Below are 52,385 nucleotides of genomic sequence, written 5' to 3'. Positions count from 1 at the left end.
TGCTACTTTGTAACAGCCTCATGAACACTGATGATGATGCTATAAGGACATAAAGAAGAAAAGAACGCAGGCAGGTCAGTCAGATTGAGAAGGAAAGGGATGGCATTGGGCACGGGGGAAGAAAACCCTAGATAAGGGGAAGCAAGGAGCAAGGCCCTAAAGAAAGCACTACTCTGGCAGGGACAGAATGGTATTGGCTGCAAAGGTACTCCTCTACAGCAGCTTCTCCACACACACACACACACACACACAATGCATCAAAAGTTGCCAGTATTTATGCCCAGCCATGAGCACCTGAACACACAAAACTGCCTTATACTGAATCAGACCCTGTGGCTCTCCAGGGTCTCAGGCAGAGGTCTTTTACATCACCTATTTGCCTGGTTTCTTTAACTGGAGATGCTGGGGACACACCAACACATGAAGCTGCCTTATACCGAATCAGACCCTTGGTCCATCAGTCTGTGTTGTCTGCTCAGACCAGCAGGGGCTCTCCAGGGTCTCAGGCAGGGGTCTTTCACATCACCTACCTGCTTAGTCCCTTTAACTAGAGATGCCGGGGATTGAACCTGGACCTTCTGCATGCCAAGCAGATGCTCTACCACTGAGCCACGGCCCCTGCCACTCCTACCGTAAGTCAAGATGGCCAGCCATTGAACACGTGAAGCTGCCTTCTACTGAATCAGACCCTTGGTCCCTCAAAGTCGGTATTGTCTGCTCAGACCGGCAGCGGCTCTCCAGGGTCTCAGGCAGAGGTCTTTCGCATCACCTCCTTCCCTAGTCCCTTTAACTGGAGGTGCCGGGGATCGAACCCGGGACCTCCCGCACGCCAAGCCGATGCTCTGCCACCGAGCCACGGCCCCTCCCCCAGGAAAGAAGGGGCCTATGGAAAGGGGAGGGTGGGAGGAAGACTGGCGAGGAGAAGGGGCTTCCGAGCAGAGTCCGGCTCTGCCAAGGAGCTGCTGGGCTCGCGCCTTGCCCTCTCTGACCACGTGCTCGGGGACCCCCCCCCCCGCCTGGCGCAGAAACACTCACGACCCCCCCCCTCCCTTCGTTTCGCGCGCGACCAGGCAGGCCGCCCAGCTGGGCTCAGCCCGCCTCGCCGGCAAGTTACATAACCGCGCCTCTCGCTGCCCTCCTCGCCCGCCGGGGCCACCCGGGCGAGGAGGGCGCCGCGCACGCCCCTGGGGGGGGGAGGGGGGCCCCCCCACCCCCTCGGAAACGGGGAGGCCCGAGACCGCCCAGGGGACCCGCAGCACGGGGCGGGGGGCTCCGGCCGGGCCCTGGGTGCACCCAGGGGACGGGCGCCGGGCCGAGGGGGAAGGGGCCGGGCATCGCCCCCCTGCCAGGCCAGGCCGCAGCTTCCTCCTCCTCCTCCTCCCCCCCAGTCCTCAGCATCCCTGCAGCTCAGGAAAGTTCAGGCTGCGGCGGCGGCGGCGCACTGCGGGAGCCCGGAGAGGGGGGGGGGTCGCTCCTGCGCCGCTTGGCCAAACTCGCGACGACCACCGGGACGGGCTCCGCTGCAGCCCGGCCTGCAGAACTTGCCTCGCCCGGCCCGGCCCCGACGGGTCACCTTCCCGCCGCCCCTGCCTGCCTGCCTTCCTTCCCCCAGAGTTGCGCGTCCCGGCCGGGTGGGGAGGGCGAGGGCCCCCTCGGGGCCATTACCTGCCGCCGGGGCGTGGGGAGCGGGTCCTGCCGCCGGCGCCATCCTCGGCCCGCTTCAGCCCCCCCGGCGGGTCCTTAGAGCCGGGCGCTGCTGGCTCAGCCCGGCGCGTCCCGCATCCCTCCCGGGCCGGCGGGAGCCTCCGGCGCGCGCGCTCCTCGCCCCACCTGGCCCACCTGGCCCTGCGGAGGAGGGGAGCGGGGCGGCGCCGGCCTTTCGCGCTGGGCGAGGGAGGGAGGGAGAAAGAAAGATCGCTGCCTCCTGCAAGCCGGTGCGAAAGTTGCGAAGCTGGCTGGGCAGGTCTGTTTCGGTTTTAACAGGACGCGCGGGGCGGGGGGGGGAGAGGAGGAGGAGGAGGAGGAGGAGAGGCGGCTCTCGTTAACCCCTTCGGGCCCGCAGCCCTGCGCTCACCTCCTCGCTACCTGGCCTGGCCTTGTGGACCCGCAGAGTAGGAAAGCAGGTCGTGACTCACCGGCTTACTTAACCCCTTCTATCTGAAGAAGTGAGCTGTGGCTCACGAAAGCTCATCCCCTGCCAGAAAATATTTCTGTCAGTCTTTAAGGTGCTCCTGGACTCTGGCTCTTTTCTCTGAAGAAGTGAGCTGTGGCTCACGAAAGCTCATCCCCTGCCAGAAAATATTTCTGTCAGTCTTTAAGGTGCTCCTGGACTCTGGCTCTTTTCTCTGAAGAAGTGAGCTGTGGCTCACGAAAGCTCCTACCCTGCCAGAAAATATTTCTGTCAGTCTTTAAGGTGCTACTGGATTCTGGCTCTTTTCTCTGAAGAAGTGAGCTGTGGCTCGAGAAAGCTCCTACCCTGCCAGAAAATATTGTTGTTAGTCTTTCAGGTGCTCCTGGACTCTTGCCCTTTTCTACTTAACCCCTTCAGGCAGGGAGCATGCCCAGGCTGGAATGATGCGCAGCCAGAAGCTGTAGGAAGGCGGGTTGGCAGTAGGGAGGATGCTCCGTCACCATCCCTCTGTTAGGCCAAAGCCACTGGGGGTCTGTTTGTGCAGCCAGCCTTTGAGAATAACCCGAGGCTGCAAGTGGTTTTGTTCACACGCACACACACACACACACCCCAGCCAGGCAGTGCCTTTACCAACATTTTGACAGTGAAGATGACATATTTGGGGGAAAGCCCTCCCCTTCCCCAACAGCCCCTAGCAACTGAGCAATCAGATGACATTACAGAATAATTCATGTCCCTGGCTGTTGTCGTCCTCTTCACCGCAGCTACGCCACCCCCTATCTCCCAGCCTCTTCCTTTTTTGGATTTTAATGAGCGACAGATTTTTTTTTTCATGTACTTGATACTGGAAGGCCCTGATGGTCTCCTGACTAAAAATACACCCCTCTCCTTCTGTGGTGGAGGGGAATCAGGAACCAGTTCCCACTAACCACCCACCTACCTACTGTGAGAAAGCAGGAGGGTGAGCAGCCCTGCGCGTACTCTTCGGAAAGTCACCGCCGTCAGCAGGGTGCTGCAAAGATGGTGTTGCCGAGGTGGCCCTACCGTGAGGTAAGGCAGCCACCTCACGCAATGGATTTTGGGCGCCGACTTAACCCCTGGTGGCATAAAATGCTGAGACTGTCTCTTGTACAAGCCACATTAAAATGAATAACTGCAGGAGCACAGGAGTTCCAAGCAGCATTCATTTCAGTGAGACTTGTACATAATAAGGTATTTGGTGGACTGTTCCCCATCTTGATGGGGAAAGGGTGCCATTTTTTTTCTCCTTCAAGTCCCGAAACATCTTAGACTGGCCCTGTACCATCAGATAAAATAAAAGGGATATTGAAAAATCTTCCCAGAAAGACCTCAGATCATGGACTTCACAGTGATGATTTTCATTGTACAGTTACTATCTTATTTTTTAAAAAAATTATAAAAGTGTCTGGCCAGTTAAATTCCCAGGCATAAATAAGCATATGAATAGTAGAGGAATTTGCCTGCTTCTCTGTCTGATCTTTGCATCTCCTGACGAGAGTTGAAAATCTTACCTTCAACTTTCTGACCCAGCTGTTCATCTCTCCAGTTCTTCCCAGTTATAGTTACAGCTTCTTCATTTTCTTCTTAAACTCATGTTTATTTGATAATGTTCCATGGGAGAGAACTATGCACTAAATAATAATTACTAAAAGGCAAACCAATACACAGATTTGGGATTAGGGAGTCACATTGGGCACATAAAGGTAAAGGTCCCCTGTGCAAGCACCGGGTCATTCCTGACCCATGGGGTGACATCACATCACATCCCGACGTTTCCAAGGCAGACTTTGTTTTACAGGGTGGTTTGCCAGTGCCTTCCCCAGTCATCTTCCCTTTACCCCCAGTAAGCTGGGTACTCATTTTACCGACCTTGGAAGGATGGAAGGCTGAGTCAACCTTGAGCCGGCTGCCTGAAACCACATAGGCCTTTAAAAATAAAGATCAAAGATTAGGACTGAAGAAGTCCCCTGCCACGTTCAGCCTTAACAGCCAGACGATGTGTGTCCTTGGGTCTGTGCGTGAGGCTCTGTCCCATATGTCTTTCTTTAAGGAAGTGAGTTCTATTAATATATGGAGCAGGACTTTTCAGTTGAGGCATTCAAACTGCACCCCAGCTTGCCTAGATATGTTTACCAGTCCCCTACATTCTATGTGTCCTGCTGAATAGTAAAGATGTTCCTGTTTTCTGAAGCATAGTGGTTTATTATTACAAGTAGCATATTGTACTGGAGGGGTTATTTGCTTATTGGAACTGTAGCCCACCATATCCTGGCCTGGAGCATTCTATCCTATTCATCCCTATACCTAAGAATCTGTACGAGATGTCTTTTGAACTATGCCTATTAAAGGTTAATGAATGAATGAATGACTACTAAAACCATGTTTGAATAAAAATGTCTTACACCACCACTGGAAGATGTATAGGCTTGATTGTTGGTGACTCTGCAGGGAAAGAAAATTCCAAAGTTGATGAGCAGTCTCCAAGAAAGTCCCTCGATCTGACTTGATTTGTCACTTCGATTATTTACTTAAGAGCATTCCCAGTCAATGATAAAGGTAGTGGTGGACCTTTGAGTGTGCTGGATCTGCACAATTTAGGGTCATTATCAACCTGCAATGTGCTCATGCCAAACCACACCCAAGACTGATCACTGCTGTATGTAAAGTGGCATGTGTCCTACCTTAGGCTAGAGAAAGTTCCTTGGACCTAAGGAGCCTACCTGCAACATATGTGGCTCTTCTATTGGAAGAAGACTTCTTAGGCTGGAGGAAGGCTTCAGACTTTGGTCAGTGGAGTGGTAGGATGCATGTTAGTATGCTTGGTGTAATAATTATGCTCTATTTGCTGCATTTTTTATTTTATTATTGGTCATACTGAACACCCTGTGAAAAGGTGACAGAAATTTCATAAATAAAATGTTCAAGTTTTGCTGGAAGACATGTTATCAATGGGAGCCTGAAATCTCTTCCCCTCGCGTGGAGATGGGTCAGAGTCAAACAACGCATTACAGTGACCATGGGTCCAACCTGTGGGTGCTGATACCATTTCAGAGGAAATTTTAGGCATTTAAAAATTGCTGCAACTGGCCTTCACTTTGGTCGTACCAGGTGATCTTGTTCCCTTTTCAAGTACTGAAATAGTCATAGGGGGGGGGCTGTTTCATCACTTGAAGAGGTGGGCAACTATATCACCTGGTGCTACCACAGCATGGGCCCAATCGTAACGCTGTAATGTAGGCTGGCCCTCAGACAAGAAGCTGAACCAAACAATTATAAGTAGGCTAAGCCAGCCAACTATAGTAGACAAGGGACTGTTTTAGAAATAAACGAGTGAGGTTTCCACCATGGCAGTGTGACAATGAAATCCCTTAAAGATTCGTCCATGTTTGACATGACAGTTTGCGTGATGTCCTGAGAGACTTCCAGTAGTGTGACAGGGTTCAAGAAGGAATATCAAAGCATTCTTGCTTCTCTTGTCATGTGGATGCTCCAAAAACAATGCCAAATTCCACTTAAGACAAGAAACTAAAGCAAACCACCCATGTGGAAGCAGCCAAATAGAACCTTTTTGTTTCACTTTCCTCTTTCTTAATTATAGTTGCTTCCCTTTATCCCCCTGCATCAACAACTAATTTTTCAGGAGCCGTATTTTCAGCAAAAGGGATAAGGAGGTGTTAACACTGGCTCTGTCTACTGGTTCTTTCCCACATAAGCCAAGACACAAGCAAAGGGCTCTTCAACACTATCTCAATGGGAACAGCAGCAAAACATTGCCAAAGCCTGTCCCTCAGGAACCTCAGCTGCTTATTTTCCAGCATGGGAACAAGTGACTGAGGAGCATAAGGGTAGGGTTTTTCGAAAACCTGCTTTGCACTGCCTCATTGTATATCTGAGCTTGTGAGAATGTGGTTAAGGTGCATAATAGTTATGGGGGGGGGTCCTTGGGACCAGGGGATCTGCCTAGGAGCCAGGTGAAAAGCCTTTCAAGACCCAAGACTTACCCAGAGGATAAATGGAGAGATGAAATTAAATAGGCCCATGACCACTCCAAAGGGAAATTTGCTTTAAAAGGGAAAAAAAGGCAATGCGCTTGATTTGAATGTGTTGGAAAAGGGGGAATGCATACTAATTCAAAGACAAATGTCTTTTAAAATGTTCTTGCAAAGGCAGGACCTTGCTGTGTGGCACCAGGTAGCCTTTCACTTGTTTTTTAAAGGGCTGCATGAGTGCTCATAAAGATGTAGATATGCACATAAACAAGCACCACTGAAACAAAATTTAAGATAAACCAGTTATAATATATATTCATTTTTAAGGGGAAATGCTTTGTCAGAAGTGATGTCATAGGTACTATCCAACAGATTACTATTTATTTGTTTGTTTGCTTGTTTGTTTGTTTGTGGCTATTTTCCGTTAGCTTTTGTTTCCAAAATTTTAACTATTTTCATTATTTTTGGTCCTAGCCAATTACTGCGTTATGTGCTAGAACAGCTCCAGCTTGCCAGGCCAGGCTTCAGCAAGCAAAGAATCTCTCCTGCCTCCCTCTGGCACTGTAGTACACCCTGTGAAATTAATTCACATTATTAATATCAGACAGCCTAGGATTACATTTCTCAGGGTACACAGAGACATAATATCTTGGATGTGTCAGAAAGAGCATCCTGGGGAACTGAGGACTAGAGAGGTTCTCTGCCCATGACCCACGCCACATCCAGCCTGGCTGAGTAGGAAGCAGTAGCCTTCAACTTCAGGACACAGGTTACACAGGGAACAGGTGGAGGCAAGGCCCCACCTCACAATTATATTGACTCTCATCTCTCTGAACTCTAAATCAGAGAGCCACCTGATTAGCAGAATAATGAAGAGATCAAAATATTAGCAGATGTCGTTGACTTTTTAATTTGTTCCTCTTATAATGACATCAGTGAAAATATCCTTCTTGTTCAGTTTTTTTAATTTACTAGTATTCAAATGCACACCTCTGATAAGTAGCAGCAGCAGGCATGTTGTAGTTGAGTCTTTTCCCTGACACCGCTTGACGTGCTACGAAACAAGTCTGACCAGCAGTCATAGGACAGAAAGAACTGAATGTGTGCACCATAAGCAACACCGCTCACAAACTTCCTAAGGGTTATTGTCTGTAAACGGACCATAGTCTTGATAGAGATCCACTGGCAGGGATAATTCAGGTCCCTGCAGGAGGGGAAGTAGCCTCTCAAAACTGCATGATCTAGGGTGCCTGATGGACAATTCAGATGCAAACATTACACACATCTTGGTTCCACTATGCAATTAATAGTTATTGTATAAAGTTCTACCACTGAGCCACAGGCCCTCCCCAAAGTTAGCAATCACAGGGGAAACACAAGTAATATAACATACAGCAAGTCTGAAAGACCTGGCAGTGCTGCCTATGGTTATTCTTTACATGTCTAAATAAAGAATATGCAGGACGGGCAGAGCAATCCTGAGCGCGGCCTGTGCTGCCACAGCCAGCCACAGTATAACTGTGGTGCTGCTAATCTGCTCCCTAGAGGGTTTGGTAAGGCAGCAGCTGGCAGGAAAAAGTGGCTGTAGCTGGTTCTTCGTGGCTGCTACCATGTCAACAGTCCCAGCAACCGCACCGTAGCATCCCAGGCTGAAAGGGCTTAGGGAGCCAACTAACTCAGGCCATGCCCCTAGAACCACCTACAGCCACACCAGCATAGAGGCCTACGCGGAGAGCCAGTGTGGTGTAGTGGGTAAGAGCTGTGGTTTGGAGCGGTGGAGTCTCATCTGGAGAACTGGGTTTGATTCCTCACTCCTCCACATGAGTGGTGGAGGCTAATCTGGTGAACTGGATTTGTTTTCCCACTGCTCCACATGAAGCCAGCTGGGTGACCTTAGACAAGTCATACTCTCTCAGCCCCACCTACCTCACCAGGTGTCTGTTGTGGGGAGGGGAAGGAAGCGGTGATTGTAAGCCGGTTTGATTCTCCCTTAAGTGGCAGAGAAAGTCAGCATATAAAAATCAATTCTTCTTCTTCTTCGTCTCAGTTGCACCAACAGGCAGCCACGGTGGGGCTGTGCCGGCACCTGGGAGCAGCACAGGGGCACTGAGGGCCTGCGCTGTATCTCGAAGATACGCCTGGGTAAAGGTCAGTCAGCTTCCTGAGCACATTCACACACATAACCCTTTGGATTGTGCTCTAAGAGTGCAATCCTAGACCATCCAGGTCAAGGCAAGCAGAATTAGACCCTTCAAAAACTAATGAAGTCAATGTGATTCAGTAAGATGTAATGCTGCTTGCCCAGATAGCCGGATCTCATCAGATTTTGAAAGCTAAGCAGGTCGGTCCTGATTAGTCTTTGGATGGGAGACCATCAAGGAAGTCCAGGGTCACTACACAGAGGCAAGCAATGGAAAACCATCTCTGAACGTCTCCCACCTTGAAAACCCTATGGGGTCACCAGGAGTAAGCTTCAACTTGATTTTAAAAAATGCTGCTTAGGATTGCACTGATACAGACAAACCTGTAAAAAAATTACACATATTTCATTTGGGATATATTTCTACTCCAAGCCAAATTCCCATGTATCTAGCAGTAAAAATGTTTTACTTTTTTAAATTTGTTATTGTAATTCACATTGTGTGTGTGTGTGTAAAGTGCCGTCAAGTCGCAGCTGACTTAGGACAACCCGTTTTTTGGAGTTTTCATGGCAAGAGACTAACAGAGGTGGTTTGCCAGTGCCTTCCTCTGCACAGCAACCCTGGTATTCCTTGGTGGTCTCCCATCCAAATACTATCCAGGGCTGACCCTGCTTAGCTTCTGAGATCTGATGAGATCAGGCTAGCCTGGGCCACCCAGGTCAGGGCAATTCACACTACTAAAATATCAAAAGCTTGAAAATACTCTTTGACATGAGGTACAATGTTTATTTTGCTTAAATTCGCTCTTTCCCTTTTGCATACAGAATAACTCACACCAGCACAATTCTTTTATAAAGCTATGTGTTTTTTTTATTTGAAACCACAAAAACATGTTTTGAACCCAAGATATTAGACAACTAATATAAACTTCCATGCATTTTAAAGGAAAACATCTAAAATTAATTTCTAATCAATTTCAAGGTTTTTGTACCTTGACTCACAAATATTATTTTTCTGTGGTGAGGTAAATGTTCGATACATTGTCAGGGTTTTCATGACCAGCTTTATCTCTTCAGAGCACTTAAAAATTGTTCCCAAGATAATACACTTATGGAGTAGAAAAACTACCCTGATGGCAAAAAAAAAGAAAAAGATTTCTGTGGTTGCTTTTTATCCCAGGTAAATTTTGGTTTTAAAAATCGAACTGTCACCTTTACAGTAGTAAACAATATCCCCACAGCACAGTCAGTTACTATGTCCAATGTTCTAAAGAAAGTAAAGTTTCCTCTGCATTCCACCAAAACAAGTACAACTGGGGTAGCAAATTTACCTCAAGGGTAGTTTTATTATTCAAGCCGTAACTATACATGTGGCTTCACGGAGGGAGCTGTGCAAACTGGCCCTCAGAGCTGTATCAATTGCTAGTTTTATAAACGAATGGGGAATTGCACCGACTCGCTATAGAAATACAGCATTTTATTTCATTATGAAATCAGAACCAAAAAATGCTTTCTTCTTCTTCTTCTCCAGGGCATCCAGCTCCTCGAAGAGAAAAAGCATTTTGCTTAACATGGAACTCAGTAATCCATAGACCTAGAAGAAGGAGGCAATTCAAATAATCTTTCAGCACAGCAACTTAACAGAAAGCAACACATGAATGGTGACACCTTTTAGACAAAGGGTCAAGTGAATTAACATATTTTCCCCAGAGATTCTGTACCCCATAACAAACATTCAGAAAGGAAGGTTGCATATTTGACAGCTACTGCACACACACAAAATGAACTGCTAGGATGTTGTCACTAGCCAGGATGGGGGGCTACTGACATAAGGAGCTACATTGGGTGAGATGAAACAGAAGTCCAGTGACACCTTAAAGACCTAATAAAATTTATGCCAGCATAAGCTTTTGTTAGTCAGAGTATGCATGTGTTGAAGTGGAACTGACTCATGAAAGCTTATGGTAGAATAATGCCGTTAGTCTTTAAGGAGCCACTGGACTCCTGTTTTATTTTGCTGCTACATACTAACACAGCTACCCCTCTGCAATTATCTACATAGTCTGAAGCAATTTGAAGAGGCAGTTCCTTGAGGGAGAGGCCATAGCTCAGTGGCAGTGGCATGCTTTACATGCTGAAGGTCCTCTCTTCATCCCCTATCTCTATTTAAAAGGCTCTCAGGGTCTAAGGACTAGGAAAAGGCCACCGGACCATTGAGTATTCCTGCCAGACAAGAGCAGGCAATACTAGGCTAGAAGATCTGACTCTGTGTAAGGCAGCTTCACGTGCATTGGTCTGAGTATCTGATATCTGCTTTTAATGCTATTAGCCTGAACTTAATCCATTTTAGCTGGGAAAACGAAAAATGCACTATTGGGGACCTGCAAGGCTTGTGAGGTGGGGGAATCCCACCCTTTTCTCTCTCTTGTACTGCCCGTGGCACTTTTCCTCCCTTTGTTGCCCCCTGCTGGTTTATCTTGATTTCTTGCCCCTCCTGTTGGCCCTTCCCCTCCACCATTTCCTCTGGGCCCCTTTATTAAACGTTCCCTTCCCTGCCAGGGATGCTAAACAACCTCTCGATGACATCTGTGACCTAACAGGATTTTGTGAAATCTTAGGCAGTGTTCTCCATTTTGGATCAAATTTAACTTCCCCGCACCAATTTTTTCCCAGTTTCTGAATTTTGGGGCAAACTTGCGTGCTGTTGACGATCTATGTTTTTATTAAATCCAGCCTATCTCAACATGGCCTCATTGTGCGGATTTTAAAATATTTTTTCTTGCCTCATTGTTCAGAATTAGATATATAATAATGCACAGCCATGGGCAAGCAGAGCAAGACTATCTAATTTTGTTCCACTTGCTGCACTACACAACTTCCATTAAGCCTTGAAAATGCCATGCCAAGAAACTAGGTTTCTTTCCCAATTCCATGCAAGTGTCCTTAAGGTGACCTGTGTATGCCCTGCCAAGGGCAGAGTACAAACATTGGCACAGCATAACAGCATTAGTTACACCCTAGCTATAGAAACAGGGTCATGAAGCCGAATGCCAGAACACAAAGTTGGGCTACTATACCTTTCTGTCCTTCAAAACTTACACCTTGATTCTATGCATGTTTACTGTGAAATATGTCCTTTTCTTGGCTATCAAATCACGTCTGACTTAGGGTGAACCCTGGTGGGGTTTTCAAGGCAATTCAAAAAGTGGGTTAAGGCCTCACTTGGTTAGTTCAGGCGGAAGGAAGTCAAACTAGAACTGCCCTGATTTGTCCACCAGTCTTCTAGCCAGCTGTGAAGAACCGCTAAATTCCAGGGAGCTGTTCTGGCCTTGGAGCCACCTGGTTGACAGCTGTGGAATTCTGGGAGTGGCCACTGGAACTGTAACGGTTTAGAACTGAGAGAGCGAGCGGAGAGTCAGTTAAGCACAAACAGAGCTGGAAGCAGCTAGGTAGAGCTGGGAGCTGCCTGGCGAGGATTTTCCCCTCAGGTGTTTAAACCAAAGGAACATTAAGTTGTATGGTCAAGATAGGGTCAGCAACTGGTTATTAACGAGGACGGTATCACGAAGCGTGGAGAGTGAGTCCTAATAAAGTGGGAAACTGCTCTGAGGGAAAGAGTGATCTCTAAACTAGAGAGGGAAATAACTCTGGTGACGTGAGCGGTCCCTAAAGGGTTTAGGAGAAATATCTCTGTAGTCAAGAGATATTCCAGTTTAAGGAATAAACTGGTGAAGTGTTTTTTTTTACAGTTCCTAACCAAGCATCAAGAAGTTATAAGTGAAACTTAGTAGCACCATCTGAAACAACAAAATATCTCTTGTATACACACTCATCTATCTGTCTGTCTGTCTGTCTGTCTGTCTGTCTATCTATCTATCTAGATATGAAGTGCCTACTCTTTCTTTGTCTGTGACCAGCCAAATACCTTTGCTGAATCCTAGTTTGCCTGTTCTCAACCTCATCCTATGTTGCTGTCGAAAACAAAATCTGCTGCACTTACTTCGACGTAAAGTTTCTCGTGGTATTTTCCCTGCACAATTGGGTCCACCTGTTCCTGTCGAGGATGGATAGCCCCTGACTCTACCATGTCCAATGCAAAAGGGATGTGATCTTTTGTCTCCCTGGTGGAAGTTTTCACTTTTCGCTCTTCCTTTGACTTCAATTTCTTGCTGTTTGGACGTTCCTACCCAGAAAAAATGCAAGTATGCTGAAGAGAGATCAGAGCATTTTTGTATGTCAGTATACAAATTATCTTCAGATGTATGTCTCATATGGTTGCAAGTCTGAAGCCTCTTTCGACAATCAGTCAGTTCAGTATATAAACCTCAACGATACATCCTAGCAACCTTCTCTAAACCTTTATTTCTGGTATTCATCTTGAAGGGCCTCAAAGCATACCTCTTTGCCTGTCTTTCCTCCTTTCTTTTCATCCTTCCCAGCAGACTTTTTATCTTCTTTCTGAAGTTTCCGGTCTTCCTTCCCTCCCTTCACAAGAACTGGTTTTACCTCAGCTGCACAGAAAACAGCATTTTACTTATATGAACCCTGAGTAAATCTAGGGTTGCTAACTGTTCATTATTTTACTGGTCTCTTAGAACAATAAAACCATGTTTTGGCAGATAACCAACACTCAGATAACCAACACGAGCCAGTTCTGCAAAGATGTTTTGCTGCTGAGTCTACATCTGCACTGGCAGTCTCTACCCGACCTAGGGTTGCCAACCTCCAGGTAATAGCTGGAGATCTCCTGCTATTACAACTGATCTCCAGCCAACAGAGATCAATTCACCTGGAGAAAATGGCCGCTTTGGCCATTGGACTCCTGCCAGTGGCAAAGAGGGACCTGACAACCCTAACCCAACCGCCAGCCCTCCCCTGTAATCTGGTCTTTTAAGACTGTCATTTACCTGGTTCTTCTGGGCCAAGTTCTGAGTAAGTGTCCTTCTCCGGCATACCAAGCAGGGATCTCAGCGATAGTGAACAGCTCACTAGTCCATCAATTACTTCACGCCACAACTGGAAACTAACATGTAAAAAAATGGGGCTGGATGGAATAGCAGGGAGGGGCAGAGCAGGGCACAACTTTCCTGACTGTTATGGTATTTCTCTATAAGCAAAGGTCTTCAGCGTTCTGAAAGAGCCTCAAGATGAGAATTGGTCCATAATGTTGATTAGTCTCTTCTTGCTTTACAGTTCCTACATGCAGCCTTTTATTTAATGATGGTCAGAAATCCATCCCAAAAACTGTGAGAGGCTGTTTAATAGAGGATGCATTGATGAGTAAAGAAACCTGAGGCCCATCTGAGATCTCCATAAACGAATTCTAACTAAGAGACATTTTTTGTGACTAAAGAACAAAGCAAGAAAACAAGACTCTGGTTCATCTCCAGAAGAGCTGTCATAACTAAAACAGCTACACACCAACTCAGAATATCTCCCCTTCTCATTCCTCTTATGAAACTGGATTGTTCAATCTGTTGCAAACCCCTCCTCCTTCTCTAAACAAGGGAGCTTTCTGCAGTTTGCCAAATTAATTAGCTAGAAAGAGGTGTTTGTAAGCTTGCAGTATTAACATACCAAATCTGGTACATGAGGTCTGTCTGCGGTGATATCTGTGCATTACAAAGCTCAAGTGCAGCTTTATTGAGGTGGGCCAGAGCAGCTTCTCGCTCTTCTTCCACAGGGACTGCCAGCAAAATCTGATGGGACAGAAATCACACTCAATGTGACTGCAGTTTTAGAAGACAAATGTCCTTGGCTTTCCATAGCCAGCCTAAGATGTGTTTTTTTTTGGGGGGGGGGATCTGTGGTTCAGTGGTAGAGCATCTGCTTGAAATGCAGAAGGCCCCAGGTTCAATTCCCGGGATCTCCAGTGAAAGGGACTAGGCAGGTAGGTGATGTGAAAGAGCTTAGCCTGAGACCTTGGAGAGCTGTTGCTGGTCTGAGTAGACAATACTGACTTTGATGGACCAAGAGTCTGATTCAGTATAAGGCAGCTTCATGTGTCCAAGATCATACCTGGTTGAATAAAAAGGCTGAATCATGTATTGCGGTAGGGGCATGGGGAGAGAACCTCCACCCCAATACATGATGAAACTCTCATTCCCATTATCACAGGCAGTCCTGAATATTTGATTCAAGAAAGCTTCATTTCTAGAATATGGGATCTCTCCTGATCCTGGATATTATACCCACTCAGAAGCCCATACATATGTTTTTAAAATACGTGAGGACTCAACATAAAATGAATATGCTTGTTTCCAGTGCAGATATGTGTTCAACCCCCCCCCCCCAAAAAAGCTCTGGAACTTGGTTTGGAAAATGAATACAATCAAATGGAAATGTGTATTATCCTTCTGACGTGATATGGACAAATATCTTAGCATATACAGGTCTGTGCGTACATCAAGACATAATCTTGATTCATTGCAATTCTTTTAAGCTGTCAGTAACAGAAATTCTTGGATATACTACTAAAATGATGGGATATGCTGGGAATTGAAATTGTTCAAGACTTTCTATCCCTTGGCTCCATTATCAACCAAAAGGGAGACTGCAGCCAAGAAATCAGAAGGAGATTTAGTCTTGAAGGGCAGCCATGAAGGAGCTAGAAAAAATTATTAAGTGTAAGGATGTGTGGACTGCCAAAAAAACAAGTCAGCGGGTTATAGATCAAATCAAGCCTGAACTGACCCTAGAAGCTAAAATTACTAAACTGAGGCTGTCGTACTTTGGTCACATTATGAGAAGACGAGAGTCACTGAAAAAGACATGCTAGGAAAAGTTGAAGGCAGCAGGAAAAGAGGAAGACCCAACAAGAGATGGATTGACTCTATAAAGGAAGCCACGGCCCTCAATTTGCAGGATCCGAGCAAGGCTGTTAAGGATAGGACGTTTTGGAGGACACTGATTTATAGGGTCGCCGTGAGTTGCAAGCAACTTGACAGCCCTTAACACACACACATGCTGGGAATATTAAAAGGAAGAAGGAAAAATGAGGAACACTAGTCAATCACCTGTCTAAAATCTGCAATGGAAAGATTCCACTCCACTCGATTCACATCCTCCTCTTCATCAGTTGCACTCACGTGGCTCATCAGCGACTCCACCACTGACTTTCGTGCTCCTGAAATATCTGGGGAGATACTCTTGCTTGTATCTTCCACAGGACTTTTCTGTTGCAACTCCAGAGCACTCTTTGGTTGGGAGAGGTCATCCACATTACCAATGCTTTTTGGAGGATTCATGAATTTGTCCCACAGTTCATGAAGCCCCTTCACCACTTGGTGCTGGTAGTGTAACTGGTACAGGCAGAGAACAAAAGAACACAAGGCAAACAAGAATGACATACACAGTGATATAAAGGAAACAAGTGTCTAAACAGATTCTGGTAGATCCACACAATAATCAGGGCCTCTGTGATGAAAAAACCCTTTCTGGGATACATTTTGATACACCAGCTATGAGTACATTAAAAAGGGGCCAAAGAATTTCACAGGAGCAGGATGAATTAAGTTACTTTTCAGGAAGGAGCCAATGTGCCCTGGGACTGTCTTATACCCACTGTCCCTTCTGCCTCTCAACACTTCCTTCCAACCTGATTAGGCCACCAATTGATAAATGGCTAGCTATGTGGAAATCAGAGAGCCAGCATGGTGTTGTGGTTAAAGTGTTGGATTAGATCCTGGGAAACCCTGGTTCAAATCCCCACTCATGCCATGGAAGCTTACTGGGTGACCTTGGGTCACTCACACACTCTCAGCCTCGATCCTGGCAAGAATTTTGATGCGGGACCACCAAGGAATACCAGGATCGTGGCGTGAAGGCAGGCAATGGCAAACCACCTCCAAATGTTTCTTGCCTTGAAACTCTAGGGTTGCCATGAGTCAGCTGTGACATGACGGCAAAAAAAAAAAGTGGAAATCACGGAGACTGTTCAGGAACATCTCTGTTCCTGAGAGCCAGCGTGGTGTAGTGGTTAAGAGCGGTGGTTTGGAGCTGTGGATTCTAATCTGGAGAACCGAGTTTGATTCCCCACTCCTCTACATGAGCAGCGGACGCTAATCTGGTGAACCGGGTTGGTTTCACCACTCCTACACACAAAGCCAGCTGGGTGAACTTGGGCAAGTTACAGCTCTGTTAAGAGCTCTCTCAGCCCCACTTACCTCACAGGGTGTCTGTTGTGGGGAGGGGAACGGAAGGTGATTGTAAGCCGGTTTGATGCTTCCTTAAGTGGTAGAGAAAGTTGGCATATAAAAACCAACTCTTCTTGACAGTTCATTTCCGATTGTATTTGCCTTTAGTAATTGACAACACATTGTCCAGCTTCAAAATTAATTTCCCCTTGGGTCCATATTTGCAAGCGGCACTAAATTCCCATCATCTGGTTTAATTGACCAAAGATCCCAAAGCAAAATTCTGTCTCCACACGTGTAGATGTGTCTCCTCTCCCCACCTCAGACACCCTGTGAGGTAGGTGAGGCTGAGAGAGTGTGACTAGCCCAAGTTCACCCAACTGGCTTCGTGTGTAGGAGTGGGGAAACAAACCCAGTTCACCAGATTAGCCTCCACTGCTCATGTGGAGGAGTGAGGAATCAACCCGGTTCTCCAGATCAGACTCCACTGCTCCAAACCAACGCTCTTAACCACTACACCACGCTGGCAATTTACATTATATTTTAGAGAACATTGACCCAGTAATAAAACATGTGATTGTTCAGTGTTAACATAAATGCATCCTTAAATAAATTTAAATAGAGGTTAGAATTGTTTAATCTCTGATATTTTTATGCCTTTCTCTCTCTGTGTTTACTAATAAATGTACCTTTCTTTAGTTTAAATGGTCACCACAGGGCTAATTCTGAATGCTCAGCAATCATTCTGTGTTCTTAGGTGCTTAAGTAATATTACTGGTAGAAAAACAGGGCACTGAGGAAGATGTGACAAACTCACAGCCAGGAAATATGGGTATCACAGACCAGCATCCAGCATATACTGCTCTGGGCAGAACAGGGTTTTAAGATGCACCAAAGGATCTTGGGGTAGAGAAGCTAAAAACCTAGCCACTCTTCCTCTGAGAACATAAATGTCAGCAGTTCATCAGATAAACATCATGTAGCTCTAACTGGAACACAGGGATCTCTTCTAAAATACAGAGAAGAAAAACCACCAAATAATTTTTAAAAGGTAGCTTTTAATCAGAACTTTAAAAGGTAAAGGTCCCTTGTGCAAGCACCGGGTCATTCCTGACCCATGGGGTGATGCTGTACAGGCAATATGATTTATTGATTAGAATTTTCAAAAGTGTGTAAGGCAGCGTATGTCCATTATTGGCAGTGTGGAAGTCTGGGTGCTAACTTGTTTTGCTAAATGAAGTGTAAACAGATTATGGGATTCCAGAAAAGGGTTATCTGAATCTTTTCATCTATTATGAGATTTAATTACCCACATATGGCTGCAATACTCTTATTCATTTATAGAGCTTTTGAGTCCTTTAAGGGGGAAAGTGCTGTCAAGTCACAGCCGACTTATGGTGACCATGTAGGGTTTTCAAGGCAAGAGATGAACAGAGGTGGTTCCCCATTGCCTGCCTCTCTACAGAGCAACAATATAAATTTCAGACAAGTGTTAGAAGATCAGTCTGTTGCCACAAAAATACAACAACAACCCCCCAAAAAACCCCAAAATAAAATCTTAAAGCACCTGGTGCACCTGAAAACTACTATTTTATTGTAGCATGAACTTTCATATGAACAATACATCAGATATACCATATATATTCCTCCCAGCCATAAAAGATGCAAGTAATTTCCACCGACAGAAGGGATTTTATCCATGGAGTGGAACTTCACCCCCTTCCCCCTTTTAATATAGCAGAACCCCAGGAGCAGCTTGGTGGTCTGCAGTGGGAAGAAGGAAATCAACACACGCACACTTCCATTCATGGAAATCCTCCATGGGCCCTACCCATTGTCTTGACTGCACAGTATGCCACAGAGATTTTTTGGGCAACATTCAGAGGGCATTTTCAGTCTCCTGGGCATTTTAGCTTTTATTTTCTTATATGTTTCTTGATTTTTTTTTTTACAAAAAGTATAGGAATTGTCAGCTCCTGAGCCAGAAAACAGAAGGTTTAGGTGGCACAGCTGTACCTTGGATAGTTCTCGGAAACTTCCCATGATTTGCAGTCCAGGTTCTTAACACTCTGCAATTCACTATCTTACCCCTTTAACCCCAAAGCAAATATGATACCTCTGGGTTCATTGTATGGAATACATCTTCCTCCGAGACGAACACATCCATAGGAGAAGGTGTTAGTGGTGGTGTACGAATTCGACTAAGCAGCTCTTTCAGATTCTCCTCCACTATAACAGCAATTTCCCGGTCTTTCATCTCTTGCTGGAACACCAAAGAAAGCCATACGTAAGAAATGATAGTGCAATCCTGAGCAGGATTACACCCATCTAGGTCCACTGAAATCAATGGATTTAGAAAGGTGTAACTCTGCTTAGGACTGCATTGCAAATCACTTTGCAAATATCAACTATTACATATATTTGCAACTACAGGGAAAGATACAGAAAAACAGCAGCCATACTTTTGCATATGTATGATACAGCTTTGACACTATTATCTAATATTTATTTCTAGGGGGTGTGAATTCGGCTAAAGACAAACCAGTATTTTGGTATTTTTCAGATGCGGGGGAGGTTACCAGTTAAAAAATGGCAGCAATAAAAGGGAGCCAAAAAAGGGGATCTAAAATTTTTGGGGCATTATTTGGGCTTCTTTGGGCCTGCTTCCCCTCTTCCCTGCCCCCTTACTTACCTGCAGGCTGACTCAGATCCCCGCCGCCTGCCCTCTGTGAAATCAGTGTGCAGATTGCCCTTCCCTGCAGCCTCCTACTTCGGGGTGGCAGGAGAAAGCGAACTAAGTGCCGAACTGGAGCCCAGCGCTTACATTGCTCTCCCCTGCAGCCTCTAACTTATGGGGCGGTGGGGGAAGGGCGATCCAAGCGCAAGGCTGGAGCTTCGAGCAGTGTATTTTTTGGGTTTGGATTTATTAAACCCGAAAAAATTTGATTATTCGAAAATGCTGAATACTTTATATTCAGCTTTTTTGGATTTTTGAAAATTTCCAGGTTTAATAAACCCGAACCCGAATAATACCGGGTGTGGGGGGGGGGGAATGGTGCACAGCCCTATTTATTTCTACCCCAAAGCTGCCAGATAATAACTCATTTGAAGGGAAGAAAATGCTTTCTATCCACCTAGTTTAGCCCACAAGATGGCCCCCTACGTTGATATTGCCAGTCTAGTCACTTAGATCCATACCACAGTAACATCAGTACTAGACTACTGTAATGCACTCTAGGTCTCCCCTCAAAGTCAACTCAGAGACTCCAGTTGGTGCAGAATATCACTGCTTGGTTATTATCAGGAACAAGTCAGACTATGCCTATTAATGCAATTCTGCAGTCACTCCATTGGTTGCCCATCAGTTACCAGGTTCAATTCAAGGTATTGGCTATCACACACAAATTTCTTTATGGCATTGGACCCACATATCTGTGCCTCTCCCCCTATGCTCTGCCATGACAGTTTCACTCATGTGAGCAGGGCCTTCTGCAGGTTCCACCTTGCAAATGGGCCAGATCAACAACTGCTTGTATTCGTGCACTCTCGTTTATGTCGTCAGCTTATGGAACGACCTGCCTGATGAGGTCAGGAAGGCTCTACGCTCCTGCCATTTCACAAACTCTGCAAAACTGAATTGTTCAGGAGGATTTTACTAACAGGGCTTTACTATAGAATCATAGAATCATAGAGTTGGAAGGGACCACCAGGGCCATCAAGTCCAACCCCCTGCATTCACAACTACCTCCCGCTTCCACACCCCTAGTGACCAGAAGATGGCCAAGATGCCCAAGCTATAACAGAATGTTTCCGGAAGATGCCTTAATAAAGGGAAAGGGTCTGTGGATAGTACGTACTATCCGTTCTGTATGTATTATCCTATTATATAATTTCTGCATCATTTAATATGCCATGTTAGTACTTATGCTTTGTTTCAGCTTAGTTCAGCTTTGTAACTTGTTTTTAATTTCCACAGTCCTAATCCTAATATACTGTTTATTGGATATCCTAGCCTATCGACTTAACACTGTGTAATCCACCTTGAGTCTCAGTGAGAAAGGCAGAGTAATAAATAAATAAAACTTTAGGACATAGGCATATGATTTTGTAAAATATGAATGTGGAATGCAAATAGGAGGACACAGTATTCTGTAACATCATATCTTTGCTTCTGAAACCTCTTCCCAGGGTATGGATAGCCTTGTCTATATACTACGAGAGACTGAGCAAAGGAACCTGACAGCGCAAGCCTAAACAAGAGTTACGCCCTTCTAAACCCACTGACTGCAATGGACTTAAAGGGGTGTAACTCTATTTAGGATTGCGATGTTAATAGTCTGTATAAAGAGGATGCCGAAAATGCTGTGCTAGGAAGTGGGTTTTATCTCACTGGGCCAGGAGGTGTCAATGTTCAAATAAATGGGGGGTCACCCCATTCATTTGTTCACTGTTCTATTTCTACAAGACAAGAGCAGTACAGTAAGAGTGGTGTTGATTTTAGAGGGGTAGCAGTGTTAGTTTGTTGTAACAAAAATAAACGGGAGCCCTGTGGCATCTCAAAGACTAACAAAATGTTATTCCAGCACCAGCTTTCGGGGACTGGAGCCCACGTCTTCAGAGTGGGTGCTCATTCCTGGCTTCTCCTCTGGTAAAACTCTGGGGACAAAATATTATTAGTTTTGTATGAACTCAGGAAGCTGCACTACACTGTCAGAACACCGCTAGCTCAGTACTGTCTACTTTGACTGGGAGCAGCTCTCCAAGGGTTGAAGCAGGGGTCATTCGCAGCCCTTCAAAGCCTTTTAAGTGGATATGCCAATGATTAAACCTGCAACCTTCTGAACACAAAATGTTGTGTGCCCTATTATTGAACAAATGAAACAGAAGACAGTGGGCAGAAATTACTGCAGATTTTAAATATACAGAATCTTCTTACCAAGAGATTTCAGATCAGCTTTCTCATTGGCCCTAATGAATTCAGAATAACTCTGCAGGAACAATAGGTAAGTATTTGGGGTAATTCTTTGAGATTTAAGAAAGTGAATGACCAAAAGAACGAGCCACCCCCACCGATCCAAGGCTGTGGAGCCTCTAGCACTGGAATATTTATGCATAACTATCTGTAGTGGTTTAGCTGATCCTACTGCATTGCATAGGCCATGATTACGTTTCTGTAATTTTAGTCCAACCAGTTTTGGTTCTGAGATGTACATAATCCCAAACAAGGGTATGGCTGTACTATAAATCTGATCTAGTTTGGCTCTTTGCAATGGAAACCTAAAGAATGTAGTTCTGTAGGAACAACAAGAATTTTCTACACATTCTCAAAATTAAACCTTGCTAAGCTTGGTTTGCCCTGACCTGGATGGCCCAGTCTAGCCTGATCTTGTCAGATCTCAGAAGCTAAGCAGGGTCAGCCCTGGTTAGTATCCTTGGGGACCACCAAGGAATACCAGGGTTGATGTGCAGAGGAAGGCACTGGCAAACCACCTCTGTTAGTCTTTTGCCATGAAAACCCCAAAAGGGGTTGCCATAAGTTGGCTTCGACTTGACTGCACTTTACACACACACAAGCTTGGTTTAGGGTAAAAGCGCAGATCTGCCTCAAAGAAAGTTATTATAGTCTTGTTAATTAGACGAGGAATAGAGAATAAAACTGCTGATATCATACTGCCCTTGTACAAATCTATGGTGAGACCACACTTGAAATACTGTGTACAGTTCTGGTCACCACACCTAAAAAATGGTATTACAGAGTTTGAGAAGGTGCAGAAAAGAGCAACCAAAATGATTAGGGGACTAGAGCAACTGTCCTATGGGGAGCGGTTAAGACGCTTAGGGCTGTTTAGCTTGGAAAGAAGGCAGCTGGGGGGAGACATGATAGAGGTCTATAAAATTATGCATGGTTTGGAGAGAGTGGACAGGGAGAAGTTTTTCTCCCTCTCCCATAATACTAGAACACGGGGTCATCTGCTAAAGCTGGAGGGTGAGAGATTCAAAACAGATAAAAGGAAGTATTTTTTCACACAACGCATAGTTAAATTGTGGAACTCCCTGCCCCAGGATGTGGTGATGGCTGCCAGCTTGGAGGGCTTTAAGTGGGGAGTGGACATATTCATGAAGGAGAGGGATATTCATGGCTATTAGTTAGAATGGATACTAGTCATGCTGCATACCTATTTTCTCTAGTATCAGAGCAGCATGCCTATTATTTTGGGTGAAGTGGAACACAGGCAGGATGGTGCTGCTGCATTTGTCTTGGTTGTGGCTTCCTAGAGGCACCTGGTTGGCCACTGTGTGAACAGAGTGCTGGACTTGATGGGCCTTGGTCTGATCCAGCAGGGCCTTTCTTATGTTCTTATGAACACCCACTCTGTAGGTTGAGAAGCTGAGCATCACATTTTCTGCTGTTATACTTCTGATCTCAAGGTAAGTATAGTAAGGCATAGGCTGGATACTGTCTGCCTTCTCCTTCCCTTTGTCCCTTCAGGAGTATCCTTAGATTATATGGGCACTATAAAATCCATACTCAGACTACCTCTACAGAAACACCCAGTGCTGTTCTTTTTAAAACGTAAAAGTGTTCAGAAGAATGTTGCTCAGCAAGTTATCTCATCTCAGCCCAGCTTTCTAGATCCCAGTCCCACCCATAACCCTACACCAAAGCACAAAACTGACAGTCTTGACCCCAATTGTTGAGTTACCTGGAGGCTCTCCCTAAGCTCTGAAGTTTTATCTTCATACACAGCAATTCCCCAGAGGGTCATCTGCAACACAGCCCCCCCTAATAACACAGGGTGAGTGCCAAACTCCCAGGTTTCACTGAAGATTCCAGCATTCAACGATTTGAAGATGAAGGAAAATTTCCTGGTTTCTCCAGGCAAGATAACACCTAAGAGGAACAGAAGAAACGTACAGGGAAGGAAAACATTCCTGTGTCCCCAGGAAGAACAATTCCTTTGAGCAATACTTCAAGCATTACATTTTATTTATTAGATTAAGCCTTAACAAGGTTTTTAGGTACAATAAAAATGTCCTCAGTACAGTTACATGTAAAAATTTTTTGCTGGCCTCCAGTTACAAGCCCCAGGCAGCTGGGAATGGCCACAGTTTCCACCTTTCATCAGCTTCCTAATACCATCAAGTCACAGATGAAAAAGCCCTTTTGCCACTGGAAACAGTTCAGGCGGACAACTTGAGACAGACACAAAGCCGTCAAGCAGAACTGTTCTAAATGGCAAAAGAGCGTCTTCATCTGTCCTCTGATGGTGTTAAGTCAGATAACTCCAGCTCACCATGACTTCTTTGTCAGGCTTTTCACAAATAAAAGCACAGATACCTGACAGAACTTAGATACCACCAATCTGGCAGACCATATAAACAGTGTTACCAGAACTGTTGTCTAGATTTGTCTCAAACGCCTGTTGTTGGGACCGAAGGATGTGAACAAATTGTTTGCAGTGATGGGATTCAGCCCACCCACATGATTGCTAAACTCCTGCCCACACTGGCTCATTACATCTTATCAAAGTTGCCCATGGAATTGAAGGAATGCTTTCTTTAGAGAGGTGATAGTCCCAACAGTCTTGAAGGAGGTGGTCATGAAATCTCTCCCGAAGAAGCCCTTCCTGGACATAAACAGTTACTGTTTAGTACAGGGGTGGGGAACGTCAGGCCCGGGGGCCATTTAAGGCCTGCGAAATCATTTGGTCTGGCCCTTCGTGGGTCCTGGAAGATCTCTAGCGCAGAAAGATCTAAGACTGGTGATCCGCACCCTCCCACAGACAGGAATAGCCTCTACTCAAGGCAGATGTGTGTTTGTTTTGCCGAGAAAATGAACCTTTCCCCCCCCTTGCAGAAGAGTCATGAGCTATGGAGATGCTAGGACCACCCAAGAAACTGTATTAACCCTTTCCCACCCGGGCCATGGAGAAACGTACTGGTCGGCTAATTTTTAAGTTGATAATTTTGAATGGCTCGCAAATGATGTTATAAATATACAAATGGCCCTTGGCGGAAAAAAGATTCCCCATCCCTGGTTTAGTAACTGAAAAATATCTTTTTTTGGTCAAAATACTCAGGGGTATGATGTGACTGGACCCTTTTCAGCCTGACTTCTAGCCCTGTTTTGGAACTGAAACTGCCTCACTCTGACTGACAATCTTCAGACACAGGGGAGTATGATCCATTTGATTCTCTTGGATCTCTTGGTGGCTTTTATACCCTCTGCCATGGTATCCTTCTGACTTGGTGGTCCAAGATGGGAACTGGTGGCATCATGTCCTAGTGGTTCCAATCCTAGCTGGTGGGCCAAGTATGGTGGTGCTGGGGGACACCTGCTCGGATCCCTGGGATTTATGTTGTGGGGTTCCACATCTACATGAAACCGCTGGGAGAGATTATTTGGGAATTTGGAGTGAGGTGACATCAGTAGGTAGATGACACACAGCTCCCCTTCTCCTTTTAAGCTGAGTCATTAAATAGTAATGGGATGGACTAGTGCCAGTAAATAATCAGACACAAGTAAAATGTTGCTGATTGATAATGTTGCCAAGTCAGGGATTAAGGAGCCTGCTCGATCTGTGGGGCCTTACTCCAGCTAAAGGTGTAGGTTTGCAGTTTCAGGGTACTATTTGAACTGTGTCTACACATGGCAGCCCAGACGCCTTCTGCGGAATTTATTTATTTATTTAAAATATTTAGATCCCTCTTGACCTCCTTCAACTCAACATGGCTAACAAAGCAACACATAGCGGCAAACACATAAAAACAGCGCAACAGTCCATTAGCGAGCTAAAAACGACATACAGGGTAGAGCCACCGCCAGATCCGCCAAAACAGTTTACCAAATGCCCTTCACCCAACTGCAGTGGATGCACCAGGTGCAGTCTCTCCTTGAAAGGCATGGTCTGGCTACAGTTGTCCAAGCTGTGATCACATCCAGACTGGACTACTTTAATGTACCCTACATGGGGCTGCCTTTGAAAACAGGTTGGAAGCTTCAACAGGTGTAAAACACAGCAGCAAGATTCTTGACTGGCATAATACCCTGGGTCTCCATTAACTTCTGGGCACAATGCAAAATGCTGGTTGTTAGCTTTAAAGCCCTAGATGGTCAGGGGCCAGGTACAGAGGACTGTTTGCACCCATATAAATCTGCCTGGAAGTTAAGATGAGCTGCAAAGACCCTGCTCTATATGCCGCTGTCTTTAGAGGGGAAGCAGAGTCTTGGTCACCAGAGATCTTGTCTGCTGTGGCACTTTGTCTATAGAACTCCTTCCCCACAGGTGATCATCTGGTGCCCAGCCTGGCTAGTTTTATGCAGTATGTAAAAACGGTTTTGTTCACCAAAGTTTTTGGTTGCATTTAGTCAACTGAGAGAGGGAATCATGGAGGGTGGGGCATTATTTGGTTTCTCTGCTGGCTGCTGACTTTTATTGTTTTGATGTTTTAACGGTCTTTGGTTGGTAGCAGTTCTTTATTCTGATGATTTTATTTAGCTGCCTTATTCATTATTATTGATGATACTGAGCAGTTGTTTAAATTGAGAATTGTTTTCCGTTATGTAAGCCAAGTCAGAAACCTTGAGCCAAGAATTAAACAAGACATAACTCCTTCAAATAAGCAAATAAATAAATAAAGTGATGCTGGAGACCACCAAGGAATACCAGGGTTGCTGTGCAGAGGAAGGCACTGACAAACCACCTCTGTTAGTCTCTTGCCTTGAAAACCCCAAAAAGGGGTCGCCAAAGGCCGGCTTCGACTTGACGGCACTTTACACGCACACAAACATCTATTGGTTATATCATAATTTATTACATTTATTTAAACATTTATATCCTGCCTTTCCGTGTGGTTCAACGTGACTTAGAGTAATAGTTAAAAATATTTTCAGTGAAAACCAAAATTAAAACAGCAAACCCCAAATGTCTCCCCATCCCTTAAAAGATGCCTGCTGCTAAAACCCCATCAAAAGTCCTGGCAAACAGGCAGGGCTTGCAGAACCTCCCGAAGATCTCCCAGGAAGGGGGCCCCCCATCTCTTCAGTGAGCCCATTCCACAGAGCCATGATGGAAAAGTCCTGGGCGCTGGTCAATGCCAGATGGGCCACCCTAAGTGGTGGGACAGCCAACAGATGGATGCCTGACAACTGTAGTTGGTGCACAGGGACATATGGATGGAGATGGTCCTTCAAATAAGTGGGTCCCAGGTCATGAAGGCCTTTAAAGGTCATAACCGGCACCTTGCATTGAACTTGGAAACAGATTGGCAGGCAGTGCAGCTGTTTTGAACTGGGCAAGATACGTTCCCAGCTTCTAGCCCCTGACAATAGTCAGACAGCCGAGTTCTAGACCAGTTGTAGTTTCCACTTTTTCTTCAAGGGTAATCCCGCGTAGAGCACACTGCAGTAATTTAACCATGAGATTACAGAAACATGGATCAGCATGGCCAGATGGGCCAGAGTCTAGGTAACGAGAGAGTTGGTGAATCAGATGTAGCAGACAGAAGGAGCTCCTGGCCACCAACCTGCTTTTCAAGGCAGGGCCCACGAGCACACCCAAGCTTTTAACCTCCCCTGAATACGCGGATCTTATTATTCCTAGATCTTATAGTTCTAGGAGAGTCTCATGTTGTGAACACCCAACTCATTAGTTCTAAATGAAATTACTAGCTCTTTGGTTAATAAAAACTTAATGCAGTGTATCTACAAATTAAACCATTTACCATTAACAGTACTACATTTATAGGCATGTATATCTGAAAACATTCAAAGGCAAGTAGAACCTCTCAGTCTGAAGAATGTCTTCAGAACATTCTAATAACTGTCTTGTCTGGGGACACAATTCACAAAAAACAATTCACAAAAGAATTGCTACATGATCAACAGATTCACCCTCATATCCACCACATAAATAAAAAATAAGCAAACAAGTGGTAGCCCTCGAGTGCAAAAACAAAATTATTGTGTTTCCTATGATACTGAAAAACTTCCTAAACACATACCCCTTGATCAATAGAAAGTAGTACTTCAACATGGTGCCCACAGGCCCTTCCCCAGACACTTGGATTGCCAGGCCACAGCTGGCAATCTCTGGGAGAACTTAAGGGGTGCACTGGCATTGAGTTGGTGTGCTGACATCACTTCCAGTGCAAACAGGAAGAGCTCTCTCCCTCTCCGCCCTCTCTCTTCCCCCCACTCACCAGCTGGCTGGCTGGTTAGGTCTTGGAGGCAGCAGGTGGTGCAGAGCTGAACACAGGGCTTGGCTCAGCCAGGCCCAGTGTTCAGCTCTGTGCCACCGCCTCCAAGACACCTGTGGAGTTTGGAGGTGGCTGGAATTTTTTGGGTGTGGGTTTAATAGACCCCCCAAAATTGAATGTCTGAAAAAAGCCAAACCCTCCCCCACTTTTTCCAGATTTTTCAAAAATGTCTGGGTCTATCAAACCTGAACCCAAAAAAATCCTGGAGAAAACAATGGTGCACACCCCTAGTAGGGCCCATGACCAACCTGACATACTGTTATGGATCCATTATTTTCAAATGCGTCCCCCACAGAGATTCTCCTTCCTGTGCTTATTTGGCATTTACATGAAGTCATCCGTGTTAATCTTGAAAAAACAAATGTCACCTACCTGACCTGGTGTTAAAGTAAAAATACGGCATCCTGGCCCCCTTCTTCTCCTGAAAGGAGAAAGGCTGAGACTGCCTCCGCCAATCATACCAGATGGCCGCTGTGCCATCGTTGCTCACCGTGAGCCACGATTCCGCTTTCTCACCTACCAAAATTTCAAAGGTGACTCGTGCAGCAATGCCGATTTCACCCTGTTGGAACAAAAAAAAAATGGGAGCCTCCACCGGTCAGGTTGAGCCCTGTTATGACTCCTAGGCTAGGGTCAAAAGTCAATGTTTCATTCTGTTGCTTCTGTCAAAGACCCAAACATTAAATTTTAAAAGACGCTAAAGCATCAGAGTACTGGTTTACAGAGATCACCAAAGTACACAGAAGCAAAGAAACTACCTCCTGATGTTTTTTGTTGCATCATTAGGAATTGTTACGTGATGCACAAAAATCCAAATTACCTCATGAGAAGAGTTGTTGATCCAACGAGCTGGCTGCCCACAGAACATCAGAGATGGGCCCAACACGGGTTCTTCAAATACATCTGGATACGCTGCTAATGGATCCCTAACAAACAAAGTTAAAAAGCAGGACTGACTGTTTTTCAACCTTGTTTAATTTAAAAACAACAACACTGGAATATCGAGACAAATGAAACGTCAAAAACATATGAATAAAATATATATACATCAACAGAACACACAGGATATAGAAAGGAAGGGGAAAGGTTAAGCTAAGTATGACATGTCCACTTACTAAACAAAGTAGGCAATGTGTTGCTAGCAAGTTATTAAGGTAAGGCTTTGTGTCCCTCTATGAGTTCTAATTGTAATGGCCTTTGGCCCTATACAATAAATGTTTTGCTTGAGTGCTTGAGGTAAGGATTCGTTACCATGACAATACAGTCTGGCATTTGGCTGGGTATGTGTGTAAGTGTACTGTTCTATAAAAATCATAACTGCTTAAGAAAAAAAAGGAATATGCTTGAAAAGAAATGGCAGGCTTTAGCCCATGTTTGTTTCTTAGTAGTTCCTTCATCTCTCAAGAACCAGCCAACAGAAAATGTACTAGATCCAGCAATATGTGAGCAGAAGGGGAAATGTACTTAGCGCAGTTTGGCTCGTGCAAGCCAAGCACCTGTGCAGCAGAAACACACAGAGCTTCAATATAATTTTTACAAGGAGCAATGTAATTTACAACAGATGGTTTGCAGGATTCTATTTAATTTGGTTAATTGTGCTGGAAGAAATACCTTGCGCTATGTGTTGTGCACATGGAAAAGATGGGGATACAATCACTTTCACTTAGCACATGCAGACAGGGAGGAGTCAGTCATTTTAGCGCTTCTGCTGGGGTGTGAACCCTACAGTGCATGAGGAATGTTCAGCAAGGATCTCACCCCATTCCATTAACATGTTCTTGGACGGAGTCACTGCACACCAGCTTCTGGTGCAGGTGTCAAAATTTGCACCAGATACAGAAGCATGTAAAAGATGCCATCAAAGAAGAAAAAGAGCAGAACTCAAGGGAAAGGGCAAGAGGACAAAGCCAGCCCCTAAGGACTCGTTTTCACTGGGGTGGTTTGAGCTGGACCATTCCAGCCTGCAGATGGGAGCTCATAGACTGAATGCTTTTATTCAGATGGTGCAGAAAGCAAATAAGGCAGAAGTCAATGGAGCTGCCAACAGCACATTCATTCCCCTTTGCAGGCTGGCTATGGCTCAGTGGTAGAGCATCTGCTTGGCATGCAGACTGGTCCCAGGTTCAATCCCCAGCAACTCCAGTTGAAGGGACTAGGCAAGCAGGTGATGTAAAAGACCTCTGCCTGAGACCCTGGCGAGCCACTGCCAGTCTGGGCAGACAATACTGACTCTGATGGACCACGGGTCTGATTCAGTATACGGCAGCTTCATGTGTGTTCATGTGTGTTCATATTCTCAAGAATATTTTGCTTTATTTGCTCAGCCATGACCTAGTGGCCTACCCAGAGTGAAGCAGGACAAGAAGGATTGTTCACAAAGGACTAGAAGATTTTACAGTATTTACTTAGAAGCAAGACTAGTTTTTCCACCCAGGTACACCATAAAAGAGAGGGTTACCTTACATTCATATACAAGTTACAGTTATGTCCAATACTATTTTTGTGTGTGTAGAACAGTTTTAAGGGGGTTGTCTTACATTCAGAGCTGCCTTCCATTTGAGTAAATACAGAGGACCAAACTAGATATTATCTCAGAAAATATGTAGTTCCTGTCTTCCTCCCACTCCTGCCAGCTGAGCTCTCTTAAAAAATATAAATGGGGAATTTTTAAAAAAGGTTTGAGGAGGGGGAGAATTTGTTGCAGGGTTGCATACCCCTGTCCACCTACCAATCTTCCCCTGCAAATACCTGCAGTTCCCACTTACACTGTGAAGGAAACATGGGGTTGGAAACTTTGCACTTCCTTGATGTCTCATTTGGTCCAGATTCTGCCACCCTGAACGTCACTTACTGGATTTCTCTTTGTTCATCAGATTCTTTAATGCCATCACAGCTTGCAAAACTCTGCGCTGATACATTGACAAAAGGCTGGTTTCTACCTATGACTTCCAGGCCATCCAGGTCCTTGATTCAAGGGGGAAAACAGGGGTAAAGTATGGTGTTTCTGTTAATTTTTCTTGTCATAAAGAAAATCAAAGCCCATCAATATAATTTACAAGTGAGGGGCCACAAAACGTGGGGGGAAATCCCATCTTCCCCCCTCTGCCCAGCTGCAGCTGGACAGGCCTGCCCGTGGCTCCTAGGTGCCATCGCGGAGCCGCCTTTCATTCTCTCTCTCTCTCTCTCTCTCTCTCAGCAGATGGGCACACCAAGGCCCCTGCTGGAAGCCGCCTTTCCCTCTCTATCTTTCTCTCTCTCTTTCCCCGTCTTTCCTCCCACCTCCACTCAGTGGTGAGGTCCCTGCCGAGAGGTCTCTCTCTCTCTCCCCCTCCCTCTCTGGGAGCCACTGCCACTGGGCCCAGCACGGCTCTCAGGCCAGCCTGAGGTAAGTGCTTTTATAAAAATTGGGGTAATTTAAACGCCCCCCAGTTTTTGTTTTACTTTTCAGATTTTTCTGCGGACCCGGAGGTCTCCCAAATCTTGTTGGGGGGAAGTGTGCCCCCATCTGTGGATTTAAGTATCCACAGGCAGAGGGCACATGTGAGAATTCGGTATATAGACATTATAGTCTCTTGTGAGGCAGGATGGAAGCTATGAATGAAATTATATATTCGCTTGAACAGTCTTGTGCAAGGAGGAGAATATCATCATCATACCGGGCAATAAAAATCCATCTTTTCTAAGATCTCTTTTAATTCCTTTCGCCGATGCTTTCGAAAGAGGCTCTTTTCCCAACTGCGATGAAAAGGGAGGTGCGTTGGAGGTCTGGTACCTGTGGGAATAAAAAATGTGAACTACATATTTCTACACCAATGCCTGATAATTTCACTCATTTGGTATCACAACATAGCGTGGAGTTTTCCAATTATCCAGATCTTTTCAGCAGACTGGATATTCAAAAGCAAAATAAAAAAGGGGAAAAATGGATCTTGCAGGCCAGGATTTTAAGACCCCATTGTCTGCATCTTGGGTAGAAAGCTCAGCTGACCTCAGTGGGTACAGGGTACAGCATCGAGTTGCCCCCACGACATTCTGGGAAGAAGGAGCAAAACATGGAAGGTTTCCAATTGCCAACATAAAAAACAGAAGTTTGACTAACATTTGATTAATTACTGTTTTTTACATTTTCAGTTGGACACCTTCAAAACTTTGCACCTTTTTCCGATGGGTGTAAGCTGATACAAGGCACACCCTGAACTACTGAAGTCAGCTGAGCATTCTACCAAAGATACAGAAAATGGGACTTTAAGATTCGGGCCTGGAAAATCCCTTTTTTGTCCCCTGCCTTTTGTTTTGTTTTTGAATATCCAGACTGCTTACAACTTCTGCTATAGCTTGCACAGTGTGTTGTAACTTTGGTTGGATTTAATAAAAGTAATTACATTACTTTTTTTGTTTTTGGATTTTGCTGTGGACTAATCTGGCTACCTACATATTTTACTTACTTACTTGACAAACGTTGATGTTTCCACTGCAGGCACTATCCCGCTGTAAACTTAGCTTGTAGCAGTTTACCTTTTATCCAAGTCTATCTGATCTGAAGCTGGAACTAACATTTTTGAGAATTTGCCCTAAATGTTCAGGATTCCCCTCTCCCCCACCCCGCACTTCTTCTGAAGCAACTGAGATTACCAGGAATGGAACTGAGTAATCACATGTGTTGGTACGTCCTAAAGCAGGGGTGTCGAACTCAATTGTTAAGAGGGCTGGATATGAAATAAATGTCTCTTGGTCAGGCCAGGCCATGCCTTGCCAGCCCAGATCGAGAGTGAAAGGGGGGAAGGTGGCTGCCTCAGCTGGCTCGCAGGCTGGTTAAGAGCTCTTAAGGGGCCGGATCTGGCCCTCAGGCCTTATGTTTGACACCCCTGTCCTAAAGAGCCAAAATAATTGTCCTTTACAAAAGCTCAGTGGGCAGGTTTGCTTTCATGCTCATGGTACAACATTTATCTCCCAGTCTCAGATGAAGCATTTGCCTCCAGGTCAGACTGGCTAACGGCCTTGGCTAATGATATTGGGTGTATTCATTTTTCGCCAGCAGAAGAATGATTCCACTGGCAGAGCCCCATAACCCTTGGATTTTCACCGATTCCTCCCTCCCACTGCAGACCCTGACACTGTGGCCAGTGCCGTTCCTGAGGATACCTTGAACTGCTGGGGGAGCAGTTCGGGGAGTATGAGAGGGGGAAGCTGGAAAGTTCTGCTCTGTGAGGGGAGATCCCCCTGAGGTTTCCTGATTGTAACCCCCTGAGTTTAATTTGGCGTTCTCCTGCAAACCCTTTTCACATGATCCTCCTTGCACCATTTTGCTCTGCTTTTGGTACACTGTATGCTTGCTTTAAAAGACTAACCTGCTGGGAAATGGTTGGGTATGAAGATTTTGCCCTTATACCTCTAGCTAGTGTACTGGAAGCTTCCATATTTACAATTCTTTAACATTATATTTGTCAGTTTAGTCCCCAACAGTGAACAGTATGGTACTTTAACATTTTGTCACTGCCCAAATGTATTCTGATTATACAAACCTTTTCAGATAAACCAGTAAGGAATGCTTTCACTTCTTATACCCCGTTACAGAATACCTGATACTTATGATGCCTCACCCATCTCCATCCAGATGTTGTGTGGTCTCCCAATATGAGTCACTGGTTCCAGGAAGCCACGTTCACTGTGGCCTAGTGTCACCAACAGACCCGTGAGTTCATCTCCAATACGCTCAGGCTCGGTCCAAAATTCATTCCCTGCAAAGCCCTAACAAAGAAAGCAAAGCTGAAGGCTGAAGCATTAGCAACAGAAAGGCACAATGGGTGGAAGAGAGCTGTTACAAAGAAAGGCTAGTTTAAAACAAGATCCCAATCAAAAGAGCACTCAAATTACTCAGAGTGGATAAGGACCAGGCCCAATTGTTAGTAGCCAAAATAGAATTAACATAAAAAGTGGTCTAGGGAACTGCCCCGTGGAGCAGAGTGGTAAGCTGAAGTACTGCAGTCCAAGCTCTGCTCACAACCTGAGTTCGATCCCAATGGAAGTGGGTTTCAGGCAGCCGGCTCAAGGTTGACTCAGCCTTCCATCCTTTTGAGGTCGGTAAAAGGAGTACCCAGCTTGCTGGGGGTAAAGGGAAGATGACTGGGGAAGGCACTGGCAAACCACCCCGTAAACAAAGGCTGCCTAGTAAACGTCGGGATGTGACATCACCCCATGGGTCAGGAATGACCCGGTGCTTGCACAGGGGGCCTTTACCTTTAGGGAACTGCAGGATGAAACAGCTGAACAAATTAACTCTAGGAAATGTTGGGAGACTGCAAGCAAGAAATCAGGAGACTGGGACTGGGAAGGGCAGTCACGAAGGAGCTAGAAAAGATTCTTAAGTGTAAGGGTGTGTCACTGGTGACCAAGATCAAGTTCATTATTGCCATAGTATTCCCCATTACAATGTATGGATGTGAAAGTTGGACAATGAAGAAAGATGACAGGAAGAAAGTAGAGTCCTCTGAAATGCGGTGTTGGGAGAGTTTTACAGATACTGTGGATCTCCAAAAAGACAAATCAGTGGGTTCTAGAGCAAATCTGGCCTGAACTGTCCCTAGAAGCTAAAATGACTAATCCGAGGCTATCACACATTACGAGAAGACAAGAGTCACTGGAAAAGTTGAAGGCAGCAGGAAAAGAGGAAGATCCAAAGTGAGATGGATTGACTCTATACAGGAAGCCACGGCCTTCAATTTGCAAGACCTGAGCAAGGCTGTTAACGATAGGACATTTTGGAGGTCATTAATTCATCGGGACTCCATGAGTCAGAAGTGACTTGACAGCACTTAATGCACAATGTTGGGATATGCAAGATATTACAGCAACAGTGAGTGAAAAATCCAAATTTTTGTGAAGTCTTTAGGGGAAATGTACCACTCTTGACTGGTCCTTATTTTAAGCCAGCCTCTTTTTGGAACAGTTCTCCTTCCTCCACCCCAACCCACAGCTTAATGGATGCATGTTTCACATATCTGATGAAGTGAGCTCTGACTCAGAAGTCTAAGCTGGAATAAACTCTGTTAGTCTCTAAGGTGCCAGCTGAACTCCTGTTTTATATTATTCTATATTTCATCTGTACTGCTAGTACTATTTCAAAAAGAAAGGCAGCCAATGAATTTACAAAATAAATGAATAAATTCTACCCTCTCTGCCCCACTGAGAACACTAAGTATTCCAGATGGTATAGCACTGCCCCTGTTTATAGTCTGGGGTGCTTCTGGCTTCATCTGTATTCCTATGTAAAGTGCCAGGGGTGGCCAGGGATGCCTTTTATCATCTTAGGCTGACTCACCAACTGCAGCTCAATTATTACGGAGCAATAATGTTATTGGGAGGGAAGGCAGCATGGTATAGCCCAATCTCGTCAGATCTCGGAAGCTAAGCAGGGTCAGTATTTGGAAGGGAGACCTCTAAGGAAGGCTCTGCAGAGGAAGGCAGTGGCAAACCACCTCTGCTTCTCACTTGCCTTGAAATCCCCTTGCTGTGGTCACCATAAGTCAGCTGCAACTTGATAGCACTCCATATACACAATATTGTTATTTGATATATTATATAAAATGTAGCATGTGTAAAATATGAGCTTATCTCCCCACTGCAGTCCCCCTGTTTTGCAGATAAGGGAGTTTTAAGAGACCATTATTTGAAAGACACACCCTGCTCTAGAAAGTTGAATTGAGTATGGAAGTTCCAATGAGCACATTCAGCTTTCCTTATTGCAATGGATTGCACATCAGGAGGAATAAGAAATTGCTAATTTTCTTTTTTTTAAACCCTCCTATTTTTGCTAATTTGCACTAACCTGCACGACCCAGGCAAGCCTGATCTCATCAGATCTTGGAAGCTAAGCAGGGTCGACCCTGGTTAGCACTTGAGTGGGCGACCACCAAGAAGAACAGGGTCTCTACACAGAGGCAGGCACTGGCAAACCACCTCTGAACCTCTCTTGCCTTGAAAACCCAATGGGTCCTCATAAGTCACCTGAGACTTGACAACACTTTACACACTCGCACACATTTTTTGCAAATTGAATCCAGTGTTTCAAATAAATAAATAAACAATCAGGTGTTTAATGGTTTTAAACAAATTCATTTAAAAGTCCTATTCTTTTTTCCAACAGCCTGGTTTAAAGGGTGACCTAAATGTCACACTATCACATTAAAGTGTGTACTTCTATAATCTCCTAACGCTGAATCAATGATCCTCTTGTCAAACATGTCGCACTAAAGGAATTGGGTTGGATGCTAAGTGCCAGGAGCACAGCCACTCTTGGCATTAGTTCAGCAATGACAAACGTTCCTAAATACACTTTTGTAGTACATTTCTGCTTAATGAAAATTATTTAAAAAGTTTCTCCATCACATTGCGATTCATAAGAACATAAGAAAAGCCATGCTGGATCAGACCAAGGTCCACCAAGTCCAGCAGTCTGTTCACACAGTGGCCAACCAGGTGCCTCTAGGAAGCCCACAAACAAGATGACTGCAGCAGCATTGGGGGTTACCACACTTGTATTCGCAGCGATGTATTAAGAGTTTGAAAACGTTATAAAAAATACTGTTTGCACTTTCTATGTATTCCCACCGATGTATTAAGAGTTTGAAAACGTTATAAAAAATACTGTTCGCACTTTGTTTGGCCCTTTTAGCTGTGAAGACATCTTCCAACCATTTAAAAGCCGTGGTATCCAAAAACCCTTTTAAAGCGATGTTTTTTATAGCGTTTTCAAACTCTTAATACATTGCTGGGAATACAAAGTGTGGTAACCCCCATTGTCCTGCCTGTGTTCCAGGCAGTAAAGTACAATTGTTGGTACATTTCAACTATGGCTAACCAATTTCCATGGGTTTGCTTAATGACAATTTGTTATTTATTTATTTAACTTCATTTACACCCCAGTGGGGTACCCAAAGCAGCTTTCATCCTTCTCCTTTCCTCCATTTTATCCACACAAAAACTCTGTGTAGTAAATTAGGCGGAGAGAGTGTCACTGGCCCAAGGTTGCCCAGCAAATTTCCATGGCAGAGTAGAGATCTGAACCCGGGTCTCTCAGATCCCAATCCGATGCTCCAACCACTTTGCCACACTGGCTCTCTTGGCAGCAAGACAGCTGTGCATATAGAATTCTTAATCACACATATATGGAATCTGTCACAAGTCTTGCCAAAAGTAACCCTAAAAGAAACAGCGGATGGGAGGATCCTATACACTGCCCTGAGCTCCTTGGAGAAAGGGGGAGAGATAAATTAATTAGGTAGGCAGGTAGAAAGAAACAGTAAATCAGGGCTCTGAGCAAGTGTTACCTTTCCAGGGTAAAGAGTAGGGAGACAGCGATCAATTAGAGTACGCTCCTCCTGGACGTGCCTATAATTGTCCGAAAAGCTCATCAGCAGCTCACTTTCTGATTTTTGAAGTCTCTCTAAAATCAAGTCAACAAAACCAACAAAACAGTATTACAAATATATCTGTTGCCGATAAAATCAATCTTGCACGTACATCACTCAGACTTTAAATGCCATCTGTTCCACCCTCCACACTTGCCTGAAATTCTCCCTCCAGCGAGAGCTACAGAAAACACTGTGAGCGTGGACTGCATGCCCTCAGTTGTCTCAAAGACTGGTCTTAAAAGTATATTTCGAAAGGTCTAGAAGATGCTTGCTATAGGGTTATATGTTTGACCCACCCTCGCTTAGGCCCTGCCCATTTTTATTCACCACACAGCCCTTTCTGCTGTTTCCTCCTGAGCGCCATATTCCGATGCCAGTTCTGAAGGGCCATGTGCTGTGAAGAAGAGTCCGGAGTGTTTTTCTCTTTTTCCTCATGTTTCGCTCTGTGTCTCCACCAAACCGGCACTGTGCTGGCCGACTGCGGTGAGTCAGGAATCATCGCTGTCACCTGGAAGTGAATATCCAAGGGTAATTTAAGATCTCCTTTCAAAGTGGCAAATAGTCAAGAAGCTGGCTTTATGTCTCTTGGCAATGAATACGCGATATGTCCCTGATCTTATTAACACTTGCTCTGCTCCAGTCTTTGTCACTAATCGGAACGGTTCTCATTTGTGTCCCAGGGTATGGATTGCCTTGACTATATACTACGAGAGACTGATCAAAGTAACCTCATAGTGCAAGCCTAAACAGCATTAAACCCTTCTAAACCCATTGATTGCAGTGGACTTAAAGGGGTGTAACGGTGTAAGGCCCTGACCTGGATGGCCCAGGCTAGCGGCTGATCTTGTCAGATCTCAGAAGCTAAGCAGGGTCAGCCCTGGTTAGTATTTGGATGGGAGACCACCAAGGAATACCAGAGTTGTTGTGCAGAGGAAGGCACTGGCAAACCACCTCTGTTAGTCTCTTGCCATGAAAACCCCAAAAAGGGGTCGCCATAAGTCGGCTGCGACTTGAAGGCACTTTACACACACACACAACTGTGTAAGAGCCCCGTGGCGCAGAATGGTAAGCTGCAGTACTGCAGTCAAAAGCTCTGCTCACGACCTGAGTTCAATCCTGACGGGAGTAAGTTTCAGGTAGCCGGCTCGAGGTTGACTCAGCCTTCCATCCTTCTGAGGTTGGTAAAAGGAGTACCCAGCTTGCTGGGGGTAAAGTGTAGACGACTGAGGAATGCAATGGCAAACCACCCCATAAAACAGAGTCTGCCTAGTAAACGTCAGGATGTGACGTCAACCCATGAGTCATTAATGACCCGGTACTTGCACAGGGGACTACTTTTACCTCTGTTTAGGACTCTGTTTAGTTACCTCTGTTTTACCTCTGTTTAGTTAACAGTGTGCATCAAGAGGTTGCCAAAAATGCTGTGCTAGGAAGTGGGTTTTCTCTCACTGGGCCAGGAGGAGACAATGTTCAAATAAATGGGGGGGGTGTCACCCCATTCATTTGTTCACTGTTCTATTTCTGCAAGACGAGAGGAGCAGAGTAAGATGGATTATGATTTTAGAGGGGTAGCTGTGTTGGTCTGTTGCAGCAAAAACAAGTGAGAGCCTTTTTGGTTGTATTCAGTCAGCTGAGAGTGGGTGGGGCGTTATTTGGTTTCTTTGGTGGCTATTGGCTTTTATTGTTTATTGTTTAGATGTTTTAAGTAAGTATTTCATTAAAAGATGCTGACTTTCCTACAACGCCTTTATGATATCTGGTCAATGTCACAAGCTGTCCCCCATCCTCAAGCACTCTGCAGTGGTGCCTCAAATAAACGGAGAGTCCCTTCTGATGTTACTTTTGTGATGTGGCCACAGGTTCTTCCCATAATAACACCAGAAGTCTGGGGTCATATGAGAAAAGTATAATGTTGTGCTCCACCCCACAAGGGTATTATCATCCCAGAAAGTGGGGCTACACTTAGGGCTCCTCCCACATGACCCAAGGCTTCTCACATTACCCAAGAAGTAGTGAAAACAGACGAAGAAGACGAAGAAGACGAGTTGGTTTTTATATGCCAACTTTCTCTACCACTTAAGAAAGAATCAAACTGGCTTACAACCACCTTCCCTTCCCCTCCCCACAACAGACACCCTGTAAGGTAGGTGGGGCTGAGAGAGTGTGACTAGCCCAAGGTCACCCAGCTGGCTTCACGTGTAGGAGTGGGGAAACAAATCTAGTTCGCCAGGTTAGCCTCCACCGCTCATGAGGAGGAGTGGGGAATCAAACCCGGTTCTCCAGATCAGAGTCCACCGCTCCAAACCACAGCTCTTAATCACTACACCATGCTGGCTCTCCACAGCATGCGATCGCTGTTGGCACAAGAGACTGCCTGATAAATATTAGGGGAATTGTATTGTATTATTGCAAGTGTTATGCTGGTCATTGACTGTATTTAATAAATGATGATGGCTACAGTATGTAACATGGGAGGTCTGTGGCATGGCTCTTTCCAGCGCAACCCAGGCACTACCAAATGCCTTTGGGATTCCAGTGGCATACCATTGCTCCTTGCCATGGGGTAAATTTAATGGAGGAGAGATGCACCGCCACAGCATTTGCAGGATTCAAAAGAAACTTTTCTGTGCCTTCCATTAAACCAACTCAGAGGGGCGCCCATGCATACCACAGAGAGGAGAGCTGACTTACTGAGAACAGTAGATGGGTGACAAGAGAGAGCAATATAATCAAAAGCACAATGTAAAGACCTGCCACAGAGAGATGTTAATGCGGGCATTCCCCTTAAAGAAAGGATAAGTTGTACTATAACTGTCATGGCTGCATCTGGACCATGGAAAGCTCTGAATTTTCATACCACCATTAAGTGGGTTGGCTAAGGGTAGAGTGGACTAGGTAATCTTATATAGTACTTATGGCATTGTTTATTGATTTAGTTCCACTAACTATGCCTCTGAAATAACACTATACAGCAGTTGAAACGAACTTGAGAAACTCCTCTTGATAAGGCTTCTTTCTTGAATTCCTGGAGAGTTCCCAAGATGCTGTGGGGCAGGATGTGTCCGTAGTTATCAACTACTGGTCCTTCTATACCTGCAACAAAAGATACCACAGTATGTCCTGTAAGACATAGAATCCATCCAAGGAGTTTTTAAAAACCTCTATAGCATAGATCATTCAGGGATAACAAGACTATATTATGAACAGTATTAACTGGAGATAACCATACCAGAATAATGCAGTAATTTCTGAGTTTCATCGGTGACAGCTGGATAAGCAACCAGGAAATGTTTTTTCTTCCCAGTTGTTTTGGGCTTGGATTTACGAACGAGGAATTTCTTGGTTATGGAAGGTCTCTCTTCTTCTTCGGGAGGGTGTTCTGCATGGAGCTACCAAAACAGAATATGGCCCCAGTGAAGACACACAATAGAGAAAGGCTCTACCTTTACTATTCTCATTATCCTATGGATAGCAGGGGCTAAAGAACTCACTTATAGTTAAATTAAACTTTGTACCCCTTCCAAATACACATTCATCCCCTTGCTAATTAGCTGCCTGAAATAAGAAATGGTGATTCATGATACTCATTTCATACATGCAAGTGACAAAAAAAAGCCTTATGAGAAAAAAATAATATTCCAAGGAAGAAGGTAATCTGGTGGTGGGAAAGAAAGTCATTGTTATCTACCCACTTTTTTAAGGTCTTCCAACTTGATTGCCAGGGCTTGGATTTCATCTCCTTGCAGGACACAGCTCACAGGCTCTGGCTCTTCTTGAACTGGAGAGGTAGGCTGCTCAAAAGGTTTTGTTTTTCTCCTATCTGAAATAAAGGCACCGAAGTAAATAAAATACTAGATTTTCGATGGGAACTCTATTTTTTTAAAGGGCGAGGATGTTAGTTGGGATCCATCATGGAGATTGTAATTCTTTAATTTTATATCCATGGTCCAAGCCACCAAAGTGGCAACCCAAGAAAAGGCTTTCTCACTCGTGGCACCAAAACATTGGATCTCTCTCCCCAGGAAGTTTCATCGGTCTCTCTCTCTACCTTTGTCTTCCACCAGCATGTGAAGACTTTTTTGTTTTGCTTGGCATTCCCTGACTAACTCTTATTAGCCCTCCTCCCTGTTTGTGTGTGTTTATCTGTTTATACGTTAACAGAAAAGAGCAAGAATCCAGTAGCACCTTAAAGACTTACAAAATTTCTGGCAGAGTATGAGCTGTGGCTCACGAAAGCTCATACCATTCCAGAAATTTTGTTAGTCTTTAAGGTGTTACTGGACCCTTGCTCTTTTCTACTGCTATTGACAGACTAACATGGCTACCCATCGTAATATATACATTTGTGTGTTTTAAATGCTTTTTAGTGTGTGAAATGTTTTAATATTTTAATTTTTGAAATGTTTTAATGTCGCAGCCTTGGATATCCTGAATTGGGTGGAAAGGCAGCTGTCAAACGTTTTAAATAAGTACATTTGTTTCTCAGCCCAGGTCAAACTGCTGGTATTGACCTTGAAAGCCCAAATGGTTTGGGACCAAAACATTTGAGGACCACCGTGAGGGCCTGCCCATAAATTATTATCAATTGTTGCTGCCTTTCTCTACATGCCTACATGGAAGCCGTTGGTGAGCACGCAGGGCAGGGCTTTCTTAGGAGTTACCACCACACTTCAGATTTCTCTGCACAGGAAGCCAACTTGCTCCCTCTCACTTGATCTTCCAGAGACCTGTGTGACTACTTCTCTGGAGTTTTTTTGGGATGGCAGGTGAAGCTCAACTAGGTCCTGTTGATGTCTCTTTTTAAAATGTCTGCTGCTTTGTTGGTTTTGCCTCTGCTTTTAATTTGGTGCTTTTGATTTTGATGCTGTTGATGGGTCCCAATGCTCTTGACTTTACTGTTTCTATTACTATGGATTTATTGCAGCTTCTATCCCTTTAGGCTGTTTTACTTCTATCTTTATGATTTTTCTTTATTTTAATGTGATACTTTGTTTTTAACTTTGCCAAAAGCTGCCCTGAATACTGTTTCATTACCAGAAGGGCATGGCAGATATTTCAAAATTGAATAGTTAAAAGTATTTTAAATTCCAAAAAAAACCTGGGGGGGATGTTATACTTCATCCCAAACATACTGTATGTAGTCAAAAGCCACATCATTAAATATGAAGAACTATTTAAAGTTTTCTTCACCCAGCGTATTCTTCTAGCCATGCAGTATTCTCAACAATGTGGCTTTATAATGTAGAAATCCTTTATTAAACGTATTAATCTTTTTGGAAAAGTTGAATTCAAATAGATCTTCTTGCTGCTTTAAATGTTTGACTATAAATATTAATCCAGAAATAGACATCTACAGCAACACCTACGCAACCCAAAAGACTGGTTGTAGATAAGAACTTCCCATCTGCACTGCAATGCAGCTGAAAACACACAGACTCCTCCACACCTTCATTGGTTCTTGTAGGTTATCCGGGCTGTGTAACCGTGGTCTTGGAATTTTCTTTCCTGACGTTTCGCCAGCAACTGTGGCAGGCATCTTCAGAGTAGTAACACTCCTCCACACCTTGTCATGCAATTGGGGACTGTGTTGGATGACACACACCTAAATCTACATCACAACACAGATGAACACCTCCATCCAGTCTCCATGTGCGTGTGGTTGGTTCCCAAAGGAATCTGTGTATGGAAGCAGCTTCCGTGTGTGGATTCCTATGCAGGATGAAAGCCTCTGTCTTGGGCTTCTTCAGTCAACTACTAGATACTTTAAACCACTGGTTCCCAACCGGGGGTCCATGGACCCCCAGGGGTCCGCGAGAACTAAATTAAGGTCTGCGAAACAAAGTTATAAACCCATAATAAATTAATATTTTCAATTAAAAGTTCTCTATTATAAAAATATATATTCAAATATTATTCTAAGTTTAATGTTTAACTAACAGTTATGATTAAAGTTTATTTTCAAATTCTCTGAATTTTTATTTTGAACCTTGGGGTTCCTGCACCGAACAAACAAGTCCTAGTGGTCCCTGGTCAAAAAAGGTTGGGAACCAAACAGTAAGAGCTTTAAAGAGCAGCTATCTTCTTTATGAGTCTGCCCAGTTTACTGCACAATCTGCTACTGATCTTAGTATAAAATGGTGGTGCAGATCACACTACATTTCACATTTAGCACTCCTGTGCTTTCTTGCAGGGCATCCTACACCTTATTAATGAGGTATAATCCTTCATACAATCTGGTCCAGACGGAAGTCTCAGGAGGGGACATTCAGGGCCACACCAGCAGTAGCAAGCAGAAGAAAAGGTGAGACTTATGCTATGATAGATTCCCTGACGAAGCCACAGGCAAAGTAACAATAAAGTAACAGAAGAAAAGAGTAAGAGTCCAGTAGCACCTTAAAGACTAACAGAATTTCTGGCAGGGTGTGAGCTTTCATGAGCCACAGCTCACTTCTTCACATACCCTGCCAGAAATTTTGCTAGTCTTTAAGGTGCTACTGGACTCTTGGTCTTTTCTACTGCTTGTGACAGACTAGCACGGCTACCCACTGTGATCTTTCTCCAATAAAGTAACAATAAAGGAAGTAACAATAAAATATTTCTTCAACACCTTGATTTTTTTCTACTTGCCAGATGGAAGTCTCACACTACACTGTTTCTGGCCACTTTCCCAACCTTCAGCTTCCACTAGCAATACAATTTTAATGGGGAATTTTCACTTTTGTACCAAGTTTCCCATTGTCTGATTTAGTTAGTTAAAGCTTCACATGTTTGCTTCACAAACCAAGCTATTTTATGACCCAGTCTTCTGCTCTCGGCCCACCCACAGGGCAGTGTGTCACTGCTGACCCACAAACAACAGGTACACGAGGTTACTTCAGTACCACATTCTCTCCTCAGGCACATTTGCACAGCAATTTACTATGGTATTGGTTTAGCATGCTCCCACAAAGACACAAGTGTAGCAAATTGATATAAGTTAGGTAACAATTATTTCTCTTGTACTTCTGAAAGCATGAATCCTGCAGTGAAACTTGCACACAGCACATGGATCCCACAATCAAGCCTATTTGTGGGATGGATGGGTGACAACTCATGTGAGAATGGAAGTTTCCAGACCTTTTGGATTGCAGGGATTGGATGTATAGGGAGATAGACATCTGGCCCACCTCAAAACTGACATAGAGGGCCAAATTATGTGATTTTAAAATGTCACAAGGCCTCAATCCTGATTGGGCCCGCAGCATGGTGGTCTTGTCTATTCCCCCCCCCCACATGTGCCTTTTCAAGTACTGAAACAGCTGTGGAGCATGTATGTCTGTGTGTGACCATTTTGGCACTTGATAAGTAGGGTTGCCAACCTCCAAGTAGTTAGCAAACAGAAAACAGCAAACAAATTGCATACAAGTTAATTTTATCAGCAACAGTGGTATTCAATTTTCATATCCACCTTACATGCAGGAATAATGTCCACTTCATATGTGCATTTCACATGCACAAAAAAATCACATACATAAAAAAATAATAATGCATAACTTATAGTCCTTATTTAAGGTTGTTTGTTTGCGTCCAAGAGGTAAGTTTGGTAGTCCTTTCACTTCACTTCTACAGAAGTCCGGTATCCTTTCTGTTTCGGCTTATGAAAAAGCCTTCCTCAGGGACCACTGTACAAATTAAATAACAGTATGTACAAAGCAAACGGCATAAAATATAGAATCATAATAATATATATAAAATGGTATACTTAAATGCTAGCTGTTATTAACTTGCTTGCACGTTGGCGAAGTAGCCATAATTACACAACCTTTTTAAAGAATCTAATCACATGGTTAGAGTGAGATTAGAACATCATGATTTAAAGATAAACAACCTATTTTATATAACAAACATAGGAGATTTAAATCTACATTCAAGTACTTCATAAGTAGCATGCCAAATCTAATGATGTATTTAACCCTTTAGGATATAAAGTATCAAAGAGATGTATATATTTCGATTCCTGGCGCTTCAGTATTAAGTCAATGTCTGATGTGTCATATTTGTGTGTATTAATAAATCGCCATAATACAAAAAATGATAATTTTCATCTGTGTGGTTTTTTTCAAGAAAGTGTGGAGTTAATGGTGCTTCTACTATATGATTTCTGATTCTGGATCTGTGTTCGCTGATGCGATATTTGATAGGTCTCAGCGTTTTACCAATATACCAATAATGACATGCGCATTTAATACCATATATAAGGTATCGCGAGTCACAATTATCCAATAAATATAACAAAAAATGAGTAGGAGGTTGTGGATTTGAACGGGATTGAATTGGATATTGTGATGGAAAAGAATAATTTTGTATATGACGATGTTTTTTATTTACGCACCGCCCATTGCGAATATTTATATGGTAGCCTTTGAGCATGCGCATATCTTGCAAAATAACCCGTTTAGTGATAAAATAATTGTTTACGATAGGTATGTGGATGATTTGTTCCTAGTCATGGAAGACTCCCGTAGTTTTGAGGGATTTTCTCAGTGGATCAATCAACAGGATCCGAACATTAAACTGAGTGGGGAACACAATAAACAGGCAATTCCGTTTTTAGACGTGACCGTCTATAAGAAACTTGACGGGATGTTAGGGGTTCGTTCGTATAAGAAGCAAATGGCACGTAATACTTTATTACATTATAATTCTTTCCACCCTCTTCATTTAAAAAACAATCTTCCATTTAGTTAGTTGCTCCGACTGAAAACTCTACTGATGAATTAGACTACATGCGGTCAGCACAGCAATTTGAGACAGATTTAAGACATCGGGGATACCCTAAGAGGGTTATAAAACAGGCCAAGTTTAAAGCTCAATGTAAACCTAGAAATGAATTACTCGTTGAATCTCCTACACAAATGAACACACGACTTACTTGCATGTTACAGTACACGTCAATGTCCCCATTAATCAGACAAGTTCTTCATAAACACTGGCATCTGGTTCAGCACCTACCCGGCTGCCAGTTACCACCACGTATAGCATACAGACGCACGACAACTTTTAGAGATATGCTTGTTAACAAAATACCACGAGTTGTACCACTTACCAGCTTACCAAAAGGAAACTTTAAATGTGGCTCCTGCCAAAGTTGCAGATTTATGTTGACAGTACAAGAAATTACCGACCCAGTAACAGGTCGAACATTTATTATTGAGAGCTTCAATAATTGTGACTCGCGATACCTTATATATGGTATTAAATGTGCATGTCATTATTGGTATATTGGTAAAATGCTGAGACCTATCAAATATCACATCAGCGAACACAGATCCAGAATCAGAAATCATATAGTAGAAGCACCATTAACTCCACACTTTCTTGAAAAAAACCACACAGATGAAGAATTATCATTTTTTGTATTATGGCGATTTATTAATACACAGATCAGACATAATACACAGATCAGACATTGACTTAATACTGAAGCGCCAGGAATCGAAATATATACATCTCTTTGATACTTTATATCCTAAAGGGTTAAATACATCATTAGATTTGGCATGCTACTTATGAAGTACTTGAATGTAGATTTAAATCTCCTATGTTTGTTATATAAAATAGGTTGTGTATCTTTAAATCATGATGTTCTAATTTCACTCTGTAATCATGTGATTAGATTCTTTAAAAAGGTTGTGTAATTATGGCTACTTTGCCAACACGCAAGCAAGTTAATAACAGCTAGCGTGTAAATATACCATTTTATATATATTATTATGATTCTATATTTTATGCCGTTTGCTTTGTACATACTGTTATTTAATTTGTACAGTGGTCCCTGAGGAAGGCTTTTTCATAAGCCGAAACAGAAAGGATACCGGACTTCTGTAGAAGTGAAAGGACTACCAAACTTACCTCTTAGACGCAAACAAACAACCTTAAATAAGGACTATAAGTTATGCCTTATTATTTTTTTATGTATGTGATTTTTTGTGCATGTGAAATGCACATATGAAGTGGACATTATTCCTGCATGTAAGGTGGATATGAAAATTGAATACCACTGTTGCTGATAAAATTAACTTGTATGCAATTTGTTTGCTGTTTTGTTTGCTAATTAACTTACAGCACGCTAACTTGTGTTTGTAAAACCTCCAGGTAGTAGCTGGAAATCTCCCGCTATTACAACTGATCTCCAGCTGACAGAGATCAGTTCCCCTGGAGAAAATGGCCGCTTTGGCAATTGGACTCCATGGCATTGAAGTCCCTCCCCTCCCCAACCCTGCCCCCTCAGGCTCCGCCCCCAAAATCTCCAGGTATGTCCCAACCTGGAGCTGGCAACCCTATTGATAAGGTGCCATGGGGTGGGGACAAGAGCCCCTCAGCCCACCACAGGGCAGCCCTGATCAGTATCCGGCCCTCACAGCATTTTTAAATCTCTTTAAAATGGCAACAGTGTGGCAATCATGAGGACACCATCATGTCTAGTTTGGCCCTGGCAGATACTGTCTTCTCTGACTTCCTTCAGTGCTACCCGCGCTAATGGCTGGTCTCTGTGAACAGTACATAAGAATATTACAAAGAGCTTTGCTGGTTCGGACCAAAGGTCCATCTAAGCCAGCATTCTGATTGCAACAGTAGTTAGTCAGACGCTTGTGGGGTGCCCACAAACACAGCATGAAGTTGACAGTACATGCCCTCCGATGTACGGTCCCAGCATTAACTTCACAGGATCTCTTTAACTGCCACTGATAGACCTCTGCCCCATGAATTTTGATTTTAAAGAAATCCAGTACTGTCTCGTAAGATTCATCCCACCTTTCCGCCATGGAGATCAGGATAGCGTACATGGTTCCCCCTTCCCCATTTATCTACTACATCTCAGGGAAGCAAATCCCACAACCTAATTGTGCATTGCGTGAAGCATGCTTTCTCTTGTCTATCTGAATCTGCAGCTAAGCGAGACGCCCATTTGCGACCAAGGGCCCTTGGAGTGGCACTGGCACCCCGCACCCCTCCTGTTCCTGAAGTGTCCAAACTGCGGAATAATTACCAGGCTCCCTATTTGCAACAAATACCTAATAAAGGTTTTTGATTTACTAGACTCTCTCTGTTCACGGAATCTGCCTCTGCAGCACTGCTAAGGGCAGCATTTCTTTCTTTCTTTCTTTCTTTCTTTCTTTCTTTCTTTCTTTCTTTCTTTCTTTCTCTTTCTTTCTTTCTTTCTTCCTTTCTTCCTTCCTTGTTTGACACTAGCTGAGTCCCCTCCTCAACAGTTTTTTTTTTTTGCCATCAACACATGCACAGAGCTTAATACGAACTATGACTCAGGTCTGGGACTTGTTTTCAACGCCAAGGTGCAGTCAACCACAGACATGTGAAGTGTTAAAGAAGGCTGTCTCTGGGGCCATTTATTCATGGAAGGTTTTGCATTGGATTTGCCACTCTTTAGATGCACTTTTCCCCCATCCATATTCTCAAAACTCAACAATAAGCCGCCATGCAGAGTTTTGAGAATATGGATGGGGGGAAAGTGCATCTAAAGCACTGGTTCCCAACCAGGGGTCCGTGGACCCCCAGGGGTCCGCGAGAACTAAATTAAGGTCCGCGAAAGAAAGTTATAAACCCTTAATAAATTAATATTTTCAATTATTATTCTAAGTTTAATGTTTAACTAACAGTTATGATTAAAGTTTATTTTAAAATTCCCGGAATTTTTATTTTGAACCTTGGGGTCCCTGCACCGAACAAAAAAGTCCTAGTGGTCCCTGGTCAAAAAAAGGTTGGGAACCACTGGTCTAAAGAGTGGCAAATCCAATGCAAAACCTTCCATGAAAACGTGCAGGGTTCCTCTTGCAACACCTTGGCTTAGAGAGGGTGCAACTTCCCAAGGATGAGCCGAGATTTCTTGCTAGGAACATGGGAACCTGCACTCCCTCTTGCCAAGGCGGTGCCAAGGCGCTCCCCAGAATGTCCCCTCCCCGTCCCAAAGTATGTCCGAGACCTTCCCTTCCCTACCGGGGGGCGTTTTACTGTTGCGGGTATCCTTCTTCCCCCCCTTGTTCATCATGACCCACGGGGTGGGGGGTGGGGACTCCGGCCCTCACTGCCAGGGAAGCCCGCGGCGACCCCCCCACCTAGAGCACCGGCGAGGAACGAAAGTCACAGCGCGCTCGTCTCCATGGCAACCCTTCTTCCTCCTTTAGCCCCGCCCGGCGGCCCTCCCACAGCGAACTGACAACCAATCGGGCTGGCGAGCAGAAGCCACGCCCACGCCCCGTTCCCCGCCGCACAAGCCCACGAGAAAGGAAAGCCTGGGCGCATGCGCGAGTTGTCCGCGCACGTGGAGAGTCAATGGGAGGTGGTCCGTTGGTTCGTGTAGTTGAACTTCCCTTCGCTCAGCCCTGCTTTGGCTGTTCTATAATAACTGGATTTTAGATCGGGCTGGGTAGCCGTGTGAGTCTGTCACTAGCAGGAGAAAAAAGCAAGAATCCAGCAGCACCTTAAAGGCTAAAACAATTTCTGGCAGGGTGTGGATTTTAACAGTGTGCTATAACTTTCTTAAGTTTCTTAATACGTGTTCCTTTAAACCTCTCATAAAATAGTTCTGTTTTTCAAGTTGCAAGCACTGCACACTTAACAGACAATAAGTAAGTGAATTAATTCACAGCGGGTAGCTGTGTTTGTCTGCAGTAGCAGAAAAGAGCAAGAGTCCAGGAGCACCTTAAAGACTAACCAAAATATTTTCTGTAAGGGTATGAGCTTTCGTGAGCCACAGCTCACTTCTTCAGATACAGCTAGATTCACATTCTAGCTGTATCTGAAGAAGTGAGCTGCGGCTCACAAAAGCTCATACCCTTACAGAAAATATTTTTGTGAGTCTTTAAGGTACTACTGGACTCTTGTCCTTTCCTACTACTGAATTAATTCAGTGGGACTGGCAGCCAAGAAACCATATATAAGATCGGTCTGTGATGCTATAGCTCGTAGATTACGGTACATTTTTGCACATGCACTTTTAGTACTTGTATTATTGCCATGCAAAGGTGGGAGGAGTCGGTGATACTTCTACTGTAATGCGTTCGTTCTCATTCCGACTCGGCATTACCGGCTAGGAAGTGATGCTTGCTTGCCCGCGTTGTTTCGTATATTTTATTGGAATGAAAATTGTGTGCGAGCACACCCTCTTGCTCTGAGAAGCGTTTGCGAACGATCCGCTCACGTGCGGAGTGCGCCCAACGATGTCATTGTCGCTCTCTTTCCAACGACAAACAAAAACAAGTCTTGCATCAGAAGACCCTGAAGAGTTCCGCCCAGCTCTAGAACGAATGGGAATGTTTACTCGCTGGCTTGAGTTGCTTAAGGGTGGCGATTTTCATCTGGGATGTTTTAGACCACGCCTGGTATAATAAAAGGTGTACATTTCATTCTTCACTGATAAACCAGGCGATCAGGGATCTTGAATTTCAGATAAATACATGGGCCCCAAGAGTAAGTGAGAGCCCAGTTCTCTTAGGTCCATGTGGTTTGGGCATTCTTACCTCCACATAGGACCAGACTGTCAGTTGCATTTGCCCCACTGAAAACCAATGGAACAACTTACTTGTGGCTAACCTATATCCTGTTGACTTCTTCGGAATTTAATTGTGACTATGCAGTTTCGGTCGGAGGTGTTACACAGGATTAAATTCCAATGAATCAATGCAACGTGCTCCAAATCTTTATGACTGGCATCTTAGACCTCTTGATTTCACCAAAAGATGTGAAGTAACTTTATAATATTTCTGTCTTTGAAATTTGGATCTTGTGCCAAGTCTTATTTAGCCATGAGCTCTGAATGTGCTTTTCAGCTAAAGTGATAACAATCTCTCCTGCTGCAAAAGCTGTCATCGCCAATACAGGTTTCCAAACTTGCTTGGGGAAGATGTGAGTAACAGATGTGTTCCTAGACTGCAATGTCTTCCACAAAAGATATATTTACTTTACTACACAAGCCCACATATATGCAAACATTAGGATATGCTTAAGTGGTGCCCTTCTTTATGAAGGACAACATGCCCATATTAAAAAAAAACTGCCTGAGTCTTATTTTGCAAAACAGTCTTTGATCCAATTCAACCGATGATGTCAGGCATGCTCCCACACTTCATCTGCCATCTGAGGGAATTTTATACAGGGATTGAGGGGTGGCAAAATGGAATTCTTCAAGAGAGCTCTTTTTATGAAAAGGACAGGATTGTGGTTTTGATGTCTGAAAAAAATAAGACAGTTTTTCCCCCTTCCGATTGTTTGTTGGATGGATTCTACTGTTTCATTGTTCTCTAATTTGTAATACAGTTTTATTGCACTGTTAGTTGGCTGTATGGTGTGGTCTTTTCTGCATTGTTTTCTAATTCTGTAATCTGCTGAAATTCTTAATAAAATAAATCAGGTTCTGTCCTGCTAATTGCAGAAAGGTGGCTGTGTGAGTCTGTTGAAGCAAAATAAAACAGAAATCCAGGGGCACCTTAAAGGACAACAACATTTATTTCAACTTGATAGACCTCATAAAACCAGAAGCCGGAAGTGTTCACAATACTAGACCCAAACCAACTCCCCAAAGCTGACAAAGTAAAGTGTGTGGCATGTGTGTTGATTCTGAATTTGTATCTACCAGCTGAGTGGATGGCCAGGAGCCTAGCGCAAGCTAAAGCCCCACATAAGAGCTATGCACACATGCCCTGTGAATTGGTGAACGAGTAAGTTATACATATTGTATAATGGGATAATAGCAGCACGATAAATGCATAAATGAATAAATGCAGAACTTAACAGATAAGTTATACGACAATGTATTTTTCTTCCACTTTAGTGGGCATGGAGTACAGCGTCACATGAGCTCTCGTGATGTGGAAAGACGCATGGACTGTTGTGTCTTCTGAATATTTATTCCTCACAAGCCAGCTATGGTTCCTTGTGACTTGTACTGGAAATAATGGCCATGTCTCTAGGTGAGATATATTCTTCTCATAACTTTTGCAGATATTTCTCATTCCTGGCCTCTGCTTTTTGTTCTTTTCTATTGTCTGCTCACCATTCTGCCAACAAATCTCTCCCCCCCCCATTTTCACTGGCCTTCTCACATTCATTTATAAATACCTTCTTTAATTCTAAAGCTTTCAGCTCTCTTGAACCCTCTTCTATTCCTACATTACTTTCCATTCCTGTTGGTTTCAGTCTTGAACACATGAAGCTGCCTTATACTGAATCAGACCCTTGGTCCATCAAAGTCAGTATTGCCTACTCAGACCGGCAGCGGCTCTCAAGGGTCTCAGGTAGAGGTCT

The 52,385-nt window shown here is 44.2% G+C and overlaps 1 protein-coding gene and 1 non-coding gene across 2 annotated transcripts; one reads left to right on the top strand and one right to left on the bottom strand.

The window, feature by feature from the left end:
• Positions 1–9,758: 9,758 nt before the first annotated feature.
• On the bottom strand, positions 9,759–49,131 carry MYCBPAP (MYCBP associated protein). The gene is made up of 19 exons (XM_056864282.1): positions 49,080–49,131; positions 40,778–40,905; positions 40,315–40,474; positions 40,072–40,178; positions 37,413–37,593; positions 37,002–37,117; positions 33,276–33,423; positions 31,332–31,447; positions 30,527–30,639; positions 28,496–28,601; positions 28,048–28,237; positions 23,121–23,308; positions 18,533–18,679; positions 15,298–15,582; positions 13,859–13,980; positions 13,189–13,304; positions 12,680–12,792; positions 12,282–12,464; positions 9,759–9,875 (listed from the first exon to the last, which is right to left on the bottom strand). Exons 1-19 carry the CDS (start codon positions 49,129–49,131, stop codon positions 9,759–9,761), a joined length of 2,688 nt encoding a protein of 895 aa, XP_056720260.1.
• Positions 14,080–14,153, top strand: TRNAF-GAA (transfer RNA phenylalanine (anticodon GAA)). The gene has a single exon. It is a non-coding gene; the product is annotated as a tRNA-Phe (tRNA).
• Positions 49,132–52,385: the final 3,254 nt, after the last annotated feature.

Source organism: Euleptes europaea, chromosome 1, assembly GCF_029931775.1.
Source record: "Euleptes europaea isolate rEulEur1 chromosome 1, rEulEur1.hap1, whole genome shotgun sequence".
Lineage (NCBI taxonomy): Eukaryota > Metazoa > Chordata > Lepidosauria > Squamata > Sphaerodactylidae > Euleptes > Euleptes europaea.
Note: the sequence above shows the minus strand (reverse complement) of the source record. Positions and strands in the feature narration are given on the sequence as shown.

Bases quoted from the DNA above. Each gene is read 5' to 3' on its own strand.
- MYCBPAP (XM_056864282.1), bottom strand. From the start codon at position 49,131: ATGATGAACAAGGGGGGGAAGAAGGATACCCGCAACAGTAAAACGCCC. The intron at 28,602-30,526 runs GTAAGTGACGTT...TTTGTTTGTTAG, and splicing joins GATGAACAAAGAGAAATCCA to GGATCCATTAGCAGCGTATC. The intron at 15,583-18,532 runs GTATCATATTTG...TGCCTGTACCAG, and splicing joins TCCATACAATGAACCCAGAG to TTACACTACCAGCACCAAGT.